Source organism: Notolepis coatsorum, assembly GCF_963971535.1.
Source record: "Notolepis coatsorum genome assembly, chromosome: 12".
NCBI lineage: Eukaryota > Metazoa > Chordata > Actinopteri > Aulopiformes > Paralepididae > Notolepis > Notolepis coatsorum.
The window spans coordinates 101,450,213-101,522,301 of NC_140176.1; the positions used below are offsets into that span (position 1 = coordinate 101,450,213).

A 72,089-nucleotide genomic window follows, 5' to 3' on the forward strand; every position below is an offset into this window, starting at 1 on the left:
AGAAAAAAAAAAGCACACAAGCTGCCGGCGGACTGTCTTTTTTCTCTCTCTCTCTCTCTCTCTCCCACCCCCTCCCTCTCTCACTCTCTCTCTCTCTCTCTCTCTCTCTCTCTCTCTCTCTCTCTTCCCCCCCTCCCTCCCTCCCTCTACCAGTGCAGACTGTGTGGCACTGTCACTCAAAGTGCTTATGGGCGGAGCCAGGCCATAACAGCCTGATTTCTTGAGGCTGAAAAATGATGGTTTTGAGTACTTGATTAGAAATATAAAACAATGAATTTTTTTAAAAAAATACTTACAAATGTCTTCAATAGACCAACAGGAATTGTGTAAAGTTGCCCAAATAGTGCTAGGAATAGCAATGCATAGCCCCTTTAAATAATAATAATAAAAAATAAAACAATATATATATAGATATTTATCGATACATTTGTCCCGATTTATCGATTCTTCCAAATGGCATATCGTCTCAGCCTTACACACAATCACCACTTACTTGCATCTCCAGTACCGGCCCGCTGGCACCTTGTGGAACCCCGGAGCCGGGCTCTTGGGGAGGTTCTTGCGGACCCAGTCGATGAGGAACTGCTTGGGGGACTTGCCCGTCCAGCTGCGGGCCGTGTAGTCAAAGTTCCGGACGTCCTTGGGCTCGTTCTTCTTCGCCGGCGGGACTGAGGGGGAGGAGTCACAGACTGAGGGGGAGGAGTCACAGAATGACCGAGAGGAGGGGTCACGAAAGACTGAGAGGGAGGAGTTACAAACTGAGAGGGAGGAGTCACAGAAGACTGAGGAGTCACAGAATACTGAGGGGGAGGAGTCACATACTGAGGGGGAGGAGTCACATACTGACTGAGGGGGAGGAGTCACGGAATACTGAGGGGGAGGAGTCACATACTGAGGGGGAGGAGTCACAAAAGCCTCAGACGGAGAAGAACCACACAACTCTAGGGCTGACCTCGACTAGTCGAATAGTCCACTAATCGATCGAAAGGAGCCGTAGTCGACTGCCAACCTATATATATATATACAGTATATTTTTTATCATTCTTTCCAAAAGCAAAGAGGCCTAGAAGCGTGGCTAATGGCGTGCATACCAGCGAGGCTAACTGCCTAAGAAAACGGGCACAGAGGCACTGAAAGAGGATTTCACCCGTCTAATGAACACACTAGACTAGACAAATATCAAGATGTATCCATCAGTGGACCAATTGCATGCTTTAGCCTTCAGTCGACTCCTTCAGACATTAAGCACCCCCCCACAGCCCAAATGGAATGATAAAAAAAAGAATATTATACTGTATATATATAATTTTTTTTTCATTCGGGGGGGTAGTCGACTACCAGTCGTTATAAAGTGATAAAGGTATGAAGACACTTATGAAGGTAAGTAAGATCTGTCTGTCTGTCTGTCTTCTGTCTGTCGTCTGTCTGTCTGTCTGTCTGTCATGTCAGTAAGGCTGAGACCACTTATCGATAATTATCAATAACTGTGTTAAAATCGATAAGTGGCATCACTTATGGTCTTTTTTTTTCATGTGTTTTTTATACTATACTAAAATACTAGGTCTTGTGGCATGTTTTAGTTAAAACATCCCCATTTCATGTAAAGTTGAATTGCAACTCTGCACTGTGCATCCTCGACGACCAGTTGAACTTCTCTGCTCACATCGCAGCGACAACCAGAACCTGCAGATTCCTCCTGAGCAACGTCAGAAGGATCCGCCCCTTCCTGACAAAAGAAGCCACCCAACTCCTCGTCCAAACAACAGTCATCTCCCGCCTCGACTACTGCAACGCACTGCTCGCTGGCCTGAATCTGACCTGGTCGCGTGCAACAATACACAACAGAGTAGGGCTGACCTCGACTAGTCGAATACAATTATTATTATAATATATATTTTTGTATCATTCTTTCCAAAAGCAAAGAGGCCTAGAAGCGTGGCTAAGGCTAATGGCGCACATACCAGCGAGGCTAACTGCCTAAGAAAACGGGCACAGAAAGAGTATTTCACCCGTCTAATGAACACACTAGACAAATATCAAGATGTATCCATCAGTGGACCAATTGCATGCTTTCGCAGAGGACAAGAAGCCTTCAGTCAACTCCTTCAGACATTAAGCACCCCCACAGCCCAAATGGAATGATCCCCAAAAACAAGAATAATAATTATACTTTTTCTTTTGCATCAGGGGGTAGTCGACTATCGGCAAATTCTACCAGTTCTATACAACGGTGGCATCGAGCAGTAACTCCGCCCGCCCGTCATTGTGAACCGGTCGGTAGTGTGGTGCGGACCTCCACGAGCATTATTTGGAATTGCGATCAGATATTTGGATTATCTCTTTTGCATTACATCAGATACAAGGTAAGAAGATTATATATAAATTTGATCGTTGATCTGACATTTATTTCTACCGCGATCACAGCTATATGTGTGGACCGTGTATGGCTGTTTACCGTTGGCTGCGGTGGGGGTGGGGGGGGGAGCGCCCCGCTACGACGGTCATTTCATGTATGGACGAGGAGACATACTAATGATAATCTAGCGTTGATTTCAGGATGATTAGATAATCAGCCGAAAAATTACAACGTGATGACTGGATTACAGGGGGGCAGCGGGTGGCCTAATGGTTAGAGAAGAGGGTTTGTGACCGGAAGGTCGCTGGTTCGATCCCCCGGACCGACAGGAAAAAAATCTGGGCTGGGGAAGTGAATTATTAACTCTCTCCCATACCCTTAACACCAACCGCTGAAGTGCCCTTGAGCAAGGCACTTAACCCCCAACTGCTCCAGTGGAGTTGCTCAGTGGCCAACGGTGGCAGACTGTGGTTGTACTGGGCAGCTCCCAGGTGTGAATGGAACTGTGTGAATGTGAAGCAGGGCGTTCCTGTAAAAGAGCATCCGTGCTCAGAGAACCTACCCTGGGTAAATAAAGGTTAATAATAAAAAATTAAAATAAACGCCTTTTTCTCGCCTTTTTCCTGGAATTACTGAAAAACACCCAAACCATACTCTATTCAAAACGGTATAAAACGGAAATGTACCGATGAAAAAACAATCTGTCTCGGGCATGTTGACTAGAAGCAACTCACTGAGACCCGACGGCGCTATTAGACCCATAGATATAATATAAGATATATTTTAAGCACTCGCAAATGTCACAGTCTAAAACTATAACCATTGAATAAAGACCTGGCGATGAATGGGGTATCAGCGCCCCCTGGTGCTGGCGGTCAATGTGTTAATGAATATAACTCATCAGTTTCGTCAACATAAATAATCTAATAAGGGCGCGGTTGGTACGAAAGTGATGGTGACGTCTTGATGGAGCGCCGAGCGGATGCAGATAGGCTACATCATTTATGATAAATGTTTTATTTAAATTTTTATGATGAGTCATATACTATATAATATATAATAGTATAATAGTATAATATTAGTGTAGCCTAATCTTTATCTGCAACTGTGAAAAAAAAACATTGGTTTAACAGAATGAAGACACATATATAAAAAAATTATTAAATTTTAACGTTGATTTAGAATTTGAATGTCAACATTATGAACAAAGCTTTTCAGTACAGCCCTAGTGGTTTCATCACGCCTCGCAGGCCACATGCAGCGCGGCGGTCCAGACGCTCGGAGCTGTACCTTTCTCCGTGGCGGCGGCGGGGGGGGGCTGCTCAGCTTGTTCAAACAGGTGGAAGTTAAGCTCCTCCTTCCCCTCAGTGACAGGAAGTGGCTTCTGCTCCTCCTTGGGGGTGTCCACCACCTTCAGGGCCGGGTTGAACATGGGGTGGACCTCCAATGGCTTCATCTCTACAGGGAGAGCAGACAGTCATTCCCCTGTTCTACACCAAACAAATGTGTGTGTGTGTGTGTGTGTGTGTGTGTGTGTGTGTGTGTGTGTGTGTGTGTGTGTGTGTGTGTGTGTGTGTGTGTGTGTGTGTGTGTGTGTGTGTGTGTGTGTGTGTGCGTGCGTGCGTGCGTGCGTGTGTTTAAAGTGACTACAAGCAGGATTTTCAACTGAATATATCATTGTCAGATTGGTTGCGATACCTTGGTATAACTACAGTCAATAAATGAGACCATTGCCGAAACAATTGGTAGTTCTAATTCTCACACGATAAGACCACATTTCCCATGAACCCCGTCGCTTCCTGTTGCCAGGGTTCGTTCCCGCCTCCCCGGGATGGGATATGTTTTGGTGACGACAGGAGAGAGGGTGAACAGCCCTTGCAAACCGTGAACGTGGAGTTTTGTTTTGTTTTGTTTTGTTGATGAAGCAAGTTGTTTGGAAAGGCTTCCTTTGGCTTTGTGCTGTAATGCTTTCAGCAGACCTCCTGTGAATCTGACCTGGTCGCGTGCAACAATACACAACAGAGTAGGGCTGACCTCGACTAGTGGAATACAATTATTATTATAATATATATTTTTGTATCATTCTTTCCAAAAGCAAAGAGGCCTAGAAGCGTGGCTAAGGCTAATGGCGCACATACCAGCGAGGCTAACTGCCTAAGAAAACGGGCACAGAAAGAGTATTTCACCCGTCTAATGAACACACTAGACAAATATCAAGATGTATCCATCAGTGGACCAATTGCATGCTTTCGCAGAGGACAAGAAGCCTTCAGTCAACTCCTTCAGACATTAAGCACCCCCACAGCCCAAATGGAATGATCCCCAAAAACAAGAATAATAATTATACTTTTTCTTTTGCATCAGGGGGTAGTCGACTATCGGCAAATTTTGGCCAATCAAAGTAGACTATACAAATCCTTAGTCTGGGACAGGCCTACAACAGAGGATATTAATGGTCTCATCCATTGTCTTTCATTCTGATTGGTCTCAACGTACTTCTGCAGTAATCCTCACCAAGGTATGGACATTGGACTTGGACAGTGATGTATTAGTAGTAGTTGTAGTAGTCATTCTCTATTCAGTCATCAGCGGTCTTTGATTTTGGCAGTGACTGAAAAGGTACAGGCTGAATAATGCTTATATATATGCCTGTCCTATATTCTTTATTCAATATAAGTATGTATATCCTATTATTCTTATCAAATTAAGCCTCCAAATAAAAACATAAAAAGATTATTCACATTATTGTAACCTTCAAAAACCAGAAGCGCATTCCTCATTCTTAAATGTATATTAGCACAAATGTATATTAGCACTTAACCACAACAATAGGAAAAACCTCTCGTTTTAATCCCCGTCTTAGCTTTAAATTATTTACATTATTAATATTTATATCATTTTATATTGATGTCATCCTTCTAGCAGTGCTTTTAACACTTTGAGTGCCACTCACGAGATTTCTCGTTTTTTTTTAGGTGGTTGCATGCCACTCACGAGATTTCTCGGAATTATTATTATTTTATTTTTTTTTGCGATCTGAAAAATTCTTGCATCACCCGAGCCTACCCGAGTATAGCCGAGGGGCGCCGGCGATCACTGTGGAAAAAAGCGCCCCCTGTCGTCTCCCAGATGACATAAGTGATTTTGGAATGGACTCAATGAAAATGAATGGGGAAAAAAATCCGGTACTCCACATTTTCCAGTTCACTGATCCAGCCGGGGTTACCAGAGTTCATTCTGGAGCCTCAGAGCCCCGCGGATCATGGAGTTCTACTGTATCGCGTTGGATCCATACACGTATCGATTTTTTCGAATGGTGATCAGGAATTGGAATATACCAGTTGGATACCATCTGATGTCAGGTAAGGACTCTATGTTATCAGTGGTAGGATAATCAGAGTAAGTTTGATGAAGTTATAAGCTGTTTTGTGAAATGTCTTCTTTCGGTTTCACTGTAAAAGTCCGTGAGGGAATCAACGGAGCGATTATCAGTGCGCGGCCGTAATGTGCGTGCGTGCATGTATAATATTGATCATCTAGCGTTTATTTGAAAACGATTCATAAAAAGGCCGACGAATATCAACGTTGTGGAATATTCCACTAAAAGACGATTTTCATAGAATGCTCCAGAATGAGCTGTTTTTTATATCAAAACGGGGGCTTTTCTAACTGCTCTGAAACGGCAACGACGCGATAAAAAAACAATCTGCCTTCACAGCACTGACTGGAAAATAGTCTTTGATAATGCGATGGGCAGATTAGACACATAGCCATAATTTAAAACATAGATTAGGCGATATTAACGTTAACATTGGCGCCGATGGTGGCATTCAAGCGGTAAAACGGAAAACCAGGCGTGGCGCTGAAAGTGTTAACTCTTTCACTGCCACACGACAGAAGGTTAACCCTTTACTATCACACAACCGACGGCGATGCTCCATCATCCGCGGAGCTAATGATGCTAATAATGGAGCATCGCCGTCGGTTGTGTGATAGTAAAGGGCTAACCTTCTGTATTGTCACAGTGAAAGGGTTAACCTTCTGTCGTGTGACAGTGAAAGGGTTAAGCGGCCAGACCTTGCTGTATGATGCGTATCCTGTCCCGCCTTGTCTTTATATTATTAATATTTACATCATTACCTTGCTGTATGATGCGTATCCTGTCCTGCCTTGTCTTTATATTATTAATATTTACATCATTACCTTGCTGTATGATGCGTATCCTGTCCTGAGCCATCCTCTGTCCCGCCTTGTCTTTCTTGGCCTTGGCGGCAGCCGCCTTGTCCTTGGTGTCGTACAGCTGGGCGGTGAGAACCAGGTACCTGTCGTTCTGAACACCAGACCACGACACACACCGGTAGATCACATTACAATGTATTGTCATTAGGGATGCTCGATATTGGCTTTTTTACCGATACCAATATACCGATATTGTCCAACTCTTAATTTCCGATACCGATATCAACCGATACCGATATATCCAGGTTCCCCCCCCCCCCCCCCCCCCCCCCAAAAACGGAATAATTTCAGGTAATTAACATTACATATGTCTCTCGTCGTGGAATTAACACAACATTATGCATACTTTTGACAATAAATAAAATCTGAATCTGTTCTTACTTGCTTCCCTGGGTAAATAAAGGTTAAATAATAAAAAAAAAAAAAAAAAAAAACGATACAGATATTTTCCGATATCACATTTTAATGCCAATATCGGCCGATAATATCGGTAGGCCGATAATATCGGACATCCCTAATTGTCATCATCATACACAGGGTTCCCACAGACATTGCTAAATGAAATTCAAGGACTTCCAAGTACTTTTCCAAGCACTATTTTTCATTTTAAAAGGGCATTTAAAGGGATACAATTCACTTTTAAATGCTGTTTTTTTTATAGAAAAATTAATCGGATCCAGTATGGCTGATGGCGAACGGTTGATTTGAATTTCAAGGACTTTTTAAGCACTTTGTTAAACAATTTGCTGTTTTCAAGGAATTCCATGCCTTTACTTTTTTGTCAAAAATCAAGCACTTTAAGCACTTCAAGGACCTTGTGCGAACCCTGCATACAGCACACGTACAGTACAATGACAATAAGTTAGTAGTAGACGGTTACTAAGTTGGTAGTGAACAGGTTAACCTTCTGTAGTGGTAGTGAAAGGGTTACCCTTCTGTAGTGTGGTAGTGAAAGGGTTACCCTTCTGTAGTGTGGTAGTGAAAGGGTTAACCTTCTGTAGTGTGGTAGTGAAAGGGTTAACCTTCTGTAGTGTGGTAGTGAAATGGTTAACATTCTGTAGTGTGGTAGTGAAAGGGTTAACCTTCTGTAGTGTGGTAGTGAAAGGGTTAACCTTATGTAGTGTGGTAGTGAAATGGTTAACATTCTGTAGTGTGGTAGTGAAAGGGTTAACCTTATGTAGTGTGGTAGTGAAAGGGTTACCCTTCTGTAGTGTGGTAGTGAAAGGGTTAACCTTCTGTAGTGTGGTAGTGAAATGGTTAACATTCTGTAGTGTGGTAGTGAAAGGGTTAACCTTCTGTAGTGTGGTAGTGAAAGGGTTACCCTTCTGTAGTGTGGTAGTGAAAGGGTTACCCTTCTGTAGTGTGGTAGTGAAAGGGTTAACCTTCTGTAGTGTGGTAGTGAAAGGTTAACCTTCTGTAGTGTGGTAGTGAAAGGGTTAACCTTCTGTAGTGTGGTAGTGAAAGGTTAACCGTCTGTACCGTCTGTAGTGTGGTAGTGAAAGGTTAAATCAAGCAAATATTCATAAATGGTAAGGCAAACATACTGTGCTTCTCAGAAACTAAGCTCGACGATTCTGTAAAAGATCCAGAGATAGAGATTGAGAACTACTCAATAATCAGGAATGATAGGAACAAACATGGAGGTGGTGTCTGTATGTACATACACAAGGACACCAAATTCATCAACAGAAATGACCTGAATCATAAATCAATTGAAACTGTATGGGTGGAAATCCTATTCGAAAGGGCGAAATCCCTACTGGTTGGCACAGTCTACAGGCCGCCAGATCATAGTGGCTTTTATGATACAATGGATGGGTGTTTAGCTGGAGTTGAGGATGTAGACAAAATTCTTATTGGAGACTGGAACACGGATATGCAACGAAAAGATGCACCCGTCTTCAAGGCCTTCAGTAGGTTTTGTGATCTGCATGGCCTCAGCCAGCTAATCACCCAACCCACACGTGTATGTGAATCAACTCAGACTACCATTGACCTCATTCTGACCTCCGACAAGTCCAAGATCTCAAATAAAGGGGTTATAGCATGTGGGTTAAGTGATCATTATATGATATTCTGTACCCGAAAAAAACTAAAACAAAAGGCTGGCTGCCACAAAACAGTCACATCTAGAGACCTCAAAACCTACTCTAGCGAGGCCTTCAACCTTGAACTGGAGAGTCTGGACTGGTCAGATGAACTCAATGGTACACTGGTTGACGAAACATGGCTTGGTTTCAAAACCAAATTCTCAGCAATACTAAACGACATGGCCCCCCTAAGAACCACCAGGGTAAAAAATCGCGCTGAGCCGTGGATGCACTCCGAAATACTGGCCGCTATGAAAACCAGAGACAAAAAATGCTCTGAGTTTCGTAAAAGTCAGTCAAAGCTTACTAAAAGCACGAGCAGTGAACTCCAAGCCCACGTGACTGAACTCAAACTAGAAAGAAACAGACTAAGAAACGACGTAAACTCCATGATCAAAACTGCAAAAAAGAATTTCATCAATGACAAAACTGAGGAAAACAAAAACAAACCACGTGAACTTTGGAAATTACTCAATAATCAACTAGGATGCAGTAAAAAACTTAAAACCAGATTCTCAAACATAAACATAAAAACTGACAACACGCTCATCACAGACAAGCTGGATGTAGCCAATTACTTAAACATTTTCTTCACAAACATAGCCACAACACTGGTAAACAAACTACCCTCCCACTCAGGGCTTTATGGGGTAGAACACATAGTAGCTTTCTACAAAAACCTAGGGGTCCGCAAGGACGACTTCAAGCTGGAAATGGTAACAACAGATGAGGTACTCAATAAACTGAGCGCCCTCCAACCTAACAAGGCCACTGGCCATGACAACATCCCCTCCAAATTCCTCAGAGACTCAGCAGCCGCCATCACACCAATCATCACACACATAATAAACCTCTCCATAAAACAGGGACACGTCCCCAAGGACTTCAAAATTGCGAGGGTGACCCCTCTGCACAAAAAGGGCAGCAAATTAGACCCAGGCAACTACCGCCCTGTTTCTATTCTCACCTCCATCTCGAAAGTCATGGAAAAAATAGTCTACGAACAGGTCGAAAAGTACCTAGCGGAAAAAAATCTAATCTACGAATTCCAATCTGGCTTCAGAACATCCCACTCCACTGACACATGCCTTCTCTATTTGAATGACCACATCAAACAAGAGGTGGACGCAGGCAAATACTGCGGCATGGTCATGCTGGACCTACAAAAGGCCTTTGACACGGTCAATCACTCCATTCTGATTGACAAGCTAAAAGCAATTGGTTTTGATAGTCTATCAGTGAGCTGGATGCAATCCTACCTTGAGGGGAGGGAACAGATGGTGGAGGTAAACGGTACCCTATCCCCCCCCCTCACAGTGAGCTGTGGTGTTCCACAAGGAAGCATACTAGGACCGCTACTGTTCCTAATTTATGCAAATGACATGTCGTCAGCTTGTGACTGCAACTTGTTCCTGTTTGCGGACGACTCAGCCCTGCTGGTCTCTGACAAGAACAAGTTACAGGTTGAAAAAACCCTCAGCTCGGAACTAGGCAGAATCTGCATATGGCTCGCTGATAACAAACTATCATTACACATGGGCAAAACAGAGTCCATTCTCTTCGGTTCAAATAACAAACTCAGCAAGACCGACGGCTTCTCAGTTACAGTGGGTGACAATATTGTCACAAGGAAAGATGAAATTACCTACCTGGGGTCCATCCTAGAGGCTAATCTCTCCTGTGACAAAATGGCATCCAATGTAATAAAAAAAGTCAACCAACGAACTCGATTCTTGTACCGGATCTCCTCTCTGGTAAACAAGAACACCCTGAAGACTCTGGCAGGAGCACTCATTCAGGGGTACTACGACTATGCTTGCACCTCATGGTACCAAAGCACCTCAAAGGCGCTAAAAACAAAATTACAAACATCTCAAAACAAACTGGTCAGACTACTGCTTGACCTTACTCCTAGAACCCACCTCACCCCTGCCCACTTCGACAACCTAGGATGGCTTAGAGTAGACGACAGAGTACAACAACTTGCAATGGGCCTGGTCTACAAGATACACTACACGACCAAGGTACCCATGTACATGTCAAAATACTTCCCAAAGGTCAGTGAATACCACGATCACAACACCAGAGGGAGCTCCACAAATCATGTCAAACCCAGATTCGGCTCAAATAAGGGACTAAACACGTTTCGCAATTATGCCACATCAATGTGGAACGCCCTACCCAAAGCTGTAAAGGAATGTGGATCACTACCCACTTTCAAAACCTCTCTCAAGGGACACCTACGGGAGACTGCAATTCAACACTGGCCCCTGTAAATATCCTAACCCAATCATTCCAACCCCCTCCAATGTACAGTCATTTACCTAGTATGGTTTTGTCAATAGTTCAATGTACAATTGTGTTTGTTTGTACAGTGTCTCCTCCCCCCCCCCCTCAATGTACAGTGTTACTTGTTTATACAGTGTGCCCCCCGCCCCCCCCCCCCCCCCCCCCAACCACCTCCAATGTAAATTACCCAGTATGGTTGTCAATATCCAAATGTACCCAACCCCCCCCACCCAACCTCCAATGTACAGTTTCTACGTCAAATGTATATACTCCCTTTTCTTGACTCCTTCTGTATCACAAACAGTACTGTATTTGCAAATCTGGTATGTCATAAATGTATAGATGTAGCAGTACTGACTATCTGTATGTCATGTATGTCATATATGTCTATATGAATTGAAAATGGGGGACCCTGATGGAAACAAGACAAACGTCTTTCTCAGGTCTGCATCCCCTTAACAATTGTATGTATTGAGCCGTACTGTATTGTACCCATTCTGCAATCTGTTAAATAAAGTTTTCATTCATTCATTCATTCAACCTTCTGTAGTGTGGTAGTGAAAGGTTAACCTTCTGTAGTGTGGTAGTGAAAGGTTAACCGTCTGTACCGTCTGTAGTGTGGTAGTGAAAGGTTAACCTTCTGTAGTGTGGTAGTGAAAGGTTAACCTTCTGTAGTGTGGTAGTGAAAGGTTAACCTTCTGTAGTGTGTAGTGAAAGGGTTAACCTTTCAGTTTTTTTTATAGAAAAATTAATCGGATCCAGTATGGCTTAAAACCAATTTCCGACAATTAGTTACACTTTAAAAAAAATTTATTTCTTGATTTAGAACAATTTTATCATGGATGAACAAAACGTTCAATGCGAACGGTTGATTTGAATTTCAAGGACTTTTTAAGCACTTTGTTAAACAATTTGCTGTTTTCAAGGAATTCCATGCCTTTACTTTTTTGTCAAAAATCAAGCACTTTAAGCACTTCAAGGACCTTGTGCGAACCCTGCATACAGCACACGTACAGTACAATGACAATAAGTTAGTAGTAGACGGTTACTAAGTTGGTAGTGAACAGGTTAACCTTCTGTAGTGGTAGTGAAAGGGTTACCCTTCTGTAGTGTGGTAGTGAAAGGGTTACCCTTCTGTAGTGTGGTAGTGAAAGGGTTAACCTTCTGTAGTGTGGTAGTGAAAGGGTTAACCTTCTGTAGTGTGGTAGTGAAATGGTTAACATTCTGTAGTGTGGTAGTGAACGGGTTAACCTTCTGTAGTGTGGTAGTGAAAGGGTTAACCTTATGTAGTGTGGTAGTGAAATGGTTAACCGTCTGTACCGTCTGTAGTGTGGTAGTGAAAGGTTAACCTTCTGTAGTGTGGTAGTGAAAGGTTAACCGTCTGTACCGTCTGTAGTGTGGTAGTGAAAGGTTAACCTTCTGTAGTGTGGTAGTGAAAGATTAACCTTCTGTAGTGTGGTAGTGAAAGGTTAACCGTCTGTACCGTCTGTAGTGTGGTAGTGAAAGGTTAACCTTCTGTAGTGTGGTAGTGAAAGGTTAACCTTCTGTAGTGTGGTAGTGAAAGGTTAACCTTCTGTAGTGTGTAGTGAAAGGGTTAACCTTCTGTAGTGTGGTAGTGAAAGGGTTAACCTTCTGTAGTGTGGTAGTGAAAGGTTAACCTTCTGTAGTGTGGTAGTGAAAGGGTTAACCTTCTGTAGTGTGGTAGTGAAAGGCTTAAAGTGGAGATGAAGCAGTGCGATAAATACATATTCATATCATCATAGTATTTAGATAAGCCACAGAAAAAATCACGTTATAAAAATAAGCAGTTTCTAAGAAAAAACGATTTGTTATGTGCATTTTTGAAGCATTTATCATTATGGGCGCGGCCATTTTGTTGCTGACGTCATGGGGCTTGTTTGGTGTATACACTGCTGGTTAGCTGCCTATAGTGAATGGGTCAGTCAGTAAATAAAATGTTGCCTACAAAACAACGGGACCGCGGTGGTTCTGTTTGTATTGCTCCTGGCTGTTCAAACTAATTTTACCATGTGAGAGAGAGGAAAGTTGGTTAATTTCCACAAACTACCAGTGAAAAAAACAGTGTTGTTGGCACGTTGGCTCAGGCTGGCTGCACTCAGGCGGCGCGACCAGCCTGTTGGACAGGGAAGGAGGATCTGCAGCGAACACTTCATTGCCTCGGATTATGTTGTTGGGGTGGGATGTTTGTCCAGAAGACCACTAATCAGCTGAAGCCGGACGCGGTTCCCTCAGTCTTCGACAGACAGACCGGCCCAGGCAGTTCAGCGTCGCGGAGCATTCAGCCTGCTGGCTACCTAGATCCACTTCAACCAGCGTCGCGGAGCATTCAGCCTGCTGGCTACACAGCTTGTCGGTGTGCTAATAGCCTCGGCAAGCTAACGGTAGCTGGCTACACAGCTTGTCGGTGTGCCAATAGCCTCGGCAAGCTAACGGTAGCTGGCTACACAGCTTGTCGGTGTGCTAATAGCCTCGGCAAGCTAACGGTAGCTGGCTACACAGCTTGTCGGTGTGCTAATAGCCTCGGCAAGCTAACGGTAGCTGGCTACACAGCTTGTCGGTGTGCTGGAGCCTTGGCAAGCTAACGGTAGCTGGCTCCAGGCTATTAGCACATCGACAAGCTGCTGGAGCTCCCGACGCTCGGCTGGTTGAAGTGGATCTAGGTAGCCAGCAGGCTGAATGCTCCGCGACGCTGAACTGCCTGGGCCGGTCTGTCTGTCGAAGACTGAGGGAACCGCGTCCGGCTTCAGCTGCAGATCCTCCTTCCCTGTCCAACAGGCTGGTCGCGCCGCCTGAGTGCAGCCAGCCTGAGCCAACGTGCCAACAACACTGTTTTTTTCACTGGTAGTTTGTGGAAATTAACCAACTTTCCTCTCTCTCACATGGTAAAATTAGTTTGAACAGCCAGGAGCAATACAAACAGAACCACCGCGGTCCCGTTGTTTTGTAGGCAACATTTTATTTACTGACTGACCCATTCACTATAGGCAGCTAACCAGCAGTGTATACACCAAACAAGCCCCATGACGTCAGCCATGACGTCAGCAACAAAATGGCGGCGCCCATGTTGAAAACAGGGATATTATATTTGATTTTTCAGACAAATAAGATAGATTTCACATTTGATTATAGAACCCTGTCTTACACAAGGTACACAACAAACAAACTAGGATCACATTGTTCACTGCTTCATCTCCACTTTAACCTTCTGTAGTGTGGTAGTGAAAGGGTTAACCTTCTGTAGTGTGGTAGTGAAAGGCTTAATAACAGGGTCCCTGACCAGCTCATTAGACCATTCAGTCACTATTCCGAGTCAAACCGCTTCTTACCGGATCAAACTTCTCATCCAGTTCTGGGTTACGAGAAGGCTTCTTCCCCCCTCCTCCTCCCTCCTCTTCCTCTTCCTCGTCCTCCTCGCTGGACTGCTCCGCGTACCTCAGGATCCAATCCTTCATGGTCGCAGCCTCCTCCTTCACAGGGACCTGGTGGTGATGACCATGACGCTCATGAGACCACAGTACATATAGCAATGGTACTGAGACACACACACACACACACACACACACACACACACACACACACACACACACACACACACACACACACACACACACACACACACACACACACACACACACACACACAAACCTTGACGGTCTCCCTGGGGGGCTGTGAGGGTGCCTTGGGGCTGGGAGGAGGGGGGCTCTGCTGGGCCGGGGGCTGGTACCTGGGCCTGGTCCTCTGGTTCTCCTCCTGCAGCTGCTGGCTGAACCCCTCCGGGAGCTCCTCTGGTGGGGAGAGAAGGACCACGTGTTACCATCACAGCCAGGACCTCTCTCTCTCTCTCTCTCTCCTGCTGCTTCCACGCCCTTATATGGGCACCTTCCTGTCCCCGCTTCCACACACTGTCACCCAGGATCAGTCTGCACACCTGAGACTCGTCAGATCATCACCAGCCCTTATATGGGCACCTTCCTGTCCCCGCCTCCACACACTGTCACCCAGGATCAGTCTACACACCTGAGACTCGTCAGATCATCACCAGCCCTGATATGGGACCTGCTTTTCCTGCCACTCCCTCGTCCGAGTGTTGCTACACCTACCTTGGTAGGAGGACGTAACCTACTGGCTTCTCTGTCTGTATCCTTGCCTTGTCCTGACTCCTGACCCTAAAAACCTTCGTTTTTAATAATAATTTAATAATACATTTTTATTTTATTTTATCGTTTCAAATAAATATCCTCAAACTAAATCCTCAATTTGAATAAAGTGATTAATCTGATTAAATTAGTCTTTTTTTTATTAAATCAAAAAGAGAGAGAGAGCGAGAGAGAGGAGAGCGAGAGGAGAGCGAGAGGGAGAGCGAGAGGGAGAGCGAGCGCGAGAGGGAGAGCGAGAGGGAGAACGAGAGCGAGAGAGAGAGAGCTCACCATCTCGCAGGTTGAGACAGAGCCAGTCTAGTGCAGAGTGCAGATCTCCCCCGTACAGCACGCTGCTCTTCATGGCCTCCTCCACGTGCTCCGTCTTGAAGTGAAACCTCTGCAGAGCCGTGTACAGGTCCTGGAGACATGGAGAACATTCTAGACCAGGGGTTCTCAAACTGTCTTATACCACGACCCCATTTTTATTTAGGCATTTCTTTTGGCAACCCCGCACACTTAATGTATTGCATAATTTCAACGTGGAATTAAGGAATATCAAAATAAAAGCACACGTTGTTGAACTTGAGCATGCCTATTATTTATTAGAATTTTTTTATTACAGCACTATGTTATCAATACACATTTATAAAATGAGGCATATTTAGCCAAAATGTTGCCAGAACAAATAATATTTGCCAATGCGCGACCCCACTGTCACCTACCCACGAGTCACGACCCCACTTTGGGTCGCGACCCGTAGTTTGAGAACCGCTATTCTAGACGCACGTAAAACAGGTGCCATGTCTGAAACCCCCCTGTAGTATTATGGTCTGTTCAGTGCAGAGGTTCAGTATGTAAACCCCTGGAGTTGTGTAGGTACTGAGGGTAGTAGGGCTAGTAGCTTCTGTCTGGTTGTGTAGGTACTGAGGGTAGTAGGGTTAGTAGCTTCTGTCTGGTTGTGTAGGTACTCAGGGTAGTAGTGTTAGTAGCTTCTATCTGATTGTGTAGGTACTCATGGTAGTAGTGTTAGTAGGTTCTGTCTGATTGTGTAGGTACTGAGGGTAGTAGAGTTAGTAGGTTCGGTCTGATTGTGTAGGTACTGAGGGTAGTAGGGTTAGTAGCTTCTGTCTGGTTGTGTAGGTACTGAGGGTAGTAGTGTTAGTAGCTTCTGTCTGATTGTGTAGGTACTGAGGGTAGTAGTGTTAGTAGCTTCTGTCTGATTGTGTAGGTACTGAGGGTAGTAGTGTTAGTAGCTTCTGTCTGATTGTGTAGGTACTGAGGGTAGTAGGGCTAGTAGCTTCTGTCTGATTGTGTAGGTACTGAGGGTAGTAGGGTTAGTAGCTTCTGTCTGATTGTGTAGGTACTGAAGGTAGTAGGGTTAGTACCTTCTGTCTGAGGTACTGAAGGTAGTAGGGTTAGTACCTTCTGTCTGAGGTACTGAAGGAAGTAGGGTTAGTACCTTCTGTCTGAGGTACTGAAGGTAGTAGGGTTAGTACCTTCTGTCTGAGGTACTGAGGGTAGTAGGGTTAGTATCTTCTGTCTGATTGTGTAGGTACTGAGGGTAGTAGGGTTAGTAGCTTCTGTCTGAGGTACTGAAGGTAGTAGGGTTAGTATCTTCTGTCTGGGGTACTGAAGGTAGTAGGGTTAGTACCTTCTGTCTGAGGTACTGAAGGTAGTAGGGTTAGTACCTTCTGTCTGGGGTACTGAAGGTAGTAGGGTTAGTACCTTCTGTCCGATTGTGTAGGTACTGAGGGTAGTAGGGTTAGTATCTTCTGTCCGATTGTGTAGGTACTGAAGGTAGTAGGGTTAGTACCTTCTGTCTGAGGTACTGAAGGTAGTAGGGTTAGTACCTTCTGTCTGAGGTACTGAAGGTAGTAGGGTTAGTACCTTCTGTCTGAGGTACTGAAGGTAGTAGGGTTAGTACCTTCTGTCTGAGGTACTGAAGGTAGTAGGGTTAGTATCTTCTGTCTGAGGTACTGAAGGTAGTAGGGTTAGTAGCTTCTGTCTGAGGTACTGAAGGTAGTAGGGTTAGTATCTTCTGTCTGGGGTACTGAAGGTAGTAGGGTTAGTATCTTCTGCCTGGGGTACTGAAGGTAGTAGGGTTAGTATCTTCTGTCTGAGGTACTGAAGGTAGTAGGGTTAGTAGCTTCTGTCTGAGGTACTGAAGGTAGTAGGGTTAGTAGCTTCTGTCTGAGGTACTGAAGGTAGTAGGGTTAGTACCTTCTGTCTGGGGTACTGAAGGTAGTAGGGTTAGTATCTTCTGTCTGGGGTACTGAAGGTAGTAGGGTTAGTAGCTTCTGTCTGAGGTACTGAAGGTAGTAGGGTTAGTACCTTCTGTCTGGGGTACTGAAGGTAGTAGGGTTAGTATCTTCTGTCTGGGGTACTGAAGGTAGTAGGGTTAGTACCTTCTGTCTGAGGTACTGAAGGTAGTAGGGTTAGTAGCTTCTGTCTGAGGTACTGAAGGTAGTAGGGTTAGTACCTTCTGTCTGAGGTACTGAAGGTAGTAGGGTTAGTAGCTTCTGTCTGAGGTACTGAAGGTAGTAGGGTTAGTAGCTTCTGTCTGGGGTACTGAAGGTAGTAGGGTTAGTACCTTCTGTCTGAGGTACTGAAGGTAGTAGGGTTAGTACCTTCTGTCTGAGGTACTGAGGGTAGTAGGGTTAGTAGCTTCTGTCTGAGGTACTGAAGGTAGTAGGGTTAGTAGCTTCTGTCTGAGGTACTGAAGGTAGTAGGGTTAGTAGCTTCTGTCTGAGGTACTGAAGGTAGTAGGGTTAGTAGCTTCTGTCTGAGGTACTGAAGGTAGTAGGGTTAGTAGCTTCTGTCTGGGGTACTGAAGGTAGTAGGGTTAGTACCTTCTGTCTGAGGTACTGAAGGTAGTAGGGTTAGTACCTTCTGTCTGAGGTACTGAGGGTAGTAGGGTTAGTAGCTTCTGTCTGGGGTACTGAAGGTAGTAGGGTTAGTAGCTTCTGTCTGAGGTACTGAAGGTAGTAGGGTTAGTACCTTCTGTCTGAGGTACTGAAGGTAGAAGGGTTAGTAGCTTCTGTCTGAGGTACTGAAGGTAGTAGGGTTAGTACCTTCTGTCTGAGGTACTGAAGGTAGTAGGGCTATGTGCTGAACTGTGACAACATCTTTACCAGTAGCTTCTTGCTGGTGAGTCGTCCTGATATCGGCCCTTTGTCTCCGTTCTCCTGCCTGAAGTCATTGATCAGCTTGATGATCTTCTTCTCCAGGTCAGCTTGGATGAAAACCTGTTAGAGGAGAAGTCGTATTATATTGAAGCCCATTCATTCCTAACCAAACTAGACCAGACTAGTCTAGAGAGACTAGCCTAACTTGTTCCAGCTAGCTTGTAAGACTAGAGACTAGACTGTAGTGTTAGGGCGGGCCATACTCATAATCAATCGAGTGGGGTGTCTAAAATATGTGTTTCTTTGTGGGGAATTCAAATATGGGATTATTTTTCTAATCGGATAACTCCTACCTACATTGTTTTGGATTTCAAAATGGCCGATTTGACCATTTTTCACCCCTTGGCCATACATGTATGCCAACATGAATCTGAAGGAAATCCTAACATGCAAGGTGTCTAAATGATGTGTTTCTTAATGGGGAATTCAAATATGAGTTCATTTTTGGGATAGGATAACTCTAACCTACATCATTTTGGATTTCAAAATGGCCGATTTTACCATTTTTCACCCCTTGGCCATACATGGATACCAACATGAATCTGAAGGAAATCCTAACATGCAAGGTGTCTAAATGATGTGTTTCTTAATGGGGAATTCAAATATGAGGTCATTTTTGGGATAGGATAAATATAACCTGCATAATTTTGGATTTCAAAATGGCTGATTTTACCATTTGAACCCATTGGTATTGTATTACAAAATTGCAAAGATAAAAAATATATGGGAAATCATTTATAATGACAAAGCCATCAAATGTATTAACAAGTGAACTGTATATAACTGGATACAACTCCAAAGATCAATAATAATAATACTAACAATAATAAATTGTATTTGTAATGCACACAAACACCTAAGTGCTAAATCTCGATCTCCTGACTTCTTGAACTTTGCCAGGTTCCAATATCTTGATTGGACTCATTCTTGGATGACAATATCTCCTACTGTACTGCTTTAGCCACCAACCTACAAACACAAACTTAAAGTCAACGTCAGCCATAAATAGGTGAGCTCTTTCCAGAACTACTCAGCAGAAACCTCTGTAACCATTTTAACAAACGTCTCAATGTATTGAGAAAATCCATGGGGCTCCATCAATCCTCTATCTTCTTAAAACATTGGAAAGGCAGGGGATGGAAAAGAAGGCAGAGAAAAGGAGAAGGGGCAAAGAAGAAAGCTTTGCAGCAGCAGACAAGGTTGCCAGGAAGGATGTTGAGAGCTTCCTTACAGTCCCTGAAGTTGAGCTCATTCCTGAAACTGACCCTGCAGCTTCAGCAAAGCTACGGAAAAATTATGATGAGATTCCAAACATCGCCCTTGCTAGTGTAAGGTATGGCATAGGTCTAAGGCCAACTGCAGCTATAGCAACTGCAGCTCTGATTGATGCAGGACTCATCTTAGAAGATGACACAAGTAAAGTGATTGATAAGAACAAGGTTAAGAGAGCACAAGAAAAGTTGATGCAAGAGCTGGGGGAAGAGTTTGAGGAGAAGTGCAGGGAGGAGGGGGGGATCTCCTGTATCCTCTTTGATGGGCGGATTGACATGACCAATGTGATGATGGAAGCTGAGGGCAGTGACCAATCTTTTCCTGCAAAGATCAAGGAAGAACACTATAGTGTTGCTAGTGAGCCTGGCAGCAACTATCTGTTCCACTTTACACCAGAGAAAGCAACTAAAGAGGAGTCCCATGCAGAGAAGATAGCTAAGGTCCTGTTTGCCTGGCTGAAAGAGAGAGGTTCTGAAAAGACCTTGTGGGCCATTGGAGGAGACTCGACCAATGTCAACACTGGAGTGAAGGCAGGTGTAATGCTGGAGCTGCACCTGGGGAGAAAGCTGGTCTGGTTGGTGTGCAACCTGCACACTGGTGAACTTCCACTGCGCCGTCTCATTGTTGAAGTTGATGGGGCTACTCTGTCAGACAACAAATTGTCTGGGCCAATAGGACAGCTCCTTGATTCTGTTACAGACTTGGAGATCAATCCTAACTTCACCAGGATCTTTCTTGGCCCTCCGCTGATCAAGCTGCCTGAGAAGATCATTCAAGATCTCTCAACTGATCAACACTATGGCTATAAGCTGGTCTGTGCAATCAGGGATGGAGTGCTTTCTGCAAGGCTGGCTCTGCTGGAGATTGGACCGGTAAACCACAGCCGCTGGCTCACCACAGCAAACAGACTCCTCAGGCTCTGGGTGTCAAAGCATCAACTTAAAAGAAAGAACCTGAATAATCTACAATGCATTGTGGAATTCATCATTGGAGTGTATTATCCATGTTGGTTCAACATGAAGGTCAAGCACTCCTGGATCGAAGGGCCTAGGCACATCCTGTTTCAGCTGGACTGCCTCAAGTCTCAGAGGAAGGAGGTGCTGGATGTTGTGATGCCAACTGTGAGAAGATCTGCTTGGTATGCCCACAGTGAAGCCATCCTCCAAACACTGCTGTGCTCTGAGGATCAAAAAGAGAGAATTGAGGGGGTGGAGAGAATCCTGGCCATCAGGGGAGAGGGGGATCCAGACACTCAGCTGGGAGACTCCTGTGTCAGGATCAGAAGAACACCTCACATCAATAGTGACGCTTCCAGCATTGGTGGCTTAATCAGCTGGTCAGAAGATTTGTCAGAACCACCTCTCACCTGCTCCCTAAGCACTTCCGAGGTGAAGAACTTAATCAACACCCCCATGGAGGTTCTCGACTGGCCTTGCCACACACAAAGCATCGAGAGGGTTGTTAAAATGGTGACTGAGGCCTCTGCTAAGTACTTTTCACAATAAAAAGGGATGGAGGGATCAGGGCTCAGGAGACCAGCAGGAGGCTGATGTCCAAGAATGAATCCAAGCAGGACTTGTGCAACCTGATCAAATTTAAGAAGATAGAGGATTGATGGAGCCCCATGGATTTTCTCAATACATTGAGACGTTTGTTAAAATGGTTACAGAGGTTTCTGCTGAGTAGTTCTGGAAAGAGCTCACCTATTTATGGCTGAAGTTGACTTTAAGTTTGTGTTTGTAGGTTGGTGGCTAAAGCAGTACAGTAGGAGATCTTGCCATCCAAGAATGAGTCCAATCAAGATATTGGAACCTGGCAAAGTTCAAGAAGTCAGGAGATCGAGATTTAGCACTTAGGTGTTTGTGTGCATTACAACAAATACAATTTATTATTGTTAGTATTATTATTATTATTGATCTTTGGAGTTGTATCCAGTTATATACAGTCCACTTGTTAATACATTTGATGGCTTTGTCATTATAAATGATTTCCCATATATTTTTTATCTTTGCAATTTTGTAATACAATACCAATGGGTTCAAATGGTAAAATCAGCCATTTTGAAATCCAAAATTATGCAGGTTATATTTATCCTATCCCAAAAATGACCTCATATTTGAATTCCCCATTAAGAAACACATCATTTAGACACCTTGCATGTTAGGATTTCCTTCAGATTCATGTTGGCATCCATGTATGGCCAAGGGGTGAAAAATGGTAAAATCTGCCATTTTGAAATCCAAAATTATGTAGGTTAGAGTTATCCTATCCCAAAAATGAACTCATATTTGAATTCCCCATTAAGAAACACATCATTTAGACACCTTGCATGTTAGGATTTCCTTCAGATTCATGTTGGCATACATGTATGGCCAAGGGGTGAAAAATGGTCAAATCGGCCATTTTGAAATCCAAAACAATGTAGGTAGGAGTTATCCGATTAGAAAAATAATCCCATATTTGAATTCCCCACAAAAAAACACATATTTTAGACACCCCACTCGATTGATTTTCCAAAAAAAAAATATGGCCCGCCCTACTGTAGTGTGGTAGTGAATAAAGGGTTAACCTTATGTAGTGTGGTAGTGAAAGGGTTAATTTCACTATTGTTTAATGGACTAGAAGTCAGCCTGACAAGGTGTGAGAAGGACTATTCTAATGATAATGTTTCACTCTCTCCACTGTCATCTCTGTCTGGGGTGACAGTGGCTCAGGAGGTAGAGCAGCTGTCAGCGGTGGAAGAAGTGCTGCACAGTTAATTTACTTAAGTAAAAGTAGAAATACCCAGATAAATTAGTACTCTGGTAAAAGGTAAAAGTCATCCATTCAAATTCTACTTAAGTAAAAGTAGAGAAGTATTTTCTATTGAATGCACTTAAGTATCTAAAGTAAAAGTACACATTCTACATGACGTTTGTGTGTTCCAGTGCTTGGGAGCGTTCAACCCTCAATCCATTGACCTCTAAATGTTATGTTAAAGTGGTATGTGGTCCAGTGATGCTGCTCTGATTAAAGGTTATGTTAAAGTGGCATGTGGTCCAGTTATGCTGCTCTGATTAAAGGTTATGTTAAAGTGGTATGTGGTCCAGTTATGCTGCTCTGATTAAAGGTTATGTTAAAGTGTATGTGGTCCAGTGATGCTGCTCTGATTAAAGGTTATGTTAAAGTGTATGTGGTCCAGTGATGCTGCTCTGATTAAAGGTTATGTTAAAGTGTATGTGGTCCAGTTATGCTGCTCTGATTAAAGGTAATGTTAAAGTGGTATGTGGTCCAGTGATGCTGCTCTGATTAAAGGTTATGTTAAAGTGGTATATGGTCCAGTTATGCTGCTCTGATTAAAGGTTATGTTAAAGTGGTGTGTGGTCCAGTTATGCTGCTCTGATTAAAGGTAATGTTAAAGTGGCATGTGGTCCAGTTATGCTGCTCTGATTAAAGGTTATGTTGAAGTGGTATGTGGTCCAGTTATGCTCTGATTACGGCCTCTTGAAGTTGACAGGCTTCAAATGTGAAAGTATATAATCTTCATACATTTCTGCCATGTTTTCTATGCAACATCTTTTTCTTCAAAGTAACTAGTAACTGATGGGTTCAGATAAATGTAGTGGAGTAAAAAGTACAATATTTTCTTTGAAATGTAGTGGAGTAAAAGTATTAAAGTTCCCTAAAATGTCTCGAATCCGGGTGTCAGCATTGCCTCCGGCTTGGGCCAGCCGCCGTCATACTAACTCAATTGGCAGAGTTAGAGGGTGGAAGTCGATGGGTGATTGGGTGGGGATTTGGACGTTGTGGACAGCGACTCCTACAGGTCGGTTGGGGGACGCCTGCACAGCAGAGACAGGAAGTAGCGGGGGTAGTGTGAGCCTCCCATGCGTTACACCTCGCCACTGAGAGTCCGCTCTGGCAGGTGAAAAGATGTGACAGGCTGCCTCCTCGTGTACCGGAGGGGACACGTGATGCAAGGCTTCTATCCTACAACCGACCAGTGGGGGGCATTGTCGAGCAATGTTCAAGACAGGGGAGGGGAGAATTGGAAACACGAAATTGGGATGGGAGAAAAATAGAAAATAAGGAGAAAAAGTGGATAAAAAAAAAATGTTCCCTAAAATGAAAATACTCACGTAAAGTACAAGTAGCTTGAAATTGTACTTAAGTACAGTACTTGAGTAAAAGTACTTAGTTACTTTCCACCACTGTCAGTTGTAATTGCTCCCGATGAGCAGGTCAGCACCTTGCATGGTCGCCTCCGCCGTCGGTGTGTGAATGTGAGTGAATGTGTGAACCTTGTAGCGCTTTGGATAAAAGCTGTTATATATGATATACAATACCGTTATATAAATGCAGTCCATAATAATCTCAGTTATGGAATTCTGGACTTTGATCTTGTGAAACAGGGGGGGGGGGGTCCCTGTGACAAGATTTGATCAAGTGGGGGTCTATATCAATCCAGATGGTCCTTCAACATAGAAAAGGTTTATAACCACAGGTGTAGCAGACACTGCTCATCACTGACGTTTATAGGCCAACGACAGTCATCCTGAGAGCCGCAAATCAACAGCAGGTCATGGTCGATTATATGAGACACTCGGCTCGCTGACTGTGGTGGATATCAGAGCTCACCCCCTCCCCTCCCCCCATGTGTCCCCTATCCTGTGTGTCCCCCCCCCCCCCCCCCCCACCCGGTTGACCCATCTTATGGAGCTCCCCCTCCCCCTTTATATAGGGGGCCCCTCACACATCATTCAGTCTCGTCTTCCAAGGTCATTTCAGCTGATCACCTGGGGCGGAAGCCTCAGCCATGTATCTAACTATCTTGTATATAATTGATCTGTCTGGCTAATAAATCATATTAACCAGACTCAGTTGACGGAGTACGTTATTCATGATATGCGGCACGGTGGTGTAGTGGTTAACACTGTCGCCTGACAGCAATAAGGTCCAGGGTTCGATTCCCGCTTGGGGACAGAGATGTCAGTTACCCAGGTGGGGTATCTCCCGGGCCTTTCTGTGTGGAGTTAGAAACCCAATGGAAAAACATGCAAAACAACAGATCGCTAACGCTGTTGTGTATGTTGTTAATATTGAGATCATGGCTGAGTGTCAGGGTGACGTGCAATAGCTAAACAGACACAGTGCTACCTGATGATGGCTTACTTTAAGGATAGACTTGTCAGAGACCCCACCGGTGTCAACGTGGGCCGTGTTGGCCAGGCTGTAGGTCTTTGGACCTGGGAGGAGAGAGGACAGAGTTCACTGTGGTTAGTCTACATCTACAGCATCATCAGGTCATATGAAAACCAGCACCGACCAGCATCATTTTATTGGTCTACACTAGTCTATGTTGGTTTAGTGCTGGTCCAGCTGGTAAAACTGCATGGTGACCAGCACCAAAACATACATACGCTGGTCTTTGCTGGTATAACCGGCATGCATTATGCTGGTCTTTGCTGGTGTATGGCGACTATCCAAACATTTATGGAGTCACCGAGAGACTAAACCGGGGAAATAATTCTACCTGCCAGACGCGCCGATTGTCATGAAATCACTGCTCCAGGATACTGCGTTTGGCTACTTTATTGCGATTAAAAGCAGTTGATATAGTAACGTCATTAAAAGCAAATCACAGCTTGATTGGATATTGTGTAACGTGGACGGTATAAACGGTATACGGTATAAACGGTATTAATTTGCTCTACGGTATGGATTTTGACTATACCGTTTAACCGGTAGAGCAGCTCTAAAATAGCAATGACGTCATGTAACCACAGCGCGACTATTTCAATCGCATTTGCCCCTAAAAATAGATAGAATTAGTCATAGATAATAGATATGTGCAAACTGGAAAAAGTTATTTAGGAGGCTTCGCGCAGTGGGCGTGTCAACACGCAATTGTCATTTCATAATAAACACATATCACCGCGGCGCACAGCAAACTTTCAATTTCAGTTCCTGGCATTTTTAACCAGTGGAGAAAGGTAAGATATTTCCCTATCGTTTTTCTTATATGAATTATTCTACGTTAATAAAACATACCTGGTGATCAACTACAGTTTGCTGTAAACATTACGATATGTGTGTAGTGTTATGATAACGACGGCAGCAGCGGGAGCCGGGAGGACGGCTGCAGCAGTGGATTTGCGAATAGCATGCAGCTGCAGAGCCGCAGAGCCAGGGGCTCTTTCAGGTCTGGTCACAGGCCCGTCAAACAGCGCCCCCCCACCCTTGCGCCGTTCTGACCCCCATCGTCTCTAAGCATTTTGTGTGTCAATTTGTTGACACATGTGTCAATTTGTTGACACGTGTCAATTTGTTGACACATGTGTCAATTTGTTGACACAATTGTCAATTCTTAAAGCTGAGGATGAGTGGCACCTTTGTCTCAATTCTTATTCAATTCAATTCGCTCTGCGGCTCTGCAGCTACATATGCTTCTAGCAAAATCCAGCCCCGCTGTTTGCAATGGGAGCAGGAGTCTCGACTCGGGACTTATTTTATTTGGAATATAATGACTTTATACGCAAAAGTAGCCTAGTTTTAAGTTAAAATATTATAAATATACATGCCTTGAGGATGTCATTCTTTATATAGCCTGCCTATCAGGCAAAAAAAATTATTCGAACAGAAACACTGATACCGTGATATATACCGTTACCGTCTATGCTTCAAATTATACCGTGATATAAATTTTAGACCATACCGTCCACCCGATTCGTGCGGTTAGCAAAGTATGACTTCCCCGTTCACTCCCTCATCATTTCAATACCTGAAACCCGCCGGTGAACAGCTGACTTTTACTCATACTACTACACCACATGACCCATTTGTGAATGACGTGACCATAACAACCCGTCTTGTCTATACCTGTCACCAACAGCTGGTATAACCGTCATGCATTATGCTGGTCTTTGCTGGTATATAACCGTCATGCATTATGCTGGTCTTTGCTGGTATATAACCGTCATGCATTATGCTGGTCTTTGCTGGTATATAACCGTCATGCATTATGCTGGTCTCTGCTGGTATATAACCGTCATGCATTATGCTGGTCTTTGCTGGTATATAACCGTCATGTATTATGCTGGTCTTTGCTGGTATATAACCGTCATGTATTATGCTGGTCTTTGCTGGTATATAACCGTCATGCATTATGCTGGTCTTTGCTGGTATATAACAGTCATGCATAATGCTGGTCTTTGCTGGTATATAACCGTCATGTATTATGCTGGTCAGGCTGGTGGGGACCCTGATGTAAGCAAGACGAAAGTCTTTCTCAGGTCTGCATCCCCTTAACAATTGTGTGTATTGAGCCGTACTGTATTGTACCCATTCTTCAATCTGTTAAATACAATTTTCAATCAATCAATGGTGACCAGCTTATGCTGTTTTTTTCTAGCAGATAGAATAATAACAGAACATAGTAGAATGGAATAGCTGCATTTTTTGTGTGTCTGGTTCAACTGCCCACTTTCAGAGGGTACCATCTACCATATGTATATAAACACTTTCAGAGGGTACCATGTATAAAAACACTTTCAGAGGGTACCATGTATAAACACACTTTCAGAGGGTACCATGTATAAAAACACTTTCAGAGGGTACCATGTATAAAAACACTTTCAGAGGGTACCAAAACACTTTCAGAGGGTACCATGTAAAAACACACTATCAGAGGGTACCATGTATAAAAACACTTTCAGAGGGCACCATGTAAAAACACACTTTCAGAGGGTACCATAAACACTTTCAGAGGGTACCATGTAAAAACACTTTCAGAGGGCACCATGTAAAAACACTTTCAGAGGGTACCATGTATAAAAACACTTTCAGAGGGTACCATGTATAAAAACACTTTCAGAGGGTACCATGTATAAAAACACTTTCAGAGGGTACCATGTAAAAACACTTTCAGAGGGTACCATGTATAAAAACACTTTCAGAGGGACAGTATAAAAACACTTTCAGAGGGCACTCAAAACAAACTGGTCAGACTACTGCTTAACCTGACCCCCAGAACCCACCTCACCCCTGCCCACTTTGACTACCTAGGATGGCTTAGAGTAGACAACAGAGTACAGCAACTTGCAATGGGCCTGGTCTACAAGATACACTACACGACCAAGGTACCCATGTACATGTCAAAATACTTCCCAAAGGTCAGTGAATACCACGATCGATCACAACACCAGAGGGAGCTCCACAAATCATGTTAAACCCAGATTCGGCTCAAACAAGGGACTAAACACGTTTCGCAATTATGCCACATCAATGTGGAACGCCCTACCCAAAGCTGTAAGGTAATGTGAATCACTACCCACTTTCAAAAACACTCTCAAAGAGCACCTACGGGAGACTGCAATTCGAAACTGGCCCCTGTAAATGTCCTAACCCAACCCCATCCAATGTACAGTAAATTACCTAGTATGGTTGTCAATATTCCAATGTACAGTTTTGCTTGTACAGTTGTACAGTCCCACCCAACCTCCTCCAGTTTTTACGTCAAATGTATATACTCTCTTTTCTGGACTCGTTTTGTATCACAAACAGTACTGTATTTGCAAATCTGGTATGTCATAAATGTATAGGTGTAGCAGTACTGTCTATCTGTATGTCGTGTATGTCATATATGTCCTGATGAATGAAAATGGGGGACCCTGATGTAAACAAGACGAAAGTCTTTCTCTGGTCTGCATCCCCTTAACAATTGTGTGTATTGAGCTGTACTGTATCTGTTAATACAGTTGTCAATCAATCAAAACCATGTATAAAAACATGTGTGGTGGTCGTCATCATGGTCATCATCGCTTTCAGAGGGCACCATGTATAAAAACATGTGTGGTCGGCATCATCACCTTTGGGTTTGTTCTCCTTCGCCGGTTTAGTCGGCTTCTTCCCGGATAGAGGCTCCGCTGCTGGTGCACCGCCTGCCGTTACCACCGGGGCCACAGCGGCGACAGCGGCCGCAGATTTCTTCTTCTTTCCTCCCATTTATATTATTATACTGCGTCAATAAGATCCCTCGAGTTGAACCGCGCGATAACAGAACATCTACTCGCTGCTGTTATAATAAAACCCAACAACAGCGTATCAGAGATGAAATGAAAACAAGGAGAACGCTGCTACCACCAGAGACGACCTGCGGCAGCGCGCATGCGTCAACATGTCAAGCGAACTCGCAGACGACACGCCGCTCGCTCGCCGTACCGGAAGGAGTCCCTCGCGAGACCCGGAAGTGGTATTGTATTTGTATTTTGTATTTATTTCTCTTTCTTTTTTTATAAATGTTTTTATTTGATTTCCTTTTCATACATAAAACAGAACATAACAGTACAATAATAATAATAATAATAATAATAATAATAATAATAATAATAATAATAATAATAATAATAATAATAATAATAATAATAATAATAATAATAATAATAATAATAATAATAATAATAATAATAATAATAACAATAATAACAATAATAACAATGACAACAGTGACGACAACAATAATAACAGTAACATGAATCATAATGACGTATTTATTTATTAACACAGAGTTAAACAAAAGTCAAAGAAAATACATAATAACCATATAGGGAACGAAAGTGTCACGTAGCGGTAGAGGAAAACCGCAAACATGATGGTGTGTTCACTCAGGTAAGTTGTAAAAGAAATAAAAAAAAATTAAAAACTTCGCCGTTCGCGTCTATTTGAAAGGCAACCGGTTTATGCGTTTTGCGAATCTGATTGGCCACTGACGTTTCTGGTCATGTGACATGTGCGCCCAATCGCGTGACGCGCCCATTTCCGCCTCGACCAGCAGCAAACTACCTAACGCCTAGTTTATCACTGGTTAAGCTTAGGCGACTCTTTCGAAATTGGTTAAGGTTAGAGTTTGGAATCAGGGCTGGCGTTCTATCGCCATGCTCTAAGACAAACTCTAACCTTAACCAACTTCGAAAGAGTGCCTAAGCTTAACCAGTGAAAGAACTTGCCGTCACACGATTGGTGCGACCAGAAACAGCAGTGGCCAATCAGAGCGCAAAACGCGAAAGCATAAACCGGTTGCCTTTCGAATAGACGCTCTCCCCCCGTTCACCGCGTCATCATTTCAATACCGGAAGCGTGAATACTTTCCCCAAGGTGGTTGTCCTTCCGCGTTCGGTTTAGGCGGCCTGATTGGCCACTGACGCTTCTCTCAACGCTTAATCGTGTTACTCCTAACGCTCGCTCCTAACTTTCAGAACTTCTCTCAGTTCCACAAGTCCATCACATCAGCTACCTACCTGCATCAATATACTACTATCAACTAACTCGCTACCGCCGTGCATCAATATACTAACTAACTAGCACATCAATGCACTAACTACTACCGCCGTGCATCGCTATACTGCTACCGCAGTGCATCAATATACTAACTATTGATGTGATGTCGATTGATATGAATAGCTAGTTACGTTAATATAGAGAGATGAAAACAATACGTTATTTATATTGATGTGATGTCGATTGATATGAATAGCTAGTTCCGTTAATATAGAGAGATGAAAACAATACGTTATTTATATTGATGTGATGTCGATTGATATGAATAAGTTTAAGTTTATTTGGATCCCCATTAGCCACAGCAGTGCTGGGGCTATTCTTCCTGGGGTCCATAACAGTGATAACACGTCAAATACAGTTACAGACTTATACACATGTCATACTGTTATGGTTTGACACCGACCCCAAACGCAAACGGCACAGAGAGAGTAGTTTCAGAGTTAGCCAAAATCTAGGGCTTGTTTATTTTACAGAGTAACAGAAAGAACTTGGTTGAGAACAGAAACAAACTGGGAAACAAGCATGTGAGGAATGTTGCTGCTCTGCAGCTTCTCCCGGGGGGGTTACGTTTGAGGAATCTGTCCGTGACGTCAGAGCCGCTCTGCAGAATCCTCCCGGCAGTACTCCGAGGTGGTAGCGGAACAGGGAGAGAGAGAGAGCGGGTTAGCTCAGTGAACAGTTGGGAACAGACAGGTGACAGGTGAAGTGACTTGTCCCAAAACAGATAATCCAAGTGACAGAATCTTCGGTGTGAATCACACTGTGAGCAATGTCCAAACAATAAGTCAAAGTGACAGAATCTTCGGTGTGAGACACACAGTGAGCAAATGTCCAAACAATAATGAATCCCAATGAATATCCAAAACAGGCAAAAAGGGTGAGAGACAGTCTGAACGAAAAACAGGATCTCTTCAGTGTTTACACACACGAAAAATGATTGAGTCCAAAGACTGTCTTGCAAAAACTCACCAGAGCGCTGTGCGTGAAGCGAGCAGATCATACAGGGCGAGCGCTTCGTAACGGGGAACGGGTTGTCCAAACGGAATACTCCTCGAGAGTCCTGGGAGGCAAAGCACAGGGAAAAACAGGCGACGGAAGGAACGGCAAATGCAGAGAATATATCAGAACGATCCAACAACACTAAATGGGGAATCAGGGTATTTAAAGCAAAAGGGATGCTTAATGACAAGCAGTGACAGCTGCGGGATGAGATTGACAAGCGTGTGGTTGGGGGAGCACCAATCAAACGGCATCTAAAGGAAGAAGCGTGTGGAGAGGAGAATGCAATTAATTAACCGAAATCTTAAAGGAACAGAGCGAGTGGGTGAGCAGCGGACCAATCATCACAGTACTTTAAGAAGCCCGTGGTGGGGAAAGAACCAAACCTCACAGTACTCCCCCCTCCACGGGAGCCACCCAGACGGGACCGAAGGAAGCCGGCGATCAGGGGCACTGGAGAGGGGGACAAAGACAGAGGACCGGCGAGGGAGACCGGAGACGGGGACTGGGGCCCGACAGCGGAGGCCGGGCACGGGGACAGAGGACCGGCGAGGGAGGCCGGAGACGGGGACTGGGGCCCGACAGCGGAGGCCGGGCACGGGGACAGAGGACCGGCGAGGGAGGCCGGAGACGGGGACTGGGGCCCGACAGCGGAGGCCGGGCACGGAGACAGAGGACCGGCGAGGGAGGCCGGAGACGGGGACTGGGACCCGGCGAGGGGGCTGGACGGCACCAGAAGACACTGGGCACGACAGGAGGGGCTCCACCCCTTGATGGTACCGGAGGACCAGGCGATGTGGGGCTCATGCAGCGTGAGCCAGGGCCTGCCCAGGACCACAGGGACAAGAGGAGAGCTGGTGACGAAAAACTGGAGTCTCTCAACGTGGTTACCAGCAACGGTGAGAAGGATTGGACAGGTGCGTTGAGTGACGTCAGCCAGGCGGCGATGATCCAGCGCGAAGACCTCCAAGGGCCTCTCGAGGTCCTCAAGTGGAATGTTGGCCCGGGTGGCAAACCCAACGTCCATGAAACTCTCATCAGCACCAGAGTCCATGAGTGCACCCACCGTCGCCCGCTGGTCCGCCCAGGCTAGGGTGACGTCCGCCAGACGGTTGGGTGGTGCACGGGTGGGGGAACAGGAAAAACGGCTCACCAGGATCTCCCGGGGTCCCGGCGAGCCTGGTCTTCTTGGCCGGGTAGGGCAATTGGAGACACGGTGTCCATCGCGGCCACAGTAGAGGCAACGGCCGGAGAAGAGCCTGGACTCCCGTTCGGCCGGGCTAAGGCGGTTGCGTCCCAGCTGCATGGGTTCCTCCTCGGTCACGGCTCGGGAGGGAACAAACCCACCAGTCACGGAGGGGGCAGGACGGTCAGCACTGTAGAGGCGGCCGCCGGGAAAGGGAGCCCCTGAGCGGAGGTCGATGGCACAGTCGTAAGGCCGGTGAGGCGGAAAGACCTGAGCCCTGGACTCACCGAAAACCTCCTCGAGGTCGTGGTACTCGGGGGGTACGTCTGGGGTACTGAAAACCTCCTCGAGGTCGTGGTCCTCGGGGGGTACGTCTGGGGTACTGAAAACCTCCTCGAGGTCGTGGTCCTCGGGGGGTACGTCTGGGGGTCTCCGTCGGGTTCTCTCACGTCTTCTCTCCTGGAGGCGTCCGTCGATGCGAATGGCAAGGCAGAACAGGTCCTCGAGGGACTCAGGTTCCTCACGGGTCGCGAGCTGGTCCCTGACTGCGTCGTTGAGCCCCCTCATGAAGGTAAGACGAAGTGCTTGGTCGTTCCAACCGCTCTCCACCGCCGCCAGTCTGAACTCCAGCACGTAGTCGGTAACCCCGCCGCTGCCCTGCCGGAAGGTACCCAACCGGGCTCCAGGGTCCAGACCACGGGCTGGATGGTGGAACACCCTGCGGAGCTCAGCCACGAAGTCTGGGTAGGAGAAACAGAAGTCTGCCTCCATTGCCCAGGAGGAAGTGACCCACTGGGCTGCCCGGCCTGAGAGCAAGTTAGTCATATAGGCCACTTGGGCTCCTCTTGAAGTGAAACGACTGGGTTGATGACGAAAAACCAACTCACATTGCATGATGAATGTGGCACAATCCTCGGAGTTGCCGTCGAACAGCCGTGGTTCGGAGAGACGGGGCTCCCGAGGTGCGGGATCGGGAAGCGCGGGGCCTGCCAGGGCTGCGGGTGATGCTCCGGCCGAGGCTCCTGAAGGAAATGGGGTTATAAGCAAGGTGTTAATGGTTTCACTCAGCGCTTGAAAGTGGAGGAGAATACTAGCCTGCTGGCTAGCCAGAGCTCCCAGGGACCCCTGAATAAGCAGGACCTGCTCTCGGAGTTCCTGTACAGCAGCTGCAGCCGCATCTAGCTGTAGGCTGTGTTCCTTGGTTGACTCTATCTGGACTGCCACTGCTGTGCTGACTCTCTTGCGGGCGCAGACCGCGCAGGCCAGTACGAACCCCTTGACGTCGTTCCTCATGGTGGGCCACCAGAATCGACGAGCCAGGAAGGAGAACGTGCGAAGAACGCCCGGGTGGCAGGCGAACCGGCTGGTATGGCCCCACTGGAGGACCCGGGACCGGACTGAGTCGGGGACAAAGAGACGATGAACCGGTACATTGCCTGGAGCGCGATGGAAGCGTAGGGCACGCCTTACCACCCCCTCGATGCCCAAGGTGACGACTCTCTCTGTGTCGGCTGGGGTCGTCATGGTTGGATCGTAATGTTATGGTTTGACACCGACCCCAAACGCAAACGGCACAGAGAGAGTAGTTTCAGAGTTAGCCAAAATCTAGGGCTTGTTTATTTTACAGAGTAACAGAAAGAACTTGGTTGAGAACAGAAACAAACTGGGAAACAAGCATGTGAGGAATGTTGCTGCTCTGCAGCTTCTCCCGGGGGGGTTACGTTTGAGGAATCTGTCCGTGACGTCAGAGCCGCTCTGCAGAATCCTCCGAGGTGGTAGCGGAACAGGGAGAGAGAGAGAGCGGGTTAGCTCAGTGAACAGTTGGGAACAGACAGGTGACAGGTGAAGTGACTTGTCCCAAAACAGATAATCCAAGTGACAGAATCTTCGGTGTGAATCACACTGTGAGCAATGTCCAAACAATAAGTCAAAGTGACAGAATCTTCGGTGTGAGACACACAGTGAGCAAATGTCCAAACAATAATGAATCCCAATGAATATCCAAAACAGGCAAAAAGGGTGAGAGACAGTCTGAACGAAAAACAGGATCTCTTCAGTGTTTACACACACGAAAAATGATTGAGTCCAAAGACTGTCTTGCAAAAACTCACCAGAGCGCTGTGCGTGAAGCGAGCAGATCATACAGGGCGAGCGCTTCGTAACGGGGAACGGGTTGTCCAAACGGAATACTCCTCGAGAGTCCTGGGAGGCAAAGCACAGGGAAAAACAGGCGACGGAATGAACGGCAAATGCAGAGAATATATCAGAACGATCCAACAACACTAAATGGGGAATCAGGGTATTTAAAGCAAAAGGGATGCTTAATGACAAGCAGTGACAGCTGCGGGATGAGATTGACAAGCGTGTGGTTGGGGGAGCACCAATCAAACGGCATCTAAAGGAAGAAGCGTGTGGAGAGGAGAATGCAATTAATTAACCGAAATCTTAAAGGAACAGAGCGAGTGGGTGAGCAGCGGACCAATCATCACAGTACTTTAAGAAGCCCGTGGTGGGGAAAGAACCAAACCTCACACATACAGACAATTAAAACAACAATAAAAACCCTAATCAAATTCATAATACAATACAACAATATATACGCCTTATGAATTCATAATACAATACAATAATACCTACTCATAATTAATTCATAATACAATACAGCATAATATACTATTTAGCTTTTACATACATTATCTATGTTCATATCAGCCAATTATACAATATTTTAATAATATATCCCTATCATACACATGCCTTTTCATCTATATACCTATCTCTTTATCAGACACATACATTTTCATTTACGTACACACTATCTATTAGGGAATGTCAATTTCTTTGGTTGAAAATGTTGTTTTACCACGATTTTGAAATGACATTTACTATTCTCCTGCTTAACATGCCTGGGAAGAGAGTTCCATTCCTGCATACCACGGAACATGACAGTTCGCTTCATTGCATTCAACCTCACTTTTGGAAGTGTAAAACCTTGTGCAGAAGCATGTCTGGTGGAATGGTTGTGTCTGTCAAGACTTATAGATAAATTGTTATATAAAATTGAGGGGGTCTTTGTAACAAGAATATTCCTAGTGAATACAAGGAGTGAGCAGAGTAATTTATGTTTGACAAGTAACCAAGTTAAACAACTGTGCATCGCTGCAACATTAGTTCTGTACTCACAGCGAAGCGCTATACGTGCTGCTTTGTTTTGTACCATTTGCAATTGTTTCAGTTTATTCGTCGTTACATTCAACCATACTGCAGGACAATAGTCAAGATTTGACAAAACCAGAGCTTGAATTACCTGTTTGATAGAATTGAGTGGTAACAAATGAGCACATCTTTTAACAACAGAAATCCCTCTTCCCGTTTTCACTACTATATTGTTTATATGGTGTGACCATGACAATTTACTGTCTAATGTTACCCCTAGGAGTTTAGTCTCCTGGACTTGATTAATTACCACATCACTTATCAAAAGTTTCAAGACTGGGTTCGTTCTTAGAGTATGGTTTGAACCGAAAATGATGCTACTTGTCTTTGATATGTTTAGAACTAGTTTGTTATTTTTTATCCATTCCATCACTGATTGCAACTCTGCCTTTAGGACCGTATTTAATTCATTGGCTGTTGAGGCTGATGTGTAAATCGTTGAATCATCCGCATACATAGAAATATAGGACTTATTTAGGACAAGAGGCATGTCATTTGTAAATATGGTGTAGAGCAAAGGCCCAAGGCAACTTCCTTGGGGTACTCCACACCTTACCGTTTTAACTTCTGAGTAACTCCCATTAAAAAAAACTATTTGTTTCCAGTTTGCTAAATAAGTTTGAATCCAAGATAGTGCAGATGAGGAGAAACCGTAACATTCAAGTTTTTTAAGTAAGAATTTGTGATCTATGATGTCGAATGCTGCAGTAAAATCAAGCAAGACAGCTCCAACCATTTTCTTTTTATCTACCTCTTTCAGCATATCATCCGTCATTTGGGTTAAAGCAGTCGCTTTTGAATGTCCTTCACGATATGCATGTTGAAAATCAGAATAGCGCGTTACGTTAACACATCCTGCCGCAAAAACATTGTACAACGTGATTCAAGTTCATGCTAATTCTGCCATTCCACGGCGTACGACGTTATTGAGATCATATTTAATTTTTTCGCCATGTTATCCATAATTCCCTCATGGAGCCTGGTCTGATGCAGTGGGAGCCTGCACAACTCTGCAACGCTTCAATACTGTCGCCTGGTGGATGATCGGCGAGTTACAACCGGAAATGGATCTCTGGAGATCTCGGTGCACCGGGGAAATGCGTCCGGCACTCACATATTGTTGCGGGACTCTAGACACACGTTGTGTATATGGATCGCTGCCATAATATTAGCGTGTTACGTTAATATTGAGAGATGAAAACAATACGAGGAAAAGGGCTACGCCTACGTTAATATAGAGCGATGAAAACAATACGAGGAAATGGGCTACGTTAATATAGAGAGATGAAAACGGGCTACGTTAATATAGAGAGATGAAAACAATACGAGAATGGGCTGTGGAACGGAAGCGTCTATACTTCCCGTAGCCGCATTTCTGCAGGACGCTCTCTGATTGGCCGACGGCAGTTTCTACACTGGTTAGGCTTAGGCACTCTTTCGAAGTAGGTTAAGGTTAGAGTTTGTCTTAGAGCGTGACGGCAAGTTCTTTCGACGGTTAAGCTTAGGCACTCTTTCGAAGTTGGTTAAGGTTAGAGTTTGTCTTAGAGCATGGCGATAGAACGCCAGGTAGTTTGCAGGCTGTTCGACGCGGAAATGGGCAAAGACACAGCTCGTCACGCGATTGGGCAAACATGTCAGTGGCCAATCAGAGAGCGTCAGTCAGTGGCCAATCAGAGAGCGTCCTGCAGAAATGCGGCTACAGAAAGTATAGATGCGGAACGGAAGGACTTGGGCTGTGGAACTGAAAGCTAGGTGCAACGCGATTGGGCGTTGAGAGAAGCGTCAGTGGCCAATCAGGCAGCGCAAACCGAACGCGGAAGGACAACCACCTTGGGGAAAGTATTCACGCATACCGGAAACCCGTCGGTGAACAGCTGACTTTGACTCATACTACAACACCACGTGACCCCTTAGCGAATGACGTGACCATAACAACCCGTGTTGTCACCAACAGAATTAATGAATGAATGAAAACTTTATTTAACAGATTGCAGAATGGGTACAATACAGTACGGCTCAATACACACAATTGTTAAGGGGATGCAGACCAGAGAAAGACGTTTGTGTTATGGTTTGACACCGACCCCAAACGCAACGACACAAGAGAGTAGGATTCAGAGTTGCCAAAAACAAGGGCTTGTTTATTTACACTAAATAAACAGCATAGACTTGGTAGAGTTCAAACAAAGACTGGAATACAAGCAAGGATGAATGTTGCTGCTCTGCAGCTTCTCCCGGGATGGTAGTCTGGGGAAGCAGACGATGACGTCAGAGCCGCTCTGCAGACTTCTCTCGGCAGAATCTCCGAGGTGGTTGCGGGACCGAGAGGGAGAGAGGGAGCGAGTTAGCTCAGAGTGCAGTTGGAACAGAGCAGGTGACAGGAGAGGTGACTTGTACCCAAGAACAGAGTTATCCAAGTGACTGAATCTTCGGTGTATATACACACTGTGAGTAACGTTCCAAACACAATCCCACGTGATAGAAATCTTCGGTGCAAAATAAACACTGTGAGCGAAGTCCCAAAATACAAATCCAAGTGATAATATCTTCGGTGTGTAAACACACAGTGGGCGATGTTAGGCCAAAATATTATCCCAATGAAACAATCCAAAAAAAGGCTAAACGCTGGGTGAGTGACTGTCTGATAAAAAGCAGGAAATCTTCAGTGTTATATAAACACACGAAAAACGGAATAGGATCAAAGACAGTCATAAAAACTCACCCAGGCGCTGTGCGTAAAGAGCGTTGGAACAGAACGGAGCGAGCGCGTCGCCACGGGAAAAGGGTGTCCAAGAGGAATGCTTCTTGAATATCCTGGAGGCAAAGCACAGGGAAAAAACAGCAGGCAAGGCAGGAACGGCGAATGCAACTGAAATAACAAAACGATCCAACAAAACTAGAATGGGGAAACGGGGTATAAATAATCAGGGAATGCTTAATTGACAAGCAGTGACAGCTGAGGGATGTGATTGACAAGCGTGTGGTTGGGGGAGAACCAATCAACGACGTCTATGGGAAGAAGCGTGTGAATAGGGGAATGCAATGATTAACAGAAAACAAAAGGAAAAACAGAGCGAGTAGGCTTAAAGGAACAGAGCGAGTAAGTGAGCAATGGACAAAAACATCACAGTACCCCCCCCTCCACGGGAGCCACCCGGCGACCAGGCCGACCCGGCTCGTCAGGATGGGCACGATGGAAGTCAGTGATCAAGCCGGGATCCACGATGAGCTGCCGGGAGACCCAGCTATGCTCCTCAGGGCCGTAACCCTCCCAGTCCACCAGGTATTGGAACCCCCGGCCCCGCCGACGAACGCCCATCAACCGGCGGACCTGCCACTGGGGGTGACCATCCACCAACACGGGAGGCGGAGGATCAGGAGCTGGAGGCATCAGGGGACTGAGGGAGACGGGCTTAACCCGGGAGACATGGAACACGGGGTGAATGTGCATGGACGCAGGAAGTTTCAGGCGTAGGGCCGCCGGACTGAGTACCTTCAGGACCTCGAAAGGTCCGACGAAACGGGGGTTGAGCTTCTTGGCCGAGGATCGAAGCGGGAGGTCCTTTGCGGAGAGCCACACCCTCTGCCCAGGGCGGTAAGTCGGCGCAGGAACCCGGCGCCGGTCGGCCCCACGACAGGCGCGCTCAGATGTCCGGAGCAGCGCGGTCCTGGTGATCTCCCAAACTCGTCGGCAGCGGTCGAGGTGGTCCTGCACGGAGGGAACTGCCACTTCCGCCTCCTGTGCGGGGAAAAGAGGGGGCTGGTAGCCCAGGGAAACCTCAAATGGTGAGAGGCCGGTGGCGGAACTGACCATTGAATTGATGGAGTACTCAACCCAGGGAAGGAAACGGCTCCAGGATGCCGGTCTCTCGGCTGCCACACACCGAAGAGCAGACTCCACGCTCTGGTTCATCCTCTGTCTGTCCGTTAGTCTGGGGATGATAACCAGAGGAAAGACTGACCGTCGCCCCCAATCCCTTGCAAAAGGCCCGCCATACCTGGGAGGTGAACTGGGGCCCCCGGTCAGAGACGATGTCCTGGGGAAACCCATGAAGGCGGAACACGTGGTGAGTCAGGAGGTCCGCCGTCTCGGCCGCCGAGGGAAGCTTGGAAAGGGCCACGAGGTGAACCCCCTTGCTGAATCGATCCACCACGGTCAGAAGGCAAGTGTTCCCCTGGGAGGAGGGAAGACCGGTGACGAAGTCTAGCACCACATGTGACCAAGGACGGCTTGGAACGGGAAGTGGCTGTAAGAGCCTGGAGGGTGCCTGGTGCGAGGCCTTGCTGCGGGCACAGACCGCGCAGGCCAATACGAACTCCTTGACGTCGTTCCGCATGGTGGGCCACCAGAAACGACGAGCCAGGAAGGAGAACGTGCGATGGACGCCCGGGTGGCAGGCGAACCGGCTGGTATGGCCCCAAAGCAGCACCCGGGACCGGACAGAGTCGGGGACGAAGAGACGATGAATCGGAACGTTGCTTGGAGCACGCTGGAAGCGTAGGGCACGTCTAACCACACCCTCGATGCCCAAGGTGATGGCTCCAACCACTCGGGCCTCCGGGAGGATGGGAGTCGGGTCCTCAGAGGGTGGAGCCCCCTTGGAGTGTAACCGGGACAGGGAGTCGGCCTTCGTGTTGCGGGAACCGGGGCGGAAGGTCAGCGAGAAGTCGAACCGACTGAGGAAGCTGGCCCATCTCGCCTGCCGACCGTTGAGGCGCCTGGAAGCGCGGATGAACGTCAGGTTCTTGTGGTCCGTCCAGATGGTAAAAGGCTCCTCGGCCCCCTCTAGCCAATGACGCCATTCCTCCAACGCAGCCACGACCGCCAGCAGCTCCCGATTGCCGGTGTCGTAGTTCCTCTCGGCAGGGAGGAACCGACGCGAGTAGAAGGCGCAAGGATGTACCTTCTGGTCCAAAAGCGAACGTTGGGATAAGACAGCGCCCAGTCCAGTATCCGAGGCGTCCACCTCTACAATGAACTGTCTCTTGGGGTCAGGGTGGAGCAGGATAGGGGCGGAAGTGAACCTCTTCTTGAGGGAGCGGAACGCAGCACATGCCGCTGGGGACCAGTCGAACGGCAGAGCGGGAGAGGTCAGTCTGGTAAGTGGCTCCGCCACTTGACTGTAGTTCCGGATGAACCTTCGGTAGAAGTTGGCGAACCCGAGGAAACTCTGTAACTCCTTCCGAGTGGTGGGTTCAGGCCAATCCTCCACAGCTTGGATCTTGCGAGGATCCGCTCGGGTCAAGCCCTTCTCAACGATGAAGCCCAGGTAGTCGACGGAGTCGGAGTGGAAACGGCACTTCTCCGTCTTGACGAAGAGCCGATTGTGGAGGAGGCGCTCCAGCACACGGCGGACATGCTGGATGTGTTCCTCGAGGGTCCTGGAGAAGATGAGGATGTCGTCCAGGTACACCACCACGAACACCTCCAGCATGTCACGAAGGACGTCGTTCATGAGTGCCTGGAATACCGCCGGGGCGTTGGTGAGGCCGAACGGCATCACTAGGTACTCGTAGTGGCCCCTGGGGGTCTTGAAGGCGGTCTTCCATTCATCGCCCTCACGGATACGGACAAGATGGTAGGCACTCCGGAGGTCCAGCTTGGTGAAGACGGTAGCCTGGGTCAGTGGCTCGAAGGTGGAGTTCATGAGAGGTAGAGGGTACTTGTTCTTGATGGTGATCTCGTTGAGCTGGCGATAGTCGATGCAGGGTCGCAGGTCCCCATCCTTCTTCCCAACAAAGAAGAAACCGGCCGCCACCGGGGAGGAGGAAGGCCGAATGAGTCCTGCTTCCAATGACTCAGAGATGTACAGATCCATCGCCTTCTTCTCCGGAACGGTCAGACTGTAAAGGCGGCTGCCGGGAAGGGGAGCCCCTTGGCGGAGGTCGATGGCGCAGTCGTAGGGGCGGTGAGGTGGAAGGGCCTGAGCCCTGGATTTACTAAAAACCTCCAAGAGGTCGTGGTACTCGGGAGGTATGGAAGAGAGGTCCGGAGGCGACTCACCAGCGGACCTCCGGGGCGGGGGACAGGACGCCGCCTGCAGACACAGGGCGTGACAGGAGGAGCTCCAGCCCTTGATGGTACCGGAGGACCAGGCGATGTGGGGCTCGTGCAGCGCGAGCCAGGGCCTACCCAGGACCACCGGGACAAGGGGGGATCGGGTGATGAGGAACTGGATTCTCTCGACGTGGTTCCCAGCGATGGTCAGCACGACTGGGCCGGTGCGTTGAGAGATGTCGGCCAGGCGGTGTTGGTCCAACGCAAAGATCTCCAAGGGCCTCACAAGGTCCTCAAGTGGAATGTTGGCTCGGGTAGCAAACTCGAAGTCGAGGAAATTCTCGTCTGCCCCAGAGTCGATGAGGGCCTCCACCGTGGCTCGTTGGTCCCCCCAACCAGGTGGTGCGCGGCTCTGGGAATGGGAAAAACGGCTCACCAGGACTTCCCGGGGTCTCGGCGAGCCTGATCTTTTGGCCGGGTGGGGCAGTTGGCGATTCGGTGTCCCTCCCTTCCGCAGTAGAGGCAGAGACCGGACCTGAGCCTTGCCTCACGTTCAGCCTGGCTCAGATGAGAGCGTCCCAGCTGCATGGGTTCCTCCTCGCGAACCGAACGGGAGGATCCGCTACCACCAGTCGTGTAGAGGGCAGGGCGTCCAGGAGTGACGTCATGCGTCCGGGGAATCCGGGGTACCTCAGGAGGTAACAGTCGGGTCCTCTCGCGCCTTCTCTCCTGGAGGCGTCCGTCGATGTGGATGACGAGGCTAAACAGGTCCTCGAGGGAGTCGGGCACCTCCCGGGTAGCGAGCTGGTCCCTGACCGCGTCACTGAGCCCCCTCAGGAAGGTTAGGCGAAGTGCAGGGTCGTTCCATCCACTCTCCACCGCCGCCAGTCGAAACTCCAGGACGTAGTCAGTCACCCCGCCGCTCCCCTGTCGGAAGGTCCCCAACCGGGCTCCAGGGTCCAGACCACGGGCTGGATGGTGGAACACTCTGCGGAGCTCCGCCACAAAGTCTGGATAGGAGAAAACAAAATCTGCATCCATTGCCCAGGAGGAAGTGACCCACTGGGCAGCCCGGCCTGAAAGCAAGTTTGTCATATAGGCCACTTGGGACCCTCTAGAAGTAAATCGGCTTGGTTGATGACGGAAAACCAACTCACATTGCATGATGAATGTGGCACACTCCTCGGGATTGCCGTCGAACAGCCGTGGGACGGAGAGACGGGGTTCCCGAGGTGCGGGATCGGGGTACGTGGGAACTGCTGGGGCTGCGGGGAATGCTCCTGAAGGAAGTGAGGGGAGTAAAGCGTTAACGGTGTCGCTCAGCGAGTGAAGCTGAACGAGAATACCAGATTGTTGTCCTGCCAGAGCGGCCAGTGACCCTTGAATAGGCTGGACTTGTTCCCTGAGATCCTGCACCGCAGCCGCAGCCCTCTCTAGTTGGTGACTGTGATCCTTGGTCAACTCGATCTGATTAGCTAGTGCGGTTCTGACCCTCTCTGTGTCGGCTGGGGTCGTCATTTTGGTTGGATCGTAATGTTATGGTTTGACACCGACCCCAAACGCAACGACACAAGAGAGTAGGATTCAGAGTTGCCAAAAACAAGGGCTTGTTTATTTACACTAAATAAACAGCATAGACTTGGTAGAGTTCAAACAAAGACTGGAATACAAGCAAGGATGAATGTTGCTGCTCTGCAGCTTCTCCCGGGATGGTAGTCTGGGGAAGCAGACGATGACGTCAGAGCCGCTCTGCAGACTTCTCTCGGCAGAATCTCCGAGGTGGTTGCGGGACCGAGAGGGAGAGAGGGAGCGAGTTAGCTCAGAGTGCAGTTGGAACAGAGCAGGTGACAGGAGAGGTGACTTGTACCCAAGAACAGAGTTATCCAAGTGACTGAATCTTCGGTGTATATACACACTGTGAGTAACGTTCCAAACACAATCCCACGTGATAGAAATCTTCGGTGCAAAATAAACACTGTGAGCGAAGTCCCAAAATACAAATCCAAGTGATAATATCTTCGGTGTGTAAACACACAGTGGGCGATGTTAGGCCAAAATATTATCCCAATGAAACAATCCAAAAAAAGGCTAAACGCTGGGTGAGTGACTGTCTGATAAAAAGCAGGAAATCTTCAGTGTTATATAAACACACGAAAAACGGAATAGGATCAAAGACAGTCATAAAAACTCACCCAGGCGCTGTGCGTAAAGAGCGTTGGAACAGAACGGAGCGAGCGCGTCGCCACGGGAAAAGGGTGTCCAAGAGGAATGCTTCTTGAATATCCTGGAGGCAAAGCACAGGGAAAAAACAGCAGGCAAGGCAGGAACGGCGAATGCAACTGAAATAACAAAACGATCCAACAAAACTAGAATGGGGAAACGGGGTATAAATAATCAGGGAATGCTTAATTGACAAGCAGTGACAGCTGAGGGATGTGATTGACAAGCGTGTGGTTGGGGGAGAACCAATCAACGACGTCTATGGGAAGAAGCGTGTGAATAGGGGAATGCAATGATTAACAGAAAACAAAAGGAAAAACAGAGCGAGTAGGCTTAAAGGAACAGAGCGAGTAAGTGAGCAATGGACAAAAACCTCACAGTTTGTCTTGTTTACATCAGGGTCCCCCATTTTCAATTCATATTGACATTTATGACATACTCAACATACATGACATTTATGGCATAGGGACATATAGGTATTTAGTACTGATACATTTTATGACATATACGGTATTCAAATATACAGTACTGTTACTGTTACCCATATATCCTGACAGAGTATATACATATGATGGGGAGGGGACTGTACATTAGGAGGGGGTGGGTGGGTGGGAGAGAAATATACATACGGTGGTGAGGAGAGTGGAGACCAGGCCCGGACTGGCCATCGGGAGCACCGGGAGTTTTCCCGGTGGCCTGGCCTGCACAGATAAAAAAAAATTATATATTTTTTTTATTATAATTTTTATTGGGTGGGGAACAACCAGGATTTCACTGTCTGCGACAGAGTTGGAGAACTATCTGACTCTCTCTCCCTCACGCGGACACACACACACACAATGGAGCCGTGCTGCCGCTTGTGATTGGTGGAGGCGGGACCAGGCGATACAACTGATTGACAGCGGAGGCGGCAAATGGAATGGCAGATGGCACACTCCCACTTTTCTGAAAGGAGTTGTTAAATCTGACATTACAAAAAACTATATGTGGTGGTTATGATTGGGGCTGAAGTTGAATAAACAATTTATGAAAGAGAAAGTCAAAATAATTCCAAGATAATTCAAAGATTACACACCTTTGCCACAGTGGCTACAAACATAATCACTGCAAAGTTATCAAAAAAATAAGAATCTGATCAGACACAAGGGTTAAGTTGTTGTTCCCTTTCTAATTTCCTCAAAAACATCTAGTCTAGTTTTTTTTTTGATCCACTTTTTCTCCCATTTTCTATATTTTCTCCCATCCCAATTTCGTATCATCCAATTCAACCCTCCCCTGTCACGAACGCTGTTTCTTGCCTCCCACAAGCCGGCCGCAATGTGGACTAAGTCATACATAGCACAAGTCCCCTCCGGTACTTGAGGTAACAGCAGTCGCATCTTTTCACCTGCGCAGCTCGATCTCTCAGTGGCGAGGAGTGACGCATGGGAGGCTCACGCTGCCCCCGACACTTCCTGATTCTACTGCGCAGGCGCACCAACCGACCTGTAGGAGTCGCTGTCCACAACGCCCGATCCCCACCCATCAGTTTCCCACCCCCTAATACGGCCAATGTGTATTAGTACGGATGACCAGCTAAACTGAAAGCGTCTCCAGATTTCGTGGCGAGCGCCTTGCCCACTACGCCACGTAGCCGCCCAAACATCTAGTCTAGTTAATGTGATCAAGATTATTTGACAATTGATGCTTTTTGTTGGAAATTTCAGTCAGTGAGCTCATACTTTGAGCTCATTTATAGTTAAAATGATTGAGACAACGCAATCTTCTGTCTTCGTTGTGCATGCATGCGTGTGCTCACCACACGCGATACATGTGTCACTATTCTGGCAGTGGCTACTGTTATTATAGTATTGTAATGAAAGGTCTGTTATTTAATGTTTGTGTAAAGGGCTATTTTAACTGTTGATGGGTAGTGCATCAGTAAGGTGAATATGGTATTGTGCTCTTGCTCTGTTTGAATAGGTGGAGAGAGTGGTTAACTGTATTATAATAGTAAATAGAAAAATATGTTGTGCTCTTGCTTTTTTCTTTTTGAAGGTGGAGAGAGTACCATGTGGCTAGTGCCACAACAGTTTTATTTGAGTTTCATAACAGTACATTGTACTAAGCAATTGTTGGCTCATTAGTTTGTGATTCACATGCACTAAAATTAACCAGAATGCAGGAAATTAAGTCTTTGTAACAAAAAAATTCCGGGTGGGGGACCCCCAGACCCCCCGCTTAAAAAGTGGCCTGATTGGGGCTATATTTCGCGCTATATCTCCCGGTATGAATTATTTCCCCAGTCCGGCCCTGGTGGAGACTGTACATTTGGAGGGGGTGGGTGGGCGGGAGAGAAATATACATACAGCGGGGAGAGAATATATACATACGGTGGGGAGGAGACTGTCTATTAGGAGGGGGTGGGGGGTTTGGACATTTACGGTGGCCAGTTTCGAATTGCAGCCTCCCGTAGGTGCTCTTTAAGAGCGGTTTTGAATGTGGGTAGGGATTCACATTCCTTTACAGCTTTGGGTAGGGCGTTCCACATTGATGTGGCATAATTGCGAAACGTGTTTAGTCCCTTGTTTGAGCCGAATCTGGGTTTAACATGATTTGTTGAGCTTCCTCTGGTGTTGTGGTCGTGGTATTCACTGACCTTTGGGAAGTATTTTGACATGTACATGGGTACCTTAGTCGTATAGTGTATCTTGTAGACCAGGCCCATTGCAAGTTGCTGTACTCAGTCGTCTACTCTAAGCCATCCTAGGTTGTCAAAGTGGGCAGGGGTGAGGTGGGTTCTAGGGGTAAGGTCAAGTAGTAGTCTGACCAGTTTGTTTTGTGATGTTTGTAATCTTGTTTTTAGCGCCTTTGAGGTGCTTTGGTACCATGAGGTGCAAGCACTGGCGTAACTCTCTCTCAATGTGTGCCGGGGACAGATTTGGGGGCGTGGCGAGTGACGTCGATGGGGGGGGGGGGGTTAGGGCCCGTAGCCGCATTTCTGCAGACCCCTCTCTGATTGGTTGAACTCTATTTCTGCAGACCCCTCTCTGATTGGTTGAGCGAAGCCCCTCTCTGATTGGTTGAGCGTGCGCATGCGCATGAGCCGCGACAAGCTCCTCCAGAAACTCCTCCAGAAACTCCGTTAAGCTCCAGAGAGAGAGGCTGAAAACCCACAGTTCTTGCCCGACGGATGGGAGCGAATCCCGGATCCGAGGTTTCTGATGACTACCCCCAAAACACGGAGGTTGCGAACGCAATTTATACGCATGGAAGTATTGATTACGCCATAACGAATCATTAAAAAAATATACCGTTAACTGGAATATGTTGTGTGTGTGCCTGTCTGAATATGATTTGGGAGGGTTATAATAGAAGAAAGACAGTGTAAACAATATAACGTTATGTGAATAAACTGCGAAATAATAACTAATTCCTTGGTCAATAGAAGTCTCTGTGATACTTTCTGAATATGATTTGGGAGGGTTATAATAGAAGAAAGACAGTGTAAACAATATAACGTTATGTGAATAAACCGCGAAATAATAACTAATTCCTTGGTCAATAGAAGTATCTGTGATACTTTCTGAATATGATTTGGGAGGGTTATAATAGAAGAAAGACAGTGTAAACAATATAACGTTATGTGAATAAACCGCGAAATAATAACTAATTCCTTGGTCAATAGAAGTCTCTGTGATACTTTCTGAATATGATTTGGGAGGGTTATAATAGAAGAAAGACAGTGTAAACAATATGTTTGACGTATTTTAACACACACCTAGGCTGACGACCCGAGCTATTATTATGCAAAGACAAGTACTTTAGCGAGTGGGTACTTGGCCCTTGCAGGGCAAGAATGCGACCCCCATCTACTGCTCTTTGCATAATAATAGAACAGGTAGTCAGACTCAGCTCTTTGGACGGTAAAACGTGGGGGGGACACTATCCGCCGTCCCCGGCGTCAAATACGCCCCTGGGTGCAAGCATAGTCATAGTACCCTTGAATGAATGCTCCTGCCAGAGTCTTCAGGGTATTCTTGTTTACCAGAGAGGAGATCCGGTACAAGAATCTAGTTCGTTGGTTGACTTTTTTTTATTACATTGGATGCCATTTTGTCACAGGAAAGATTTGCCTCTAGGATGGAACCCAGGTAGGTAATTTCATCTTAAGTTGTGACAATATGTAACTGAGAAGCCATCGGTCTTGCTGAGTTTGTTATTTGAACCGAAGAGAATGGACTCTGTTTTAACCAGGTGTAATGATAGTTTGTTGTCAGCGAGCCAGGTGCAGATTTTGCCTAGTTCCGAGCTGAGGGTTTTTTCAACCTGTAACTTGTTCTTGTCAGAGACCAGCAGGGCTGAGTCGTCCGCAAACAGGAACAAGTTGCAGTCACAAGCTGACGACATGTCATTTGCATGAATTAGGAACAGTAGCAGTCCTAGTATGCTTCCTTGTGGAACACCACAGCTCACTGTGAGGGGGGGGGGGGGGGGGGGTAGAGTACCGTTAACCTCCACCATCTGTTCTCTCCCCTCCAGGTAGGATTGCATCCAGCTCACTGATAAACTATCAAAACCAATTGCTTTTAGCTTGTCTATCAGAATGGAGTGATTGACAGTGTCGAAGGCCTTTTGTAGGTCCTCTTGTTTGATGTGGTCGTTCAAATAGAGAAGGCATGTGTCAGTGGAGTGGGATGTTCTGAAGCCAGATTGGAATTCGTAGATTAGATTTTTTTCCGCCAGGTACTTTTCGACCTGTTCGTAGACTATTTTCTCCATGACTTTCGAGATGGAGGTAAGAATAGAAACAGGGCGGTAGTAACAGATATATTGTTACTATATTTTAAGATATTTTATTATAATTTATTTGATTTAATTTGTCTCGTCTTATTTTATTTATTTATTCCTTAAATTATTCTTTAAATTATAATTATTATTGTATTATGGTATATCTTGTTATATAAAAAAATATATATTTGTATACATACAAAAAAAAGATACAAAAACAGGGCGGGGCTTAAGCATAGACCAATGAAAGGGGATCTCCCTACCCAGTCAAATGACTCCTCTTGGAATTGTTTAATTTAGAATTTTAGAACTTTAGAATGTTCCAAGATAGTTGTGCTTGGTCAGTACACACTTGTGTAATCTTGCGTGTAGCCTGTTGGTTTTACAGGTTGAAGAAACATGGCTTGGATTCAAAACCAAATTCACAGCAATACTCAACAACATGGCACCGATAAGAACCACCAGGGTTAAAAATCGCACTGAGGCATGGATGCACACTGAAATACTGGCCGCTATGAAAACCAGAAACAAAAAATGCTCTGAACTTCATAAAAGTCAGACAAAGCTTTCCAAAAGCTCAAACAGTGAACTCCAAGCCCACGTGGTTGAACTAAAAATCCAAAGAAACAGACTAAGAAATGACGTAAACACCATGATCAGAACCGCAAAAAGAAATTTCATCAACGACAAAACTGAGGAAAACAAAAACAAACCCCGCGAACTTTGGAAATTACTCAATAATCAACTAGGCTGCAGTAAAAAACTTAAAACCAGATTCTCAAACATAAACATAAAGACGGACAACACGCTCATCACAGACAAGCTGGATGTAGCCAATTACTTAAACATCTTCTTCACAAACATAGCCACAACACTGGTAAACAAACTACCCTCCCACTCAGGGCATTATGGGGTAGAACACATAGTAGCATACTACAAAAACCTAGGGGTCCACAAAGACGACTTCAAACTTGAAATGGTAACAACCGATGAGGTACTCAACAAATTGAGCGCCCTCCAACCTAACAAGGCCACTGGCCATGACAACATCCCCTCCAAATTCCTCAGAGACGCAGCAGCCGCCATCACCCCAGTCATCACACACATAATAAACCTCTCTATAAAACAGGGGCACGTCCCCAAGGACTTCAAAATTGCGAGAGTGACCCCTCTACACAAAAAGGGCAGCAAATTAGACCCAGGCAACTACCGCCCTGTTTCTATTCTTACCTCCATCTCGAAAGTCATGGAGAAAATAGTCTATGAACAGGTCGAAAAGTACTTGGCGGAAAAAAATCTAATCTACGAATTCCAATCTGGCTTCAGAACGTCCCACTCCACTGACACATGCCTCCTCTATTTGAACGACCACATCAAACAAGAGGTGGATGCGGGCAAATACTGCGGCATGGTCATGCTGGACCTACAAAAGGCCTTCGACACGGTCAATCACTCCATTCTAATGGACAAGCTAAAAGCAATCGGTTTTGATAGCTTATCAGTGAGCTGGATGCAATCCTACCTGGAGGGGAGAGAACAGATGGTAGAGGTAAACGGTACTCTATCCCCCCCCCTCACAGTGAGCTGTGGTGTTCCACAAGGAAGCATACTAGGACCGCTACTCTTCCTAATTTATGCAAATGACATGTCGTCAGCCTGTGACTGCAACTTGTTCCTGTTTGCGGACGACTCAGCCCTGCTGGTCTCTGACAAGAACAAATTGCAGGTTGAAAAAACCCTCAGCACGGAACTAGGCAAAATCTGCATATGGCTCGCTGATAACAAACTATCATTACACATGGGCAAAACAGAGTCCATTCTCTTCGGTTCAAATAACAAACTCAGCAAGACCGACGGATTCTCAGTTACAGTGGGTGACAATATTGTCACAAGGAAAGACGAAATTACCTACCTGGGTTCCATCCTAGAGGCAAATCTTTCCTGTGACAAAATGGCATCCAATGTAATAAAAAAAGTCAACCAACGAACTAGATTCTTGTACCGGATCTCCTCTCTGGTAAACAAGAATACCCTGAAGACTCTGGCAGGAGCACTCATTCAAGGGTACTATGACTATGCGTGCACCTCATGGTACCAAAGCACCTCAAAGGCGCTTAAAACAAAATTACAAACATCACAAAACAAACTGGTCAGACTACTACTTGACCTGAACCCCAGAACCCACCTCACCCCTGCCCACTTTGCCAACCTAGGATGGCTTAGAGTAGACGACAGAGTACAGCAACTTGCAATGGGCCTGGTCTACAAGATACACTATACGACCGGGGTGCCCATGTACATGTCAAAATACTTCCCAAAGGTCAGTGAATACCACAACCACTACACCAGAGGAAGCTCAACAAATCATGTTAAACCCAGATTTGGCTCAAACAAGGGACTAAACACGTTTCGCAATTATGCCACAACAATGTGGAACGCCCTACCCAAAGCTGTAAAGAAATGTGAATCCCTGCCCACATTCAAAACCGCTCTTAAAGAGCACCTACGGGAGGCTGCAATTCGAAACTGGCCACCGTAAATGCCCAAAACCCCCACCACCTCCTAATAGACAGTCTCCTCACCACCGCATGTATATATTCCCTCCCCGCCGTATGTATATTTCCCTCCCACCCACCCACCCCCTCCTAATGTACAGTCCCCTCCCCATCATATGTATATACGCTGTCAGGATCTAGGGGTAACAGTACTGTATATTTGAATACCGTTATGTCACAAATGTATCAGTACTAAATACCTATATGTCCATATGCCATAAATGTCATGTATGTTGTGTATGTCATAAATGTCTATATGAATTGAAAATGGGGGACCCTGATGGAAACAAGACAAACGTCTTTCTCAGGTCTGCATCCCCTTAACAATTGTATGTATTGAGCCGTACTGTATTGTACCCATTCTGCAATCTGTTAAATAAAGTTTTCATTCATTCATTCATTCACTGCTCTTGATTATTCGGTTGTTTTCAACTCGTTTGAAGATTGACTTGTCTGCTGCTGCTTTGAGCGCACATTCGTTGACTTTTTATTGGTATTTTGAGGATTTCTCAAGATCCTGCAAAGGTAAGACTTTGTTTTCAATAGTTTAAATCTAATGCATTCAGTGTTGTACAAAATTAAGACATTACCACCATAGGCCTAATGAGAAAACAATGGAAATCAGTCAGTGTTGGTATGATATGTACAATATTATCAGCTCGAAAAAGCCGACCAACGGTCTTATATAATTATATCAAGGCACCTCAGTCGGACTTAAGCTAATAACCAACCGTCGTATAAAACCTTCAATTGTATTTATGCAGAAGATCGATAAAATGGTTATATTACCTACACAAACTACTGGACAACATGCAAATATCAACCTTAAGTCAGAAAGTTTGCAATAACTTACTGTTCAAGTCAAGTCAAGAGTTTTAATTGTCACGGCATACAAGTATACAATGAAATGCGGGTGGTCTTGCCCGCGACGATGTGCAATACAGTGGTACAACATATAATAGAATCCAATAAAAAAACAGTGGTACAACATATAATAGAATCCAATAAAAAAACAACATTGTGCAATAAACAGGTAACAGGTAACATGGTGTGACATCTCGGTATCTGTACATAGTATTTACAGAGCATATAGGACATGCTAGGTAGCTTTAGTAGTGCAATACACTGTTCCTGTTGTTATACTAATTTAAGGGGAGACACTGCAGGTGAATAGGGTAAAAAAGTTAACTAATAGATATCACAATGAAACTTCCCCAGTTGATTACTTATATTAAGACAAGACTTTTTTGTATTACAAGTTTTCTGAAATTGTATGTTTAAATATGCAAATGAGGCATAATCTACTTAAATATGCACTAATTTGCATATAATTCCAGGACAGAAATCTGAACATTGGATAAAGCCATTTTCAAAATGATAGTTTCATTTTGTTGACATATTAGAGCCAAAGGTTATTACAGAGGGGATTTTGGATATCTCTTTTTATCACTCCATAAATCAGAAAATACTCCATTCAGTCCATTTTTATGGTAAAATTCCATATTTCGCCCAGTTTTTAGGAATAAAATGTGATATAAATCAGGGTATGAATGCGATATCAACAAACCCTTCTGTAAATACCTTCAGAACATAGATATGAATAGAACTGGAAGTTTTGGTGTATGTGAGTGCTACTGAAGTGGAGATTTCTGGCTCAGAGTATGAAGAAAAACTCTTAAAACTCATTTTTGGGAAAACGCATTCAAAGTTCTGTATTGTAAAATGCCATACTTTTTTTTTTTAAACAGATATTTACAAACACAATACCTAATCAAACCATTAGTAATAGACAACCTAAACACATGTCTAATAACTGAATAATAATAATAATGATGTTATTGAACTGAACAGAACTACACACAGGCTACAAACAGTGTAGTACAGTGTAGTACCCCCTAATAGGCCAAAAATATTTGAATAGATATCACTATGAAACTTTCCCAATTTGTTATGTACATATAAACTAAGAAAAAATATATTGCAAGTTTTCTGAAATTTATGTTTATATATGCAAATGAGGCACTTCCCCATTAAATATATGCACATTTATGGATGCAATAAGGCAAAATGATGTAAAATAAACAACTAAATGTGTGTTATTGACGTTTTATTGTCACTAGTTTCATAGAAGACATGTTTAGGAAGCAAAATATAACAAAATCTCAAAATCAACAAAAAAAGTATATTTGACTATTCACCTGCAGTGTCTTGCCTTAAAGTGGCCTTTCCTCTTGGCCATAAGTGTGCGTGTGTGCGGCGTGAGTGTGTGCCCGCTCGTGTTAAAGTGGCTGCTAGTGTGTGAGCGTGCACAGCGTGCGTGTCGTGTGTGTGCTCGTGTGTGCTTGTGTGTGGATAGTTCAGTGTTCTGTGGCACTCAATGTTCATTGTTCAAGGCTCTGATGGCCTGGGGGAAGAAGCTGAGCCTAAGCCTCTCTGTCCTAGTAGCTGGGGTTCGCAGGCGTCTGCCTGACCTCAGCAGCTGGAACAGGCTGTTATTGGGGTGGTGGGGGTCTTTCATTATTCTGCAGGCTCTGGATTTGCACCTCTTGTTGTATAGAACCTGCAGGGGAGGTAGCGCAGTACCCGTGGTACGCTCGGCTGAGCGCACCACTCTCTGTAGGGCCTTCTTGTCCTGTGCCGTGCTGTTTCCATACCAGGCAGTGATGTTTCCGGTCAAGATGCTCTCTACAGCTCCTGAGTAGAAGGACTGGAGTATCTTCCCCGATACTCTGAACTTCCTTAACTGTCTCAGGTGGTAGAGGCGCTGCTTCGCTTTCTTTACTACTGTGTCTATGTGTGTTGACCATGTCAGATCCTCTGAGATGTGGACCCCCAGGCAGGGCCGCCTCAGGGGGTGTGCGAGCAGTGCGGTCGCACAGGGCCTCGCGGGAAGGGGGGCCTCGGAAAAAAAAAAAAAAAAAAAAAATTATTTTTTTTATTATTATTTTTTATTTTTTCATCACTTTTTCATCACAGACCTAAAATCTAGTTTTGCTTATATGTTTATATATTTCACATTAGACACGTTTGTAGAATGTGTCTGACTTGTTCCTGGGTCTGCAGTCCTGCAGCTGCAGACATACTCACTATTGGAGCTCAGCCTCTGGGGTTCTGCAGCAGCATTGGTTTCAACGAAGGGAGTGGTTTTACTTACATCATGTGTAGACAGTGTAGTACGCCAGCAGCGTGAGTCGGCTGCGTTTGACATTTTCGCGCGTGCAGCTTTTGACTATGCTTAGTTATGCCCAATAGCCAAGACGAAGAAAGAGGTCGGTCATTATCAGTCGGTCGGTCACCAACCAAGGAACGTTGACGAAAGGCCTCTCGCTAGCGGGACAAATGGCCGGAGCCTTTCATGGTATAGCCATGTCGGCTAGTAGCTAGCTTAGCTAAATGCTAACTAGCGTTAGCTAACCTGGCGAGGCGAGTGGATGTCTTTTCAAAAGAAGGAGAAGAGAACTTGTGAGCAGATAAATCTGTTAGGCAGCAATACGCCGAAATTACACCGTGGGGCCGTTGATACTGCGTTATGGTGAGTCAACTTATGATTATATACCCGCCGTGGACCTGAGTCACCTGACCCTATCTCTCTTTCTCTCTCTGGAGCTAAACTGGCCGACTAGCTAATAGTACTACTAGTAGCTAACGGTGTGTGCCTGGTGTCAGCACCTGGCTGTATGTAGCCGCATAGCTTGCTTCTGTGTTAGCTAATGGTTAGCGATAGCCTGGTTGAGCTAACTGTTAGCCAGTTAGCTGTTTAGCTTCGACGTTAACTGCCGGCTGCGCTCGGCTGGGAAAGTTTGTTTGATGCTATCAGTTAGCCTTGAGTTAGCTGTTAGCTTGTGCTACGACCATTGACATTAGCCGTGAGAATAGCAGGGGGTTCTGGCACTCTGACTACGACATCATCTTTGACAGAAGATGTAGTCGGGCCTGCACCATGACAAGGCTCTGGCCATAGCTTCTTTTTGTCCCGCCAGCGAGAGGCCTTTCGTCAACGTGGAGACCTTGCGGCCTTTCGCCCTGCGTTCATCGTGCAGGTAACTTGGATTAATGAAAATGTCATGATGACATTACCCCACTCTTCCTTCCTTCCCCTCCCGAATGTTTTGTTAATAACGATGTTTTTTTCCAGGCAAAACATATGCTACTTCACAACATTTGGAGATACGACATGTGCTGTGTGTGAATGGTCGTTTGTGTAGCTTGGGTAGCGTTGGGCCGTTGGCCAAAGCTGTGTGTCACGTGGCCTGGTGTCACAGTACCTGGCTAGCCTATTTAGCTGATGTCGGCCATTGGCTCCTTGCTGCTTTGGTTTCTCTGTTGACCCTCTTCTTGTTGGATTTAAGTGTTGATCTTTGTCCTTTTGAATCTCTCATACATGCTATAGTCTCTCTCTAACACACACACACACATGACAAACACACATGTTCTCTCTCTCTCTCTCTCTCTCTTTCTAACACACACAGTCTGCCTATGGCGGCCTTTCTCGATGGCTAGGCTGTGCTCAAGGATCTTCAGTCACAGTGCTCAGGTATTCTGCCACTGTGTACTCTCTGTTTAGGGCCAAATAGCATTTCAATTTCTTTCCAATGTGTCTCTCTCTCTCTCTCTCTCTCTCTCTGTACACTGTATATTGACTGTAGAACGGGAGCTCTCTCTCGCTCTCTCTTTTGCTATATGTTGACTGTATCATGCCCCGCCTCGGGCAGCGCTATTATTTAAGAATATGTTGACTGTATAAAAAAAAAAAAAAAAAATATATATATATATATATATATATATATATATATATATATTTTTTTTTTTTTTTACCTTGGGGGGGGGGGGGGGGGGGGGGGCCTCGCGTTAAATCTCGCACAGGGCCTCGCATTTCTCCCAGGCGGCCCTGCCCCCAGGTACTTAAAGCTGCTCACCCTGTCCACGGTAGCCCCGTTTATCATCAGTGGTGTGTGTGTCTCCTGCTGTCCTCTCCTATAATCCACGATCAGCTCCTTGGTTTTACCAATGTTCAGGAGCAGGCTGTTGTCCTGGCACCAGCGTTCCAGTACCTCAACCTCCTCCCGGTAGGCCTTCTCGTCGTTGTCCGAGATCAGCCCCACCACCACGTGTCGTCTGCGAACTTCACTATGGAGTTGGAGCTGAACTTGGCCACACAGTCGTGTGTGTAGAGTGAGTACAGCAGGGGGCTTAGAACACAGCCCTGGGGGGACCCGATGCTCAGGGTGATGGTGTTGGAGGTCTGACCCCCCACCCTGACCGCCTGGGGTCTTTCACTCAGAAAGTCCAGTACCCAGGCGCTCAGGGCGGAGCTCAGACCCAGCTCGATCAGCTTGTCCACCAGTCTGGTGGGGACTATGGTGTTGAACGCTGAGCTGTAGTCAATGAACAACAAATGACTGTTATTATTATTATTTATTTTATTTGTATTAGACTATCAGCCAGTGGAGCCACCACTTTTCGTAATGAATTGCATTATGTAATGGAAGACTATATGTAAAAAAAACAATATGTTATTGTTCTTATTATCATCATACTGTTAACGATATTGGTAATAATAATATAATATGATTGTTGCTATTATGGTGTGCAGCTGCCAATTTGCTTGTTACAGCCGGCTGGCTAGTCTTAACCTGCTAAAGCTAACTTGTTACTATTATTATTTTTTTACGCTGAATACAAGCTGACTGTCAACCCACCGGCGACTGACACCTATTTTTATTTTGTTTCACCCGGGTCACGCACACACAACACACATAATTCTGTTTTGCATCAATATATATATATATATACTGTATATTGAGACAAAACAGAATTATATATACAGTAGAGGCAAACCAGACGACGCGCGCACGCGTGTGTGTGTGTGGGTGTGTGTGTGTGTGTGTGTGTGTGATACAGTATCAGATCAGCTGCTGCATCGTTAATGAACTATAGATTTATATGGAATTCGTTAATCTATCTAGCGATTGGGTTAACTGAGAGCTTGCTTAGAGGAGTACTGTACATAGAGCGGTAATACTCAGATTGCTCATTGAGTCATGACTATAAATGCAAAATGTAATTGTCGTATTTATTATCATTATAATTATTTAATTCCGATGATAGAAACAGCCCGTCTGTAGAATCGACTTGAAGAAGCAATCACCATTTGTTGATATATTGTTATTTTGATATAAACTCTGACAGCATTCATTACTCTGATAAAAAATTATTTGGTGTCTGACAGTTTATCATGATGACTTTATTTGAGGACGCTCTTGGTACCCAAACTCCTGTATCCAATAATAATAATAATAAATATATCTGATAGACGGGACCCGTACTGTATTATTGTACCCATTCTGCAATCGGTTAATAAAGTTTTCAATCAATCAATCAATCAAACGTCTCATAACTTCCTCTTGTGGGCATGGCTGGTGGTGACAACCAGGTGACAACTTTTCTGAGCCAATAGGCGCTTTGCGCAGAGATAGCAAGTCGTTTCCCATCATGCATTTGCGTGGAGCAGTCGGGTGAGAGGTACGCGTCTCTACAATTCGTAGCCGCATTTCTGCAGACCCCTCTCTGATTGGTTGAGCTCCATTTCTGCATACCCCTCTCTGATTGGTTGAGCGAAGCCCCTCTCTGATTGGAAATGTACTACCAGATTCGCTTATAACGTTATTTTGCGTGACTTCGCGGTTTATTCATAACGTTATGCACATTTCACAACACAGCCAGCTGTCAGAAACTGTACATTGTAACGTTGTTATTTCGCGGCCTGCCCATTTGATGTTCCCAAATCATATTCAGAAAGTATCACAGAGACTTCTATTGACCAAGGAATTAGTTATTATTAGTAAGACACATTTCCGTAGCAATTGACCACTAGACTCTTTCTCTTAAGGCATTAACTGGGTTAATTAATATAAATGTTATATTGTAACTGTCTAGTTACACATTGGTTCCGAAACATGTATGTTCCAGGCTGCAATTAAAACTTTGAATCTGAGAGAGCTCTGGTCAGCGAAGCCGGCGAGCGATTATTATTGGTTTTTAATGACAAACCAATTACATAATCCTATCCAACATATGTGTAAAGGCACACACAACATATTCCAGTTAACGGTATATTTTTTTAATGATTCGTTATGGCGTAATCAATACTTCCATGCGTATAAATTGCGTTCGCGACCTCCATGTTTTGGGGCTATTCATCAGAAAACTCGGATCCGGGATTCGGCTCCCATCCGTCGGGCAACAACTGTGGGTTTTCAGCCTCTCTCTCTGGAGCTTAACGGAGTTTCGACTCCTGGCTAGAGGAGCTTGTCGCGGCTCATGCGCATGCGCACGCTCTGCCAATCAGAGAGGGGTCTGCAGAAATGGCCTCAACCAATCAGAGAGGGGTCTGCAGAAATGCGGCTACGAATTGTAGAGACGCGAGAGGTACTGTGGCGCCTCGCTCTGAAGGCTGTGCGTGGCTCGCTCCCGGGAGATTTCCGCGCCTCGTCTCGTCAGATTTTCAGAGCAAGTCGGACAACATTCTAACCGGCATACAACGCGCTTGGCGAGGCTGTAGTAAAACCTGCGCAGATCTGCGTCCGCCTAGCCAATCTCGAACACGCCTTTTGTCAACTCCATCCATTCAAATTAGTTTAATGTTGCCGCCATTCAAATGAATATCGTATACAGCATTTGATCTTACAATCAGACAGTGCTCTCTGTTGGAGGAATGGTGGAATTGCAGTTTGGGACACAGCACTATGGTACACTGCTCAGTTACATCCTTACCTCTTAACTGGAAATAAAGGCCTATTCAAAAATGAGATTTGGACAATTATTATGATTTAATAACTTAAACAGTGTGTGTGTGGGGTGTATACTGTATGATCAGTCCTCCAGCTCATCTTCACTCCCCATCAGCACCAGCTCATCTTTCTCATCTCCCCTCTCTCTTGACGACCAGGGGTTAAACCCTGGTCTACGCCTATAGTTGTATAGTTGTTATTACGGTATAGTTGTTATTGCCATAAATAACACCATTCAAATAAATAATTGTATTTTTATTTGAAATAATTTCTTTTAACAATTAGATCAACAGGTAACAACAAAACAACCAACTTTTATTAAACATTCTATTAAACATTCTGATATTTTCGCGGGTCTCGTGCCACTGTCAGTGTCAACTAAGCGAGCACTCAGAAGACGCTCGCCGTTTGTCCGGGACAAGTAATATTGACGTACAGGTACAGATATTGAGAGTTTCCAGTGTGACACTGTGAGACAAGCACTTTCTGATCAGATGGAATAACGTTACTATTCGTTTGGGGAATATATATATTTTTTTACTTGTCCAGTCGGACAAGTTAAATTGTATTATGCTTGTCCGACCATTGTTTTTACTTGTCCCGGACAATAAGACAAGCCTAATGTCAAGCCCTGTTATGCTCCAGTTCTACTGACCCACCTGTACCCTTCATTCCACTCCCTTCATAAACTATAAAGAAGTTCATTAGGGAGTAATTTTTCGTCCCTTCACTCACATGTCGTCCACTCCCGTTGAAACATACACTTCACCATTGATCGTCTATTGGAGGTTGCATTATCTGAGGGGGCAGGGTCACCATGAAAACTATAACTATAAAACTATAACCAGCAGGTTTCAACAAGTTAAATATAAGACATTTTAATACCACTTTTAATAGAGGTCAATTTAAAATGTCACGACCATAGCAAGAAAAAAAAATAAAACACAGGGCGCCACTGAATTGGCGGCAGCACAATTTAAATTCTTGCACGTTCCTTGCAGCATTTACTCTCCTGCGCTGCTGCTTGGTCTTTTTATCTTTTTGTCCTTTGCCTTCTATGTTAATTTACTGTCCTCTATGTTAATTTACTGTCCTGTATGTTAATTTACTGTCCTGTATGTTAATTTACTGTCCTGTATGGCTGTTTGTTGTTGTTTTATGTCAGGTGTTGCTCAAGCTTCTTAGGTTAACAAATATAATAATTGGGATTTGGGAATTTAATACTTTACTTTTTAATACCCTGCAGATACTGCGATAACACCACAGACACTAGTGTATAACTACTGTCACACAGTAGAAGCTCCTGGCCTGTACCATACAGTACACAGTTGCTGTCTGTCCGCCACAAGAAAGAAACACACACACACACACACACACACACACACACACACACACACACACGCACACACACACACTGGGAAATACAAGCTTTAATGTTTCTTTCAGTTCAAACAGACCAACGATGACCAATGAGTAAACAAAGACACACCCTGATCCAGAACATGTGGATTACACAGCAGCAGCACCCTGGTCCAGAACATGTGGATTACACAGCAGCAGCACCCTGGTCCAGAACATGTGGATTACACAGCAGCAGCACCCTGATCCAGAACATGTGGATTACACAGCAGCAGCACCCTGATCCAGAACATGTGGATTACACAGCAGCACCCTGGTCCAGAACATGTGGATTACACAGCAGCAGCACCCTGGTCCAGAACATGTGGATTACACAGCAGCAGCACCCTGGTCCAGAACATGTGGATTACACAGCAGCAGCACCCTGATCCAGAACATGTGGATTACACAGCAGCAGCACCCTGGTCCAGAACATGTGGATTACACAGCAGCAGCACCCTGGTCCAGAACATGTGGATTACACAGCAGCAGCACCCTGGTCCAGAACATGTGGATTACACAGCAGGATGAGCAGCAGGTGAAACCAGAATGAAGCTCTGTACTCGTCCTGCTGCTCATCACCCCCACATTCTCACCTGTCGCATAAACACACACTCACTCACACACATACAGTATACACATGTACACACACTCATACGTACACACACACACACACACACACACACACACACACACACACACACACACACACACACACACACACACACACACACACACACACACACACACACACACACACACACACACACACACACACACACACACACACACACACACACACTCATACACATTTCCACACAAACACACATGTACCTTTTTATCCATCATCCTGAGTTATAAAAAAATACAGAGGAATGACAAAGTGAAATTGGGTGTGTGCCAGAAGAAGTGTGCGAGAGGCGAGCGCCTCTACCGGACGACTCTGTGGGCGATGTAGCGTCCAGCCGTGTCACTGGAGCGTGTGATCTTCACCACCTGTCACGGCAGAGGAGCACATCATTATCTCATGAGTTATTGTGTCACTTAATAATTATTAATAAGAGATGGATTCATAATTGTAAATTAATAATGGTCAGCAACGAATTTTTGTATATTTGTGTATGTGTCTCACTTGTGTGTATGTCATAATGTATGTGTGTGTATATGTGTATTAGATTAGATTAGATCAGGGGTCAGCAACCTTTTTGACATGAGGTGCCAGTTTGAAATATACTTGTAACTAGCGTGCCATATCAACAATATTCCATCCATATAGGCTACACATGCGTCAAAAAAATAAATAAAAAATGTCTCCCATAATCAGGTCTTTTTAATGATAATTTTTACATTATTACATCATTATCGTTATTGTTATTATTAACAATATTATTATGATGGTTGTATCAAGTACCTAAATCTGAGTTGGGGGGGGGGGGGGGGGGTGCGATGCAGACAAACAGCTGTGACGTTGCCCTCTCCCTTTTAACATGTGCAATGTTAAAATGAAATAGAAAAAAAAATAATACAATTTGTTGATTAATCCCACTGGTCACAATGGTGACCGTAATAATGTTTTTGTTATAAGGCTCTGAAAATGTTACTGAATGATGTATCAATGTATTTACAGCTAAATTGAAATAATAAAGGGTCTCAATTAAATATGTGTAGTGTCACATGACCAGAGCTGTTTACATCCTGGCTGTACAATGAGAAGAAGATGGCTGCATCAAAGCTCCCACAAAAACAGTTAGTAAGTAGAAAAGCACTATATAAGCTCAGAACACAGCTCAGAACACAGGACACAGCTCAGAATACAGGACACGGCTCAGAACACAGCTCAGAACACAGCTCAGAACACAGCTTCATCTAACGAGGCGTTGCAAGGTTTAACTGAGGCTAACGCTAACATGATGGCACACACGCACGCACGCACGCACGCACGCACGCACGCACGCACGCACGCACGCACACACACACACACACACACACACACACACACACACACACACACACACACACACACACACACACACACACACACACACACACACACACACACACACACACACACACACACACACACACACACACACACACACACACACACACACACACACACACACACACACATCACACACACACATCACACACACAAAGCACACCCTCCTCCTCCAATCCCTCCACTGGAGCAAGGCCAGCTAGAGAGAGAGAGAGAGAGAGAGAGTCTTTATGGACAGATCTCCAATAAAATAAGGTTGTTTCTCAGTCTCTAAAAGCACATAAATCCCAGATAAATGCATACATGTGCGACAGTGCGCATGCATGAACATGCCACATTATATGCACGTTACGTATGCTTTATATATGAGTAGAGCCCTGCATATGCACATAAAATTTCAAGTAGAGCCCTGCATATGCACATAAAATTTCAAGTTAACATGCAAACCCATGTATAGGAAAATAAACAGCTGCCTACCTGTCGCTGTCAGTGAGATCCCTGGCCCTGTTTTGCTTTGCTAAGCTCCGTTATCTGGGGGCTGTAGAGTTTGGTCACTTTAAGTTGGACACATGCTTCGGAGTGGTCGGTTGTCAATCGACTCCGGGAGGGGCTGAGCACGTCGCTTTCTTTGATGCGTCACTCAACACTTCGAGCTGACATGGGGATATCTTTTATCCTTGATTTGATTGTCTCTTTGTTTGGTAAGCCTTCAAACAAAACATCTGAGCTACAGAGAAAAGCCTCCTTTGAAACTTTTCTGATGCTTTGTCTCAAAATGGCGTTTAACACTGACGTTCGGCAAACAACATTTTCTAAACATAAAGTACACACAGCACGGTCCTTCTGACACACAAACCCGTAGTCGTCTGTCCACGAGGGCTGGAATGTCAGAATTTCCTTTGCTTTAACTTTCTTAGCTGGCGTGGTTGCCATCATACAGAATGCAACCGCAGCACTGTGTGATTACCTGGGAACTGCGCGCGGGCGCGGGAGGCCAGCTGACTGCTGACAGCTGAGCACCATGGGAACAGCTGTATAGCTGTCATAGGGGTGTGCAAAACAGTCGACTGCAGTCGACTTACAGCAAAATATTTCACTATAATATTTCAAAGTGAAGTAAAAAGACTCCCGGAGTCAGCATTGCCTGCGGCTTGGGCCGATCGTCATACTAACTCGTTTGGCTGAGTTAGCGGGAGGGAAGTCGCGGGTGGTAATCTGGCGTTGTGGACAAATTATTATTATTTTTTAATGCTGCCCCCCGTGCCAATGAAAATGCTCCCGCGGGCCAATGCTGGCACGCGGGCCTAGGGTTGCCGACCCCTGGATTAGATTGTACTTTATTGTCATTATATTAGCATACAACGAGATTTGGGACTCAAACTTAAGGTGCAGTAATGGAATATAAAATCACACAAGTAATAAAAGAGAAAAATAAAATGCTATACAATAAAACAATGTTACAATACTGTACAATATACAAAATAACAATCACAGTGTCAGACGGTAGTGGGTGGGTATTGCACTGTGGATATTGCACTTGAAGGGTAGGATGTTGCACAGTGTGGGAGGAGGGGGAGGGGTGAGTTATTAGTACATGTTAGAGTTCAAGGTGGTGATGGCTCTGGGGAAGAAACTGTCTCTGAGCCTGTTGTTTACACATGTATATGTATGTATGTATGTATGTATGCATAGACGCCTGGCCATAAGAGCATTCGGAGCATCTGCTCTCCCACTATTGAACTTGGGGGAGCAAAGGTATGCTCTTGCTCCACCACTTTTTGATCATATGAAAAATATGATATACCCCCCCCCCAATATATAAATCTAACCATAACTACGTAATTTCAATCAAATTAATAATACGCAATGACACTTAATAACAAGTTTTTAAGTTTCCAAAGATTGCGAACCCCCCCCCCCTGCCCCATTATGGTTTGATCCAGTGCCTCCCATCTCCAGCGCTTAGACTTTTGCGCACAGCGCTGCAGTCTGGCTGCAGGTAGGCTGAGTGTAAATATCAAAGCCCACAGAGTGTGTCATAATATTGGTGGCAGGCAGGCAGGCTTTTCCAGTAAGTTGTTAAAATAAAAGGATTATATTAGACATGTCTTTACTATTGAGTGGTAGTAGAACTTCTACGGTTCTACCACGCAATACAATAAAAGTGTTTCACGGTCCCGAAATGCGATCTGGTCATACGGTTTCCTCTAATAAATAATAATAACGTTTCCCTCTCTGGTTGGCGTTAGCTTTAGTGCTAGCCGCTAGCTAACGTTATCTAGATATGTGGTGTGAGCTGGATGACGTTGACTTCATTTGCAAACGTTAACGCTATCTATATGGCAGACGAGCAGGGCCGGATTAACGACGGCCGCGGCCCGTGGGCCTTTAGTGACGAGGGGCCTCCATTTTTTTTTTCTTTTTTTTTACTTTTCTTTTTTTTTTTTAGATCGATGTCATGACTGTGCACTGCAGACTCAGGGAGGAGGCAGAGAAGGAGAGAAAGAGACACAAGAGTTACAGGTAATGGAAATATATCTTTTTTCTCTTTCTTATTAAAAACTTGGCCTATTTGAAAGGAGATTGATTTAATAAAAATAAATGAGCGAAAAATCAATATACAGTGTATATACAGTATATATATATTAATATATTATTATTATAGTAATTGGCTATCATACTGCAATATAAACTGAGTTTTATAGTGAAAAGAGCAGCTTTATTGGTCAAGATTGAAGGCTCTATATTGCAGGAAATCGCACGTACAGGTTCATTCAATTTAAAAAAAAATATCTGCCATGGAGGGGGTCCCTCCAAACCACCCCTTGCCTGTCAAAAAAAAAAAAAAAAAAAGACAAATTAAAAAATATTAAAAAAAAATATCTTGCACCCCCACTTTCAACTATAACTAGGCGGCCATGTATGTATGTATGTATGTATGTATGTATGTATGTATGTATGTATGTATGTATGTATGTATGTATGTATGTATGTATGTATGTATGTATGTATGTATGTATGTATGTATGTATGTATGTATGTATGTATGTATGTATGTATGTATGTATGTATGTATGTATGTATGTATGTATGTATGTATGTATGTATGTATGTATGTATGTATGTATGTATGTATGTATGTATGTATGTATGTATGTATGTATGTATGTATGTATGTATGTATGTATGTATGTATGTATGTATGTATGTATGTATGTATGTATGTATGTATGTATGTATGTATGTATGTATGTATGTATGTATGTATGTATGTATGTATGTATGTATGTATGTATGTATGTATGTATGTATGTATGTATGTATGTATGTATGTATGTATGTATGTATGTATGTATGTATGTATGTATGTATGTATGTATGTATGTATGTATGTATGTATGTATGTATGTATGTATGTATGTATGTATGTATGTATGTATGTATGTATGTATGTATGTATGTATGTATGTATGTATGTATGTATGTATGTATGTATGTATGTATGTATGTATGTATGTATGTATGTATGTATGTATGTATGTATGTATGTATGTATGTATGTATGTATGTATGTATGTATGTATGTATGTATGTATGTATGTATGTATGTATGTATGTATGTATGTATGTATGTATGTATGTATGTATGTATGTATGTATGTATGTATGTATGTATGTATGTATGTATGTATGTATGTATGTATGTATGTATGTATGTATGTATGTATGTATGTATGTATGCATGTATGCATGTATGCATGTATGCATGTATGCATGTATGCATGTATGCATGTATGTAAATAGCTGCATTTATATAGTGCTTTTATCCAATTATATTCCTCACATTTTACCCATTCACTCACACATCACACCGACCGCGAAGGCGACCATGCAAAGTGCCGACCTGCTCATCGGGATCAATTAGGGGTTAAGTGTCTCGCTCGAGGACACTTCGACACGCTGCCCGGGAGGAGCAGAAATCGAAACCCGGAACCTCCGGATTACCAGGCGACTGCTCTACCTCCCACTGTCGCCCCATGTGTGTGTGTGTGTGTGTGTGTGTGTGTGTGTGTGTGTGTGTGTGTGTGTGTGTGTGTGTGTGTGTGTGTGCATGTGTAACGGAGGGTACCGCGAGGCGCAGTCACGATGGACTTCAGATGTTGTGAAGTGGCTGGGGCGAGTAGCGGTACTATGGGTTAAACTCACTCTCTCCCTTAAAAGACACATAGACACGTTGTACACAGTAAAATTCGCAGTGTCAAATTAACACTTAAATAGTCTAATTTAACACTATTCCAGAGTGTATATGACTCCAACTACGAATAGTGTTAAATTGACTCTTGCTCCTGTGTTAAAGATTTTGAGTTAAATTAACTCTAGAGTACAAATTTAACACTCGCTTACACTGTATAGTGTTATTTAAACTTAACACTATAGGTTTAATAACACTTGAGTGTAAATATTATTCTCAGAAGTGTTGATAATTTACTCTTCTGTGACAACAAATTAACTCTGATTGAATTCCAATGCTCATTAACACTGCATTGAGTTATTAAAAGTTAACACTGAGGTCAAATAACTCTGCTGAAGTGTTGACATTACACAGTACTGTGTTGATAATTTACTCACTTGCAGTGAAAAAACTGCTCTGAAAATAACACCCATTAACACTGCACAGTGTCAATGACACCGGACACTATATTGGTGAAAATAAACCTCACTGGTGTTAATTTTACACTTAATTTACTCTTATATAGTGTGAAATTACATTTACATACAATATACATTAAGTAAGTAAAAATCACAAGTTACCACAAAATAATGAATTCAACCATTTTATTGTTGGTCAGGCAGGCTTATAAAAAAATAAAACATAAACAACAATCACATTGACCTCAGCAGGTCTGCATAAAGTGCAATATGGAACAATATACTTTGAGCAATCTGTCATTCGATATCAAATGGTTTGAAGTAACACAGCTGATTTATAGCCAACACCTTTACAACTCTGTCTGGATGCAGTAATAAAACAATCACATTGACCTCAGCAGGTCTGCATAAAGTGGCAATATGGAACAATATACTTTGAGCAATCTGTCGTTCGATAATTCATTTGAATATCAAATGGTTTGAAGTAACACAGCTGATTTATATCCAACATCTTTACAACTCTGTCTGGATGCAGTCTGACCTTAAAGGCATGGTAATGGTCATCAAAACACATGGTTTCCATCAGTTTTCCACAGAGCAATACACTGTCATCTTTCACAGCAATAGTCTTGATCTTACAAAACACAGGCATCTCAAATGCTACCTCAGTACAGATAATCAAGTCACAGCGGTACTCTGTACCATGATGTTTTATCCACTTGGCAGAAAAAACACTGGTTACATCTCCAAATAAGGAAGCAATCTCTGGACCTTCTTTGAGCTCAACAACTGCCACCATCTTTCCTGGACCTATGGTTAATCTGTCTTTGGTAAAGGACTCCCGATACATTGCCATACAACTTTGGTGCTTGTTAACAGAATTCGGCTATAGGGCGACAATAATGTGGTCAAGAGGCATGGTTTCTATCTTGAGCCTTAACTGCCGTGGTTTCTTTTATTCACATGGAAAGCAGTAGTTCTACAGGTCTTCTCTCACTGAGAGACATGGGGGGAGAGAAAGAAGTGGGAGGAGACATCTACCTTTATACTCGCCACATGGTGGTGTACCTGAGTGGCTCTGCCTAGAGCGCCCTCTAGTGGAAACAGATATATATGCAGCTAGACAGTTACTGGTGGAAACAGATATATATGCAGTTAGACAGTTACTGGTGGAGACAGTTATATATGCAGTTAGACAGTGAATAACAATCCTACACAGAACCTCTGACTTCAACAGTGCTTTTGGGCTAATGTCTTTGTAATGTTTTTAAAGCTTTTTAATTGTCTCTTAAATAAGTTATGTTTAGCTTCATAACGCATGCACCACATGTGCAGAATTGGGCCAATGTTCCTTATATTACGAGGATAACGTATCATGAAGTGATGCTTTGGCAATCGGTTGCTTCTAGGAAATAACTGCTTGAAGAGCCGATGATGATCAGTGATTAAATGTTTGAGATAAATGGTCATGCCATATTACAGGACTGGTGAAAATACAATGTTAACAATCTGTAGAAGCAAAAGCAGAAGATGCCAGTACTTATCATCCGTCTGTATTAAATCACCAAATAGCAGAGGCACCAAGACTGTGTGGCAATGAACCCCAAATCCTTACTTTCATCCAACAACTTGACTCTTGGCGGACGGTTTCGCTGCTGATTGTAACCATAGTCAAAAGCATGTATTCTGCCAGCCAGTTGTTCAGCATTTAGAAGTTTCTCCTGAAGAATGTACTTGAGAATAAGTTTCACCTCAAACTGAGCAACCCCCTCTAAAATATCATGCATGATATCTACAGAGAAGTTGGTGGCTGTGTTGAAATACTGAAGTGAATTCAACAGACAACTGCGTTTCACACCATATGAGATAGCGTAGGATCTGTCTGTATAGTTTGACAGTGTTGTGCGTGCATCTCAACAGTTCTTAGTACAACAACCGGATCATCTTCACAGAATACAGTCTGAAAACGAGCTTTCTCAAGGAGACAGAAACGACAGCAATACCGAGCCCCAAATGACTCCACAAACCCAAACAGACCATGCAAGCCAAGGTTATCCCCAGTGACCTGAACTATGGTACCACGAATCACGTGTCTAAACATGGGAATTTTAAGTCCCTCTGTCTCCAGTACTTTCAGATCATTGTGGCTCAAGTATCAAATTGAAATCATAACGCTTAATGTCCTGTGCATGGAAAAGAGCACACAAATGAATATTAATGAAAGAGGAATTATAGATTAATTAATTAAAGTATATAGCACCTAATTTATGTATACCCTTTTTAGAGCCCAATGGATTTGCAGTTTCAAAGTCATCATAAAAAAGCTGAATTTGAAAGGAATCTTTTTCTACTGAAAACAGGGGACTTTCTTTCAAATAGGTGGTATCTCTCAAGTCTGCATACACACCTTCCTTAGTCATGTGCCTGGGCTTTAACATGTCTGCAAGTTCTGGGTTTTGAAAAAAGCTCTTCAGTGTTTCCAAAATGGGAACATATGCAAACGTATCAGTTACAATGACCTGGTCATATGTCCCAGTAGTTTTGTTTCTTCTGCTGTCAAATATTGTGCCAAGCACCTTTTCAACAGGTTCAACTTTTCCCCATTTCTTTTTGAAGTGTTTGTTTATTGCCTCTGAATTTAAGTGTGTGAATGGGTTTTCCAACTTTTGGAATGACTGTTCTATGCTGTTCTTATTTTCTGTGTCCTGTGGAGATAAGCACTGTAGAGCTGCATCTTTAGCGTGACTATGAATCTCAGAAACCACTTCTTCCATGGTTGAGACAAAACTTTTTACAGTAGACTGACTGTTTCCAGCAGCCTTGAGTTGTGCGACAGCAGTGGCACACATATCGAGAGTGCTCCTATTGGAGTTTCTGAACAGTTCACATGTGGCCGTCACATCGACATCAGATGTTGTGGCGGTCTCATCTACATTAGCGATCACCGCCTCTCCTACACTGTTTACATTAACATCAGTGTCAACCTCTTGGTGTTACGAACGGGTAAGTGACTTCCAAGTTGTCGAGGTAGAAGAACGAGACGGAGAATGTTTTACTATACCAAAACAGTTGTACTGTTTATTAACAGGGGAAAAGCATATACTATAACAGGGAGAGACAATCTGTCTGTGCTTGTCCAGCGGTAGGTACGTCCGTAGAATTAGGTGAAGCTCTAGCAAAGAACAAGGAATAGAGCAAATGTTAAATACGTCACATTCTCAACATTCCACGCTGTCAATGAGGAGCAGCAGTCTGACAGCCAATGACAGCACCCAGGTGTGACAGACAATTAGTGATGACAGCAATCAGTGGTGACATACAAGGTGAACCATAACAACAGGAGTGACCCAGGTAGACAGTGGGAGACAATCCGGTGCGCTGGGTAACAAATCCACAACCAAGCGGTCGGCCGTCCAGCGAACGGACAGGGATGGGCACCTCTAGTGTCTCTAAAGGAACCCCCCATTCTAGAGCCACCCCCACATGAATCAAGTTGCCCGCAGCCCCCGAATCCACTAAAGCCTTGGCCGTTGTAGAAGAATCCCCCCACCTGACAGTGACATCAAAAAAAGTATGTGAGTCGTGAACGTTTATGACCGGAGAGACATGCCCACCTGCTAGCACCTTCCCCAGGCCTAGCGGGCTCCTGCGTTTCCCGAGCCCCGACAGGCGGCGAAGCGATGCCCCGTGCGGCCACAATGAAAACAGCGCTTCTCGTTGACCCGCCTCTGCTTCTCCGCTTCAGAGAGGTTCAACGCTCCCAGCTGCATGGGCTCGTCATCGCCCCGGTGCTCTCTCATTGGCTGGTATGCTGGCCGATCGACACTAGGAGAGGGACGGAAGAGTACCTGTGACGAAGCCTCCCTCTCGCGTCCCCTCTCCCGGTGACGATTATCTAACCGAATGGCCATGTTAATCAATAGATCCAGGCGTTCGGGTAGCTCCCGCGTAGCCAGCTCGTCCTGCATGCGAGTGGAGAGACCATGCAAAAAATGGACACAGCAGGGAACCTCAGGCCAGTCCGCCCCCCGAGCCACAATACGGAAATCAATGGCGTAGTCTGCTACGGCGCGAATGCCCTGCCGGCAGGACATAAGTCGACTGCCGGCCTCGTAAATGGAAATCACCCTGGAGGTATCGAATACACGGCGTAACTCCAGGGCGAAGGCATCCGCGTCGCGGCAGACCACAGACCCACTCTCCCACTCCGCTGTTGCCCAAGAGAGAGCACGACCCGTGAGGAGAGTTATAATATAGGCTACCCGAGCCACACCACTGGGGAAAGTACGCGGCTGTAGTTGAAAAATGAGAGAGCACTGGGCGATAAACTCACGGCAGCCGGTAGGAGCCCCTCCATAGCGCTCCGGCGCCGGCAGACGTGGCTCTCGGTAGTCCTCCCGATCCACCGGATACCCCCGCTCGCCTTCCCCGCCGATCGATGATGCTCCGGCTGTGGATATCCTCGTTGATGTCGTCCCAGCGGCCGTAGAGCGGGCCTGGTTCACCGCCGCCAACGCTGTCTCCGCCGTCTCCTGAGAAGCCAGGGAAACATCTCCCAGTCGACCCAGCTCGACACCGACTGCCATCTGCCGCTCCATCATGATCCTGAGCTGGTCCCGTAGGCTCACCATCTCGTCCCGTATCTCCTCGTTGGAAGTCATGATGGCTAGAGCTTCTGTTACGAACGGGTAAGTGACTTCCAAGTTGTCGAGGTAGAAGAACGAGACGGAGAATGTTTTACTATACCAAAACAGTTGTACTGTTTATTAACAGGGGAAAAGCATATACTATAACAGGGAGAGACAATCTGTCTGTGCTTGTCCAGCGGTAGGTACGTCCGTAGAATTAGGTGAAGCTCTAGCAAAGAACAAGGAATAGAGCAAATGTTAAATACGTCACATTCTCAACATTCCACGCTGTCAATGAGGAGCAGCAGTCTGACAGCCAATGACAGCACCCAGGTGTGACAGACAATTAGTGATGACAGCAATCAGTGGTGACATACAAGGTGAACCATAACAACAGGAGTGACCCAGGTAGACAGTGGGAGACAATCCTAAGGATGATAGTCTCCCGAACGTTACACTTGGTCAATATACTCAGTGTGTTTTTTTTTTTTTTTTTAACCTTCTCTTTCTCCAATTTTCTGTTTTTCTCCCCGTCCCAATTTAGTCGTTGTGCCAATTCCCCCCCCTCCCCTACCTGGTCGTTGTATGCATGTTCTCCTACGAGTCGGTACAAGGGCGTCCCGAAGCCGATCGCACGCTTCCTCCGATACGTGCGGCGACTGCCAGTGACGTCTTTTCACTTGGCAGCGAGGACTCTGAGTCTCATTGGTGGGAGGGCACGCTATCTCCACCAAGTCCTGCCCCCGCTGAGCAAGCGCCGAGATCTGACCTGTAG

At 45.1% G+C, this 72,089-nt stretch overlaps 1 protein-coding gene across 1 annotated transcript; it reads right to left on the minus strand.

Moving 5' to 3' along the window:
- Positions 1-489: 489 nt before the first annotated feature.
- LOC311237993 (ATP-dependent RNA helicase DHX29-like) lies at positions 490-28,710 on the minus strand (the record flags this gene model as incomplete). The annotated part of the gene is made up of 9 exons (XM_084325964.1): positions 28,438-28,710; positions 24,743-24,816; positions 18,266-18,379; positions 15,423-15,552; positions 14,641-14,780; positions 14,322-14,474; positions 6,560-6,686; positions 3,647-3,814; positions 490-668 (listed from the first exon to the last, which is right to left on the minus strand). The coding sequence occupies exons 1-9, from the start codon at positions 28,571-28,573 to the stop codon at positions 490-492; spliced, it is 1,221 nt and encodes a 406-aa protein (XP_084182090.1). The 5' UTR covers positions 28,574-28,710.
- Positions 28,711-72,089: the final 43,379 nt, after the last annotated feature.